The sequence below is a fragment of the Callithrix jacchus genome, chromosome 13, assembly GCF_049354715.1.
Source record: "Callithrix jacchus isolate 240 chromosome 13, calJac240_pri, whole genome shotgun sequence".
NCBI classification, from domain to species: Eukaryota; Metazoa; Chordata; class Mammalia; order Primates; family Cebidae; genus Callithrix; species Callithrix jacchus.
The window spans coordinates 63,303,759-63,361,594 of NC_133514.1; the positions used below are offsets into that span (position 1 = coordinate 63,303,759).

Here is a 57,836-nt window from a genome sequence, read left to right on the forward strand (position 1 = left end):
AAAGCATTTCCCAGAGGCAGGAACTGTACCACACACCGCTTTTCATAAAATGGTATGAAAAAGCGTGTGTGTGTGTGTGTGTGTGTGTGCGTGCGCGCGCGCACAAACTTTTTTTTTTTTGGCGGGGCAGGGTGTGGAGGAAGGGAGTGTCCATAGTTTTCACCATTTTCTCACAGGCATCCTATAGTCCTGAAAATTAAAGAATCCCTGCAACCCAGATGACGGAGCCCAGGTATTGCAGCCAAGACACTGAAACCTAACTAGCTGTGTGGACTTGGGTAAATCACTTATCTCTTTGAATTCCCATTTTTTTCACCGATAGAATTTAAATGGCATCTACCTTGCAGGGTTGGGGCATAAGAAGTAAGATAGGTGTGTTATTTCTTTATTTTGCTCTGTCGCCCTCTTGTTGCCCAGGCTGGAGTGTAGTGACTCCATCTCAGCTCACTGCAACCTCTGCCTCCCGGGTTCAAGCTATTCTCCTGCCTCAGCCTGCCAAGTCGCTGGGATTACAGGCGCGTGCCACCAAGCCTGGCTAATTTTTGTATTTTTAGTAGAGACAGGGTTTCATTATATTGGCCAGGCTGGTCTGGAACTCTTGACCTCAGGTGATCTGCCCGCCTCGACCTCCCAAAGTGCTGGGATTACAGGCATGAGCCACCGCGCCCGGTTGGGGTAAAGTACTTAAAGCACTCTGCATCAGTGTGGGTGTAATAAATGATGACCTGCCTCTTAATTTATCAGGTGGCAAACTGAGGCTGTGGGCACTGAAAGACACCTAGCATTTCCTAACGCACTGCTCTCCCGGGTGCGCCGGCGGCAACCTGCGGCCTCCGATCCTGAGCTGAGCCACTGGCGGGAATCTGCTGTTGGGCAAATGCACTTGCTCAGACTCGACTTCTCCCTCTAGGGCGCCGCTCCTGGGCAAGTTCCTTCCCGACCTCCGATCCGGGCCGAGCAGGGTCCCGCGGAGGCGCCGACGTGGCGCAAGGCCTCCTGCCGACCCAGGGTCCGCAGCTGCCCTTAGCGAACCCGCGTGGGGCAGTTCTGTCTGGTGCTGGGAGGGAAACGGCGAAAGGCTGGGCGCTCCCTCGGGAGGCCAGAGTGGGGCCTGGAGTTCCCGTGGGGCCTAGTTCACCGGTGTGGCTGCGCGGCCAATGAGCGCGCTCTGTGCCCGACGATGCTCCGCCTCGCGGCCCTCCGCCCTCTCGCGGCGGACACTGGATCCCGACGCGTCCTGACCGCACGGGTGGCGCGGCCTCGGGGCGCAAGGCCATGGTACGCGGCAGAATCTCCCGGCTCTCGGTCCGGGACGTGCGCTTCCCCACGTCGCTCGGGGGCCACGGCTCGGACGCCATGGTAAGCGCGGGCTGCGGCCCGAGTCCCTCCCGCTCCGCCAACTGCAGACCGGCGGGTCCCGGGAGCTTCCAGACTTTGGACCCATTGCTTCTGTAAAGTGGGAGGCGCGCCTGGGGGAGACACTCGCTTTTCATTTCTTGGAGCAATAGTCTAAGTATCCAGAAACTTTCCACTCTCCAGGGTTTTCTCTTTGCTAGTGCTTAGAATATCCTGGTTTTACGTTTACGACTCACATTTTGCTGGAAATGCAATAGCAGCAAAATGATTGTGTTGGGTTCCCTCCAGTGAAACCTTAGATCACAGCGCTCGCTGGCTTCTGTACCCTGAACGTGAGGTGGTTCACGGTGAAGGAGAATGGAAAGCCCGGGGCTGGGAGTTTTGAGTGGTGACCCTCTATGAAATGAAAGTGTCATGGTCGTGTTGAGAAATCAAGCGCGTGATAACTGGGTCACATGAGAGGGCGCTCTCATGAAATTACCAGCAAAGATGGTTAGAAAGGATTGATGCGAATGTCGGTTAGTCTTAAGAGATGTAATAAAGAAAGGGCAGGGACTTTGACTCCTACCTAAGTACCGAAGGTCTTTTTTGCTTACCGAGAATGTTAGAATGTGAGGCCTTCCCTCTTCTCCCCAGTCTAGAACGGTGTTTCCCAAATTCAGTGGCGGACGGAGTTCTGTGCAGGGTCTTCAGGGCGCCTGTTCCCCACTGGGTTCTCACTGCCCATCTTGGTCCACTGATGAGATTGGCCACGCTAGAAAAGCAGAATTGTATGGGTATGTAGAGAATGTGTGAAAATATGACGGGAAGTGAGGAATAGCAATATTAGGAAAATGGTTACCGATAGGGAGGAAAGGAAATGGGGTCACGGAGGGGACCAAGAGGTCTCTAATTCCTGCTGTAATGTTTTACTTACTAAATTGTGTGGATGGCAAGCTGGTGTTCATTACATTATCTGTACTCTTTTTATACCTGAAATGTTTTATAACAATAGACCTCTCGTTAAATAAAGCTATTATATGCAAAAGATTGACCTTTTTGAGATTAAGTTCATCCTACATTTTAAAACTTTAAAAAAAAATAAAGAACTTAAATTTTGCTCAGATCATTTATTTATTTTTTAAGGGACAGGGTTTCACCACGTTGGTCCGGTTGCTCTGGAACTCTTGACCTCAGGTGATCTGCCTGCCTCAGCCTCTGAAAGTGCTGGGATTACAGGCGTGAGCCACTGCGCCTGGCAAAACTTTTTATTTTATTTTATTTATTTATTTTGAGTCAGGTTGTCTTATCTGTCGCCCAGGCTGGAGTGCAGTAGTGCTATCACGGCTCACAGCAGCCTTGACCTCCCTGGCTCAAGGAGTCCTCCCACCTTAACCTCCCAAGTAGCTGGGACTACAGGTGTGTGCCATGACACCCAGCTACTTTTTGTATTTTTTGTAGAGAAAGAGTTTCAGCATATAGCCCAGGCTGTCATCCTCCTTTTAAAAATCTTCATGTGTCCTTCCTTATATGATGTGGTACATTACTTAAATACCCAGTAGGCAATCCTTTATGGAACTCAAAATAAATGTTTGAAATTTTACTGGCTTGTAGAATTGAAACACTCGGTCTCATGCAACTGCCTTTGCCTCTCTGAGGCTTTAGCAGCTGTGGGTAAGTCACACAATCTTTCTAAGCCTAGATTTTCTCATCTGTAAAATGGATATAATAATATTCACTTTAAACATGTAAATGACATACCTATAAAGAGCCTGGCTCATAGAAGGCCCTCAGTAAAGTTAGTTATAGGCCAGGCATGGGGAGCTCACACCTGTAATCCTAAGTGGAGGCAGGAGGATCACTTGAGCCCTGGAGTTCGAGGTTACAGTGAGCTATGATTGTGCCACTGCTCTCCAGCCTGGGTACTGGATGGCAGAGTGAGATCCTGTTTCCAAAGAAAAAAAAGGAGGGGTTGGCTGTAATTATTATTCACTATGAGGAAACTGAAGCAGGAGGAACCCCTAATCTAGACTTGACTTTGAACTTGAGAAGTAAAACAGCCTGGTTTGGCTGAATGTGGTAGTTCAAGCCTATAATCCCAGCACTTTGGAAGGCCAAGGCAGGTGGATTGCTTGAGCCCAGGAGTTCAGGACTAGCCTGAGCAACATAATGAGACCTTATCTCCACAAAAAAAAATACAAAAATTATCTGGGTATAGTTGCATGCACCTGTGGTCCCAGACACTCAGGAGGCTGAGGTGGGAGGATATCTTGGGCCTGGGAGGTCGAGGCTTCAGTGAGCTATGATTGTGGCACTGTACTCCAGCCTGGGCGACAGAGCAAGACCCTGTTTCAAAAGCAAGCCTGGTTTGCTGTAGAATAATTTGAGAAATGGAATTTGCCTCTGGTCCTGAGTGGTGTCTAACACAGGGTGAGGAGACATTATTTAACACCTGTATTGCAAATTCATAAATACTTAAGTGTTTGTCTTGGGGAGAAAGGGCGCATGTTGTGCACTGACTCTCAAGTGCCTTCTTACTAGGATGAGCTGCTTTGCAGTTCACCATGGGGATGGCTTCACGTGTTCTGGAGGCATGCTGGACCATCAGCACTTAGTAGTAAAGTGAGCCTCCCTGATCACAAGTAGGATATTTTCAAGAAAGAACAATGAAACTGTCCTCTAAATCTGCTAAAGATTCCTCCATTTTTTTTTTTTTTCATACAAGAATATCTCTTGTTGCTTAGGCTGGAGTGCAGTGGTGCGATCTCAGCTCACTGCAACCTCTGCCTCTTGGGTACAAATCTTGTCCCTCAGCCCCTGGAGTAGCTGTGATTACAGGTATACACCATCATGCTTGGCTAAATTTTGTATTTTTGGTAGAGATGGGATTTCACCATGTTGTCCAGGCTGTTCTCGAATTCCTAAACTCAGGTGCCTCAGCCTCCCAAAGTGCTGGATTACAGGCATAAACCACCACGCCAGGCTTACTTCCTCCTTAATCTGAAATCTACTTCTGTTCTTTTCTTCGCTGTGAGCTGCCCTTGTTATTTCTGTTTCTGCTGTGTTTTCCGCTGTCAGTCGCCTCCTCTTTGTGGGCTCTCTCCCTGCATGGCCTCCTGCCTTTCTGACCCCTCCTTCTTCCTCCACTGGCCCCTTCTTCCCTCTCTGTGGCTCAGGCCTCAGTGTCTTCCCCATCTCCCTACACACTCCCTCAAAGACCCTCTCAGGGTTCTGGGTTCCATGCAGCCCTTTATGCCAGAGTCTCCCAGATCTCATTTCTGGATCTGCCTCCTTAACTCATAGGTCTGGATACTTCCTGTTGGGTTTTTCACCTTCATGCTAAACATGGTTTGTCTAAATCAGAGGTCATCTTCCATACCCTGCTGCCCCTCCCTCCTGACCCATCTTGGCTCATGCTGCTGGTCACAGGGACTCAAAAGCTTCAAGTCACTTTTGGCTTATCTCATCCTGTTGACCCTCATCTGAGGCTTCAGTGAAAGGTTTCCTTTTCCCATTGCTTCCTCTTCTTGGAACCCAGAAACTGCCAATGGGTCTTTAATTCTTGGAGTCTCCTCCTTGGCCTCATCGCTCAACTCCTTCCAGTGGCTCGGCCAACCCAGGATGGGCACCAACCCTTGAATACACTCCAGTCTCTCCCTCTTCTGACCCCTTTACTTTCTGCATTGCTTCTGCTACCTCACCTTAGATATTCCTCCCTCCCAGACCCTTCACTCTCCTTCCCACTGCTGAGAAGCTCCCCTTCCTCGACTGGCCAGCTCAGATTCTGTTTTATCATAAAGACTTCTCCTGCTTCAAGAAGCACCTTCAGGCAGGGCACAGTGGCTCACGCCTGTAATCCCAGCACTTTGGGAGGCCAAGGTGGGCGGATATCCTGAGATTGGGAGTTTGAGATCAACCTGACCTACGTGGAGAAACCCCGTCTCTACTAAAAATACAAAATTAGCTGGATGTGGTGGTGGGTGCCTGTAATTCCAGCTACCCGGGAGGTTGAGGCAGGAGAATCGCTTGAAGCTGGGAGGCAGAGGTTTCGGTGAGCCGAGATCATGCCATTGCACTTCAGCCTAGGCAACAAGAGCAAAACTTCATCTCAAAAAAAAAAAAAAAAAAAAAAAAGCAGCACATTCAGCTGACAGTGTTCTTTCCATTGCTCATAGTTTGCATCTCTTCCAGGTCTTAGCATCTTCTCCCTTATATTATTAGAGTTTTTGTAACCATGTCTTTTATTTATTTATTTTAGAGATAGGGGTCTCGCTTGTTGCCAGGCTAGTCTCGAGCTCCTGGGCTCAAGCAATCCTCCTGTCTTGGCCTCCCAGAGCGTTGGGATTACAGGCATGAGCCACCATGCCCATCCTATAATCAGGTCTTCTCAAATGTAACCTTCTCAAAGCATTCCTATCTGTAACCCCCTAGGAAGCCACAGCAGCTCTGAGATGTAGTTGGTGCTCAGCAATGCATCACACTGATTTCCTGCCACTGGGCTGTGACATCAGACTCAGGGCTCCCATCCATCACTTACAGTTTCCTGAGCCACAACACCCCCAATACAGGGATTTAAAATCTGCCTTCATAATTTACTTGTGGCCAGGTGCAGTGGCTCATGCCTGTAATACCAGCACATTGGGAGGCTGAGGCAGGTGGATCACCTGAGGTCAGAAGTTCAAGACCAGCCTGGCCAACATAGCAAAACCCTGTCTCTACTAAAAATACAAAAAAAAAAAAAAAAAAAAAAAAATTAGCCAGGCATGGTGGCAGGTACCTGGAATCCCAGCTACTTGGAAGGCTGAGGCAGAAGAATCACTTGAATTCAGGAGGCGAAGGTTGCAGAGAGCTGAGATCATGCCACTGCACTCCAGCCTGGAGGACAGAGTGAGACTCAGTCTCATAATAATAATAAAACATAATTTTACTTGTGGTGTGACCTTCTGCAAATTACTAAACCTCTTTAAAACTTCTCTTTTCTAATAGGGATAAGAGCACCTAGTTTATAATACTGTTACAGGATTAAATTAACCATATAGAACTCTTAAAATAGTGTGTCTGGCACAATAAATATTACAGAATAATAACAACAGTAATAAATCATCTTAGCCTTACGCAAAATTCTTCAGCATTGCATCCCTCATTCTTTATGAAGGCATCCAGATCTTCTCCCTGGCTTTTTGGGGTCTCCATTGTCTGTCTCCACAGCACTGATTTGACGTCTTTGTTCACTTCCCAACCAGTGCCCTTCTAGGCCTTCTCTTTCTCTGTCCCACAAAACCCTCTGGGTTTCGTGTTGCTCTCTCTTGCCTGGATGTTTTGGTCTACCTCTTTGCCCCCTCAGAAATTTCTTCAAGTTCTACTTCCTCTTTGCTCTTCCTCCCTGCCTTGAACTTCTGTACTACTTATAACATACTTCAGCACGCAACCTTGTACTCTTGTATTAGTCCATTCTTGCATTGCTGTGAAGAAGTACCTGAAGCTGTGTAATTTATAAAGAAAAGATGTTTAATTGGCTCACAGTTTCACAGGGCTGTACAGGAAGCATGATGCTGACATCTGCTTAGCTTCTGGGAGCCTTCAGGAAGCTTACAATCATGGTGGGAGGCAAAGTGGTAGCAGGCACATCACATGGTGAAAGCAGAAGTCGGGGGAGGTGCCACACACTTTTAAACAACCAGAACTCACTATCACCAGGATAATACCAAGGAGATAGTGCTAAATGATTCATGAGAAATCCACCCTCATGATCCAGTCATCTCCCACCAAGCCCTACCTCTGACACTGGGGATTACATTTCAACATGAAATTTGTGCTGAGACACAGATCCAAACTCTGTCAACTCTAAGCTTGTTCTTCTCACTTTGTTCTGTGTTGGCTTTTTCTGCCTACTTATATGATAGATCTCTACAGATAGACTTGTTTTTTGGTTTTTAGTTTTTTTTGTTTTTTGTTTTCAGACGGAGTCTTGCTCTGTCACCTGGGCTAGAGTGCCGTGGTGTGATCTTGCCTCACTGCAACTGCCACGTCCCAAGTTCATGTGATTCTCTTGCCTCAGCCTCCTGAGTAGCTAGGATTACAGGCACCCACCACCACGCCCAGCTAATTTTTGTATTTTTAGTAGGGACGGGGTTTCGCCATGTTGGCCAGGCTGGTCTCAAACTCCTGACCTCAAGTGATGTGCCTGCCTACCTCAGCCTCCCAAAGTGCTGGGATTACAGGCATGAGCCACCGTGCCTAGACATATTTGTTTTTTTAAAACAAGTTATGCATGTCCTGTATCAATAAGTGGTGCTGAGTTTCATAACAGTTAATATATACTTGTCAATATGTACTTGCTATCAAAATACCATTTGACAGTAGAAAGTTAGAATGACATAGAACAAAACAAAAAATGAGTGAATTCATCTCGAAGCTTTACTTCTTCATTTTCCCCCTTGGTGTCTGAACTTGTGCCAGTGTATTTTCAGCCCTGCTATAAACTGCTATAAGTGAGATCAGCCCAATTTTATGCAAGAATTTTCTGAACCTTTGGCTTATTCAATTTGAAGCTGCTTATGAATGTAACTTTGTTCAGAGAGCTGACAGATAACTTCGAGTGAAAGCTCCTTGACTTAAAATTGAGCCCCTGCAAAGCGTGATGGCTCTGGCCTGTAATCCCAGCACTTTAAGAGGCCTAGGTGGGTGGATCACTAGAGCTCTGGAGTTTGAGACCAGCCTGGACAACATGGCAAAACTCCATCTCCATTTTTTGATTAAAAAATAAAAATAAATACGTAAAATTGAGCCCCACTTTTTGACCTAATTGAAAACGGGTGATAAAAAATGTATGTATTGCAGCCAGGTGTGGTGGCTCACACTTGTAATCCCAACACTTAGGAAGGCTGAAGCAGGCGGATCACAAGGTCAGAGTTCGAGACCAGCCTGCCCAGCATGGTGAAACCCCATCTCTACTAAAAATGTAAAAAGCAGCTGGCTGTGGTGACACGTGCCTGTAATCCCAACTACACCCGAGGCTGAGGCAGAAGAATCGCTTGAACCTGGGAGTTGGAGGTTGCAGTAAACCAAGATTGCACCACTGCACTCCTGCCTGGGTGACAGAGCAAAACTCCATCTCAAGAAAACAAAAAGTATAAATTGTGCTTGTTGAAACACTTTGGATCTTTCAGGAGGACATTCCTTTTCTCCATTCAGAGCCCTTTGTTTTCTGGGGGGGTATAGCAACAGTTCCTTCCTTCTGCATTGTCTGTCCTCATGTGATGTCATTCTCAATGGTTCTTTTCGGTTTCTCACACTGGCATTGTTTCTGTCGGGAACTTCTCTCCTGCAGCACACGGACCCTGACTACTCAGCTGCCTATGTCGTCATAGAAACTGATGCAGAAGATGGACTCAAGGGGTGTGGAATCACCTTCACTCTGGGAAAAGGCACTGAAGTTGGTGAGTTGAAGATTCTCTCAAGGTTCCAGAATGCTTAATTTTCAGATGAGATTCTAATTTAGATTCTTAGATTCATTAGAATCTTCATTGAGATTCAGTTATTGACCTTGTTTTTCTCTGTATTTACACTGCTCAAAGTGAGTAAAAACAGTGTTTCATGGTTTGTTATTTATTTCACTGGGAGAAATTTTAAAATGGCAGGATTTGACCTGTCTCCTTGCAATCATCTCTAGCCTGCTAGAAAATACTTGGTTTTTAGTCTGTTTCTCTGTGTCAAATGACAGCTACAAGGATGTTTTTTACCTGCCTTTCACACGGGGCCACTGTCCAGCTTTGGCAACCTGAAGTGGACAAGTAACCAAGGGCAATGAGAGGGAGCAGACATGAGTCCCATAGCAAGGCTTGTTGAGATGTGCACAGCAAGTCTATTCACTTTTCAAAATATGTATAGATATATCTATATCTATATCTATATCTATCTATATATATATATATAGTTTTTTTTTTCTTTTTCTGAGATGGAGTCTTGCTCTGTCACCCAAGCTGGAGTACAGTGACGTGATCTCAGCTCACTGCAACTTCTGCCTCCCGGGTTTGATTCTCCAGCCTCAGCCTCCCAAGTAGCTGGGATTACAGGCACACACCACCATGCCTGGCTAATTTTTGTATTTTTAGTAGAGATGGGGTTTCACCACGTTGACCAGGCTGATCTCAAACTCCTGACCTCAGGTGATCCACCTGCCTCAGCCTCCCAAAGTGCTGGGATTACAGGCATGAACCACAGTGCCTGGCCTTTTCAAAGTATTTCACACCAAATTGGTTTTAAGTTCACTATTTTCATGGTAGAAAAGGGCTTTGGCCCTGCCCAATTTCGAGGTCTCCTTTGGGGAGAACAAATTCTTAAGATTCATACTGAGCCATGTATATGTCATTCTTTTATTTTTATTTTTATTTTCTATTTTCTTAAACAGAAGACACAGAACATAACTTTTCTCAGAGCTGATGTGATCTCAGTGGTGATCTTGAGTCACCTCATTTTTTACAGAGAAGAAAACTGGGGCCCAGGCAGCTCCCCAGCAAGTCATGGCAGAACCGCCTGACTGCCCAAAGCACTTTCTCTACAGAACTTTAAAATGCAACTCTTTTTGAATACATAATACCTGCACATGGTACAGAATCAAGAAGCACAAAACAATGACCTCCACCAGATCAATTTCAATGGATTATTAGGGACCGAAGCCAAATTATGATAGATTGAAGAGTAAGGGTCTGGAAGGAGGAGAGAAAGAATTTCTCTAACTTTGGTGGTAATCTACCTCTCCCATGGATATTTGCACTATCAGTGCTCTCAGTAGTTGTAGGAAAAAAAATCTTGGCCCATTGAGAGATTTTAAATTGTTAAGCATGTAAAAGAAGTGTGTGAGTTTGTGAGTGTGTGTATGTGCGAATGGCAAGGGACTCTTCCTTGAACTTTCAGTGGACACTGCCCTTGTGGCTGCTGTTTCTGCTCTTCGCAGGGCTGGTGGCCAGTCATCCAGCAAGTCAGTCCTTCTGCAGACTTAGACGATGCTGCCATGCATTAGGCATGCTGCCAAGCACTGAAGTAATTTTTAAAAGAGATAGGTCAGGTGCAGTGGTGCACGCCTGTAATCCCAGCACTTTGGGAGGCTGAGGCGGGTAGATCGCTTGAGTCCAGGAGTTTGAGACCAGCCTGGTCAACGTGAATGAAACCCTGTCTCTACTAAAAATACAGATATCAACTGGGTGTGGTGATGTGTGCCTGTAATCCCAGCTACTCAGAAGGCTGAGGCATGAGAATTGCTTGAACCTTGGAGGTAGAGTTTGCAGTGAGCTGAGATCGCATGACTGCACTCCAGCCTGGGCAACAGAGTAAGACTCAATCTCAAAAAAAAAAAGATAACATAGAATCCTACATACAAGGAGCACACAAACTTATTGGGGAAGTAGACATAAAAGTAACGATCATACCACAGTCTGAGAATTACTATTTTTAAAAAGTACATGCAAGTTAGACAGAGAGAAGATATATTAGGTTGTTTTTTTTTTTTTTTTTTTTCCTTTTTGGAGACAAGAGTCTCATTCTGTTGCCCAGCCTGGAGTGCAGTGGTGCAATCTCGGCTCACTACAACCTCCACCTCCCGGCTTCAAGAGATTCTTGTGCCGCAGCCTCCGAAGTAGCTGGGATTACAGGCGTACACCACCATGCCCAGCTAATTTTTGTATTTTTAGTAGAGATGAGGTTTCACCATGTTTGTCGAGGCTGGTCTTCAACTCCTGACTTCAGATGATCTGCCAACCTTAGCCTTCCAAAGTGCTGGGATTACAGGTGCGAACCACCATGTCAACCCAGGCTGTTCTTGTGTTGCTATAAAGGAGTACCTGAGACTGGGTGATTTATAAAGAAAAAGAGATTTGATTGGCTCACAGTTCTGTAGGTTTTACAGAAAGCATGGTGCCAGCTACTTAGCTTCTAGGAAGGCTTCAGGACACTTACAATCGTGGTGGAAGGCAAAGGGGGAGCAGGCACATCCTAAGTTGAAGGCAGGAACAAGAGAAAGAGAGTGGGGAGGGGCTACACACTGAAGCCCCAGACCTCACAAGAACTCACTCACTGTCTCAAGGACAGTACCAATGGGATGGTGCTAAACCATTCATGAAAAATCCATCCCCATGGTCTAATCACGACCCCCAGGCCCCACCTCTAATATTGGGATTATATTTCAACATGAGATTTGGGCAGAACATCTAAACCATATCAGTAGGTAACTTCACTCTGTCCAAAAGGCTCAGGGAAGGTTTCAGAGCAGAAGTAATGCTTTGAGGTGAGTCTCAAAGAGCAAACAGGAATTTGCCAGGCAGAGAGAGGAGAGTCAGTGCCCCTTTTCCCCATTCAATAAACAATTTACTGTTAAAGTTTTCCCCAAAGTAGTAACCACTTACTAAGCTGGAGCTGTGAGCTGCATTTCTGCTTATTCTGCAACATTGATTATCCCTTGTTTGTAAGTTGAGTACTTTATGAAGCTGCTGTCTTTCTCCATACTGCAAACCCTATAGCACAGCCCCCAAAAGTTGCATAAAACTCAGCGAGCTTACAAGATGTTAGGCCATTGGACCCACTCTCTGTTAACAGCCAAGACTTTAAACTTTGCTGACTTGCCCAAGTCAGCACACGTGGAGGGGCCCTGAGCACCAAGACAGATAAGAAGCTCTTCTGGCTGGCACAGTGGCTCACCCTTGTAATCCCAGAACTTTGGGAGGCATAGGCAGGTGGATCACCTGAGGTCAGGAGTTCAAGACAAGCCTGGCCAACATGGTAAAGAAACCTCATCTCTACTAAAAATACAAAAATTAGCTGGAGATGGTGGTGGGTGCCTATGAGCCCAGCTACTCAGGAGGCTGAGGCAGGAGAACAGCTTGAACCCGGAAGGTGGAGGTTTCAGTGAGCCAAGATCACACCATTTGCACTCCAGCCTGGCGACAGAGTGAGACTCCATTTAAAAAAAAAAAAAAGAAGAAGAAGAAGAAGAACCTCTTCTAGGATGGGTGCTGAGCTCACCATAGGGCCTTCACTCACCCTCCCTGCCTCCATTCCTAGCTCCACACGGCTGACTTAGTTAATGTCTCAGGCAGGGATAAATCAATTTCCATCTCTCCCCTTTAAGTGATGGCTGTTCTGTGCTAAGGTTTCTGGCTTCCGCCTTTTTCAGACCACAACATGACAGAACCCGTTTTAACTTCAACCTTGCTACATATTTCCGGTGACTCACTGCAGTCTCACAAAATGTGGTACCCGGCTCTCATATTAGCTCATCCTGGTTCTTCTGCAGCCTTTATCAGCTTACTTACCTCATCATCTGTTTATGATTTTTTAAAAAATAGGGTTTTCTTTTATTACTGTGAAGAGAGTGCTTGTGTGTGAGAGAGATAGAGAAGGAGGGTTGTTTTTCAAATGTATAGAATATACCAATGTAGTATGTATAGGATACACCAATGTAGTTTTTGGTTTGGTATTTTTTTTAAAGTCATGTCTTTATTAAATTTGCTTAATTAATATTCACTTTTATCCTTCTTTCTTTATGTTTTTAAAATTTTTATTATTTATTAATTTATTTGAGACATGGTCTTGCTGTGTCGCCCAGACTGGAGTGCAGTGGTGCAGTCTTGGCTCACTGCAACCTCTGCCTCCAGGGTTCAAATGATTCTCCTGCCTCAGCTTCCCAAGTAGCTGAGGCTATAGGCATGTGCTACCATGCCTAGCTAATTTTTATATATTTAGTAGAGACATTCACTATATGTTGGCTAGGCTGGTCTCGAACCCCTAACCTCAGGTGATTCGCCCACCTTGGCCTCCCAAAGTGCTGGGATTACAGGCGTGAGCCACCACACCTGACCTAGGTTTTTTTTTTTCTTTAAATTTTTTTTTTTTTGAGATGGAGTTTTACTCTTGTTGCCCAGGCTGGAGTGCATGGCATGATCTCTGCAACCTCCACCTCACAGGTTCAACCAATTCTCCTGCCTCAGCCTCCCAAGTAGCTGGGACTACAGGTGCCTGCCACCATGCTGGGCCAATTTTTGTATTTTTTGTACAGATAGGGTTTTGTCATTTTTGCCCAGATGGGTCTTGAACTCCTGAGCTCAAGCAATCTGCCCACCTCGGCCTCCCAAAGTGATGGGATTACAGCAGGCATGAGCCATGACTATGCCTGTCCTTTTTTTTTTTTCTGAGACAGAATCTCACTCTGTCGCCCAGGCTAAAGTGCAGTGGTGCAATCTTGACTCACTGCGATCTCCGCCTCCTGGGTTCAAGTGATTCTCCTGCCTCGACCTCCCGAGTAGCTGGGATTACAGGCACATGCTATCACACCCAGCTAATTTTTGTATTTTTAGAGACGGGGTTTCATCATGTTGGCCAGGTTGGTCTCAAACTCCTGACCTCAGGTGATCTACCTGCCTCAGCCTCCCAAAGCGCTGGGATTACAGGCATGAGCCACCATGCCCGACCTTTTTGTTAATAACGTAATTTTTAGAGTAGTATCAGGTTCACAGCAAAACTGAATGGAAGTTTCAAAGATTTCCCACATACCCCTGTCCCCACACAGGCACAGCCTCCCTCATTATGAAAATTCCGCCCAGAGTGGCCCGTTTGTTTCAACCGATGAACCTACATTGCACATCATGATCGAAGTCTGTAGTTTACAATAGGAGCACTCGTTGTATATTCGGTGGGTTTGGACACATATAATAATATATACAATGTAGACTAAGTTTTTTTAAAATATAGAAAAATAAAAGGACGAACAAAGAAAGAATTTTTAAATAGACAAAATTTTAAAAACCCAGCTTTAAGAGTTTGTGACACCATTCCTACTCAGACACCCACAAGTCACCCACAGACTTTACTCACTGTCCTTCCAGTGCTAGAGGCTCCAGAGAATTGAAGTCCCTGGACAAATAGAGTCACGGAAGAGAACCCCATGGGTTTAGTCAGCAAGAAGCTGCCTTCAAGGGCCCTTTTTTTCTTTTCAACTGAATTTCCTGCCACAACCCAAATTTCTTTTTTTTCTTATTTTGAGATGGAGTTTTGCTCTTGTCACCCGGACTGAAGTATGATGGCGTGATCTTGGCTTGCTCACTGCAACCTCTGCCTCCCGGGTTCAAGTGATTCTCCTGCCTCAGCCTCCCAAGTAGCTGGGATTCCAGGCATGTGCCACCACGCCTGCAAATTTTTGTATTTTTAGTAGAGATGGGATTTCACCAGGTTGACAAGGCTGGTCTCGAACTCCTGACCTCAGGTGATCCACTCATCTCAGCCTTCCAAAGTACTGGGATTACAGGTGTGAGCCACCACACCTGGCCTCACAACCCAAATTTCTATTGAATGCAGCAAATTCTAGTCTCCTGTTGAGCAAGAAAAATCCACGCACTGTAGATGAATATATAAGTGATGCTTGTGCATCTCTGAGAGTCATAAAAATGAGATCATCCTTAGCTTTTGTTAATGCATTTGCTATTGTACCATGAACGAGAGGTGGGCTTCAGTCAGTGATTTATAGCAGCAATCAAATCCCTGAGACAGTGGTTTGGTGTCAATAGTAACATACCTCACTATGAGTCACTGACTTACTTCAGATTTTTTTAATTCAAGAGCATCAACCTTCTAGGGAATGAACATGTGAACTGGAATGATTGTGTACACCATTAACAAAAGCCCTAGAGAGCCTGGCATGGCTAGTTCAGCCCCAAATGCTACATCTGACCGCAAGTATGCAATCATCTGAGAGCCATTTCACCCTTAGTTAGTAACGTGCTAAAAAGCTTGGGGCACCACTTTCTTTCCTTTTTGAGATGGAGTTTTGCTCTTGTTGTCCAAGCTGGAGTGCAATGGCACAGTCTCGGCTCACTGGAACTTCCGCTTCCTGTTTTCAAGCAATTCTTCTTCCTCAGCCTCTCAAGTAGTTGGGATTACAGGCACACACCACCACGCTCAGCTAATTTTTTTATTTTTAGTAGAGATGGGGTTTTGTCATGTTGTCCAAGCTGGTCTCAAAGTCTTCACCTCAGGTGATTCACTCCCCTCGGCCTCCCAAAGTGCTGGGATTACAGGCATGAGCCACCGCACTTGGCCTGGGGCATCACTTTCAAAGCGTCCTTTTCAGGATCTTATTAACAGTAAAACTGTACCTCTATAACTGTCCTATTAAATGACTGAAAAATTTTGACTATTGAATCCATGGCAGCACCAAACAAGTTTATCAAAACGTTTGGGAATACATTCCTTTCTTTGAAGCTAAGTTGATGGCTTGATTCAATTATTGTGGCCATTTACACAACATAGGCTAAATGTTTCCTAGAACTGACAAAAGATCAAAAGGGTTACTTCACTTATTCATCATCTTAAATAACATAAGAAAGCCTTTTATTATTATTATTATCATTATTTGAGACAGGGTCCAGCTCTGTCACACAGGCTAGAATGCAGTGACACAATCTCAGCTCACTGCAACCTCTGCCTTGAGAGCTCAAATGATCCTCCCACCTCAGCCTCCCAAGTAGCTGGGACCACAGGCATGCACTACCACACCTGGCTAATTTTTGTATTTTTTGTAGAGATGGTGTCTTGCCATGCTGCCCAGGCTGATCTCGAACTCCTGAGCTCAAGTGATCCGCCCACCTCAGCCTCCCAAAGGGCTGCCACTACAGGAGTGAGTGCCAGGTCCAAGAAAGCCTTTTAAAGTAAAACACCATGGGACGTGTTGGCTTTTGCCTGTAATCCCAACACTTTGGGAGGCCGAGGTGAGAAGATTGCTTGAGCCCAGAGTTCCAGAACCTCCCCACCCCCTTCCCTGTGCAACATAGCAAAACCTTGTCACTACAAAAAAATTAAAAATTATGGCTGGGCATGGTGACTCATGCCTGTAATCCCAGCACTGTGGGAGGCTAAGGCAGGCGGATCACCTGAGTTCGAGACCAGCCTGGCCAACATGGTAAAATCCTGTCTCTACTAAAAATACAAAAATTAGCCAGGTGTGGTGGCAGGCACCTATAATCTCAGTTACTCTGGAGGCAGGACAACTGCTGGAACCCAGAAGGCAGAGGTTGCAGTGAGCCCAGATGGTGCCATTGCACGGCAGCCTGGTGACAGCTAGACTCTGCCTCAAAAAAAAATTTTTTTTTTAATAAGCTGGATGTGGTGTTGCTTGTAGGTCCTACCTACTCAGGAGGCTGAGACAAAAAGATTGCTTGAGGCTAGGCATTCAAGATTACAGTGAAGGACTGGGATCAGTGTCTCATGCCTATAATCCCAGCACTTTGGGTGGCTAAAGCAGGTGGCTCACTTGAGCTCAGGAGTTCGAGACCAGCCTGGGAAGCATGGGGAAACCCCATCTCTACCAAAACTACAAGAAATTAGCCAGGCATAGTGACTCGAACCTGTGGTCCCAGCTACTCGGGAGGCTGAGGTGAGAGGATCACTTGAGCCCAGGAGGTGAAGATTACAGTGAGCCAATATCACACCACTGCACTCCAGGCTAGGTGACAGAGTGAGACCCTGTCTCAAAAAAATTATAATCATAATTAAAGGCATCAAAAATAAATAATTGATGGTAATGTTGACCCAAACTGAAGTTAACCTTCAAATTACTTATAAAAAATGTAGTATATCATAAGAAAGTCAACAGTAAGAAGTTTAATGTTTGTAAAGACAGTGTTTTCATGTATTTTAACATTTTACATACAAATAGTATGCTAATTGCCAATTCATTTTATTTAATCTTTAATAGTTTAAGTTGTGAATTCAAGGCATTTTCTATACTTATCAATAATGAAAAGGCATTTCTCTTTTTAAAAATTCTATTAAGTCAGCCTTCTTATTCCTTAGGAACATGAACTAGCGTGGTTTACTTTTGAATCTGATTGTCCAAACACTTTACCAAGTGAATAGGAAAATAATTTGGGAACATTATTTAAACTTGTCAATGTATGATTTTGTTTTTCACTTGACAGCCAGTCACAATGTGCTCTCTACTCAGGAACTTTAGCTCAGTTTATGGATTAACAGCTGTTCTACTTATGTGATATTTCTTATGACAACCACAGAAAACGTGTGGGGCCAGGCACAGTTGCTCATGCCTGTAATCCCAGAACTTTGGGAGGCCAAGGTGAGTGGATCACTTGATCCCAAGAATTTGAGACCAGCCTGGGAAGCATGTCAAAACTGTCTTTACAAAAAATACCAAAATTAACCAGGTGTGGTGGCATGTGCCAATCCCAGGAAGCTGAGGTTGGGAGGATCACCTGAGCCTGGGACAAGGTTGCAGTGTGCTGTGTTGTGCCACTGCACTCCATCCAGCCTGGATGAGAGTGAGACCCTGTCAAAAAAGAAAGAAGAGAAAAGAAAAGAAGAGAAAGACACATATTCAATGCAATTTTAAAAAGAATATGCTTTTGAGACTGAGAGCGAGACCCTATCAAAAAGAAGAAAGAAAAGAAAAAGAAAAAGGAAAGGAAGGCACATATTTGATGCCATTTTAAAAAGAATATGCCTCTGAGACTAAGTCTCACCTTGTTGTCCAGGCTGGAGTGCAGTGGCACGATCTCAGCTCACTGCAACCTCCGCCTCCTGGGTTCAAGCGATTCAACTGCCTTAGCCTCCTGAGTAGCTGGGATTACAGGTGTACACCACTGTGCCCTGGTAATTTTTATATTTTCAGTAGAGACGAGGTTGGCCAAGCTGATCTGGAACTTCCGACCTCAGACGATTCACCTGCCTTGGCCTCCCAGAGTGCTGGGATTACAGGGGTCAGCCACCCTGCCTGGCCTAGATTTAATTTTTTCATAAAATGTTCATGTTTGTGATGTTTACATGCCTTAATTTCTTGACCTAATATAAAAGCATAAACAAGAGTTCAATCCTTTTTAAATAGTTGTCTGTGCTGTGAATGCCCTCGCACACCATGTGCTCAACAAGGACCTCAAGGACATTGTTGGTGACTTCAGAGGCTTCTATAGGCAGCTCGCGAGTGATGGGCAGCTCAGATGGGTAAGGGACCTATTTTGTAAAATGCTCATATAAGTAATATTACCAAGGTCTGAGATGTCCTTTGAGTATAACAAATATGAAAATAGAGATGGGTTGGTTTATTTATTTATTTGATATGGAGTCTTATCTATTGCCCAGGTCGGAGTGCAGTGGCACAATCTCGGCTCACTGCAACCTCTACCTCCTGGGTTCAAGTGATTCTCCTCCCAAGTAGCTGAGACTACAGGCGTGCACTACCACACCTGGCTAATTTTTGTAATTTTAGTAGAGATGGGGTTTTGCCATGTTGGCCAGGCTGGTCTCGAACTCCTAATCTCAAGCAATCCACCCCCATTGGCCTCCCAAAGTGCTGGGATTACAAGCATGAGCCACCATGCCCAGCCTAGAGATGGGTTTATAATTTTAAAGTAGAGCATTTTATTCAGCTAAATTTGGGCTTGAGTCATTTAGATTATCAGTATTTTGAGGTAAACAACTCATTTATGTAAGACTGATGATCTAAATGACTCAAGCCTGAATTTAGCTGAATAAAATGTTCTACTACGGAGATGAGGTGCTGAGAGTTGGGCCCTGAGAGCTCTCTCTTCTCTAAGGACCTCATCTCCTCCTCCCTGATTGGAAAGTGGTCTAGAGGATAAAGTACTGAATAAGCAATCTTTCTATGGAGAAATAACGTGAATAGTATTAGAGATATAAGAGAAGGTCATTAAAGAGAAAACAGTGAGAAGAGCAAAGTTAAAAAGATGGAAGACCAGCTGGGCGCGGTGGCTCACACCTGTAATCCTAGCACTTTGGGAGGCTGAGGCGGCTGGATCACCTCGAGAGCAGCCTAACTAACATGGAGAAACCCCATCTCTACTAAAGAGACAAAATTAGCTGGGCGTGGTGGTGCATGCCTGTAATCCCAGCTACTCGGAAGGCTGAGGCAGAAGAATTGCTTGAACCTGGGAGACAGAGGTTGTGGTGAGCCGAGATTGCGCCATTGTACCTGCGCAACAAGAGTGAAACTCTGTCTCAAATAAAAGAAAGGGAAGGCCGTCATACCTTTTATGTGCATAGTTTGGTATTTGAACCAATGAACTATAAATTCAAGGCTTGAAAGAGTGAGGCTCTGGAGAAAGGATTCCAACACAGTAAAATGAATTCAGTACCCTGACCTTTACCTTTGTCCCATGATACTGGGTTTTGTCTTTTCCCAACTTGGCTCAGTCTCCCCATCCATGCACAGAGAAGGGCACAAGAGAATGTACTTTCCATAGTGTCTAGGATTTCATCTTTTACTTTATACAGAGAATATTAAACTTACCTTGAAAGATGTCACCTTGAGGCCGGGCGCGGTGGCTCACGCCTGTAATCCCAGCACTTTGGGAGGCTGAGGCAGGCGGATCACTTGAGGTTGGGAGTTCGAGAGCAGCCTGACCAACATGGTGAAACCCTGTTGGTGAAACCCTGTTCTCTAAAAAAAAAAAAAAAGAAAGAAAGAGAGATGTCACCTTGAAGAAGTTCCCACTGGCTGACTTTCAGCATCAAAATAAACATAATAGCAATGGTTTATAACCCATTGAATAAAATCCATGAATCCATTCAGATAATGAACAATTGGCTGGGTGCAGTAGTTCATGCCTATAATCCCAGCACCTTGGGGCTGAAGCAGGAGGATCACATAAGGCCAGGAGTTCAAGACCAGCCTGGGCAGCATAGTGAGACCCCCATCTGTACTTTTCAAAAATGAAAATAATAAAATAAACTTTTAAAAGAGATAACAACAAGGTCAAGCCCACCATTACAGCTGATTAAATCTAATAAATATGAAAGGAATGATAACATCAAAAAATAACCATAACTGTCATAGCTACAATTAATTGAGGCAAGAGTCGTCAATAGATGCTCAAATTTTAGGACAATAATAACCTCCTTACTTGGAAAAGGAAATGGTAACTTCCCAGTGGAGAAACCAAATGGACACTAAGTTACCCAAGTGGTAAAAGTTAACAACCCTAATAATAAAACAAACACTTGTGTAGTGTTTGTGCCCAAAAATGTATAACCTGAATCTAATCATGAAGGAATGCCAAATTGAGGGATGCTGTGTAGATCAATTGGTCTATACTGTTTAAAATGCTGATAACATTTGCAAACGAAGAAGGAAAATTGCTCCGGGTGAGAAGAGACTACAGAGACATGACAACTAAATGCAGTATGTGATCCCAGGTGGGATATGGATTAGGCTAAAATAAAATACATTATTGGGAAAAAAATGGTGATATTTAATTATGGACTAGCCTTTAGATAAGACTATTCTGTCAATGTTGTATTCTCTAAGTGTGATCATTGTACTATGGTTATATTTTAGAAGTCCTTGTTTTCAAGAACTATATACTGATGTATTTAGGGTTAAAAGAGCTGTATGATATTTTATAGGCCAGGCACCGAGGCTCATGTCTGTAATCCCAGCACTTGCAGAAGCCGAGGCAGTGGATCACCTGAGGTCGTGAGTTCGAGACCAGCCTGACCAACATGGAGAAACCTTGTCTCTACTAAAAATACAGAATTAACTGGGCATGGTGGTGCATGCCTGTAATCCTAGCTACTTGGGAGGCTGATGCAGGAGAATCACTTGAACCCGGGAGGCAGAGGTTGCAGTGAGCCGAGATCACACCATTGCACTCCAGCCTGGGCAACAATATTTGCAACTTTATTCAAATGGTTCAGAAAAAAAGAAGTACATATATATGTGTGTGAGTGTCTGTGCATATATATATATACGTGTGTATGTGTAGAGAGAGGGAGAGAGAGAAGAGAGGAAAAGACAGGTGTTTTCCTACTATTCTTACAACTCTTCAGTAGGTTAGCAGCTGTTTTTTTTTAAAAAAAAAACCTTAACATTTAGGTGGGTTTCTATTGCTGCCTTTTAATTCTTGAAATGTGTCCCTGGATGGAAGACCTAAATATCTTTTTCTTTTGTTTTTTTGAGACACAGTCTCGCTCTGTTGCCCAGGCTGGAGTGCAGTGGTGCAATCTAGGCTCACTGCAACCTCTGCCTTCTGGGTTTGAGTGATCCTCTCACTTCAGCCTCCTGATTAGGGACTACAGGCATGTACCACCAAACCTGGCTGATTTTTCTGTTTTCAGTAGAGACAGGGTTTCACTATGTTGGCCAGGCTTGCCTCGGTCCCAGAGTCCTGGGATTACAGGCGTGAGCCATCACACCCAGACTTCTTTTTCATTTCTAAGAAGTGCTCTTGTGCTTTGCTTCCTAACCAGATTGGTCCAGAGAAGGGTGTGGTGCACCTGGCGACAGCAGCCATCCTAAATGCAGTGTGGGACTTGTGGGCCAAGCAGGAGGGAAAGGTAACTCCCCTCACAAACGCTTCAGAGGCTCCCGGGAACCTTAAGACGCTGAATTTCCCTAAGCACAGGGGAAAGACAGACACATTGCAGGCCCCCAGAAGGAAATACAGAGAATTGCTTGGGTGTTTTTTCTCCCCTGAGAGGTTCTGGCAGTAGGTAGGGAATGGCAGATGGGTGGGATGGTGGAAGGCACAGGCAGCAGTAGAGGGGGGTGAGGGGAACCTGATGGCTGAGAGCCAGTGTTTGCTGCCAGTGCATTTACTGTCAGGAAAAAAATGGGGGCATTTAACACATATGTCTTACAAATCCTTTCTTTTTTACTTCAAGCCTGTCTGGAAGTTACTCGTGGACATGGTAAGTAGAATCTTTAATGTTACAATTGTTTCCGAAAATGAAATGAATTTCATGGATGACTTGCCTTTTGATGATCAGTAAATATATTCAGGGCTGTCTGTTGATCACTATAGTGATGATAAAGCCAGTAAAATATGACATTTGTTTTCTGATATCTGACGTAACAGATGACTGTGCTCATGTAGGCAGGGTGGCACGAGGGGCAGCAGAAGGGGTCCTGCTTTCCTACCGTGTACCTGTAACATGCAGTCCCAGTTCTCTGAGCCTCCGTTGCCTGTGACAAGAGGATCATTCTAACTTCTCCAGGAACCTCACAGAATTAAAGATCAGTGAGAAAAGCACCTCATAAATTCTGAAAAGCAAGATGTTATAAGGTTATGATGATATCCTGGCTGGGTGTGGCAGCTCACGCCTGTAATTCCAGCCCTTTGGAAGGCTGGAGGATGGCTCGAGCCCAGGAATTTCAGGCTGCAGTGAGCTATAATGGCACCACTGCACTCAGGTGACAGAGCAGGACCGTTTCAAAAAAAGAAAAGATACTCTCCAGTCCCTTTGACACCAGGAATAAAATCAGGCCATTGCAGCCTCTGTTGTATAGTTCCAGCAGGGAAGGAGCTGAACACTGAATTCTAAAGATATGCACTTGGCTGTTTTCTTTCTCCCTGACATTTTCATAGCAGGGGTGAGCAACTGGGTGCTGAGGAGGAAAAAACTGGGCAAGTTAAAGGGGAATGAGCTTGAGACCCATGCAGAGCTGGCTGTGAGTCCGGGTTTCACTGCTCACTAGCTGCATGACCTTGAGCATGTGACTTCCGCACTCTTAGCTGCAGTGACACCTGGGTGGTGGTTAAAAACCTCTGGGTCCGCAAATGAAGCCCCTTGTTATTAGTTGGCAGCAAAATTAAGGAAAAACAAAGAACACCATGGCCTTGAAGAGTGTTGGGCAGGAGACTGCACCTCCTCTGGAGGAAAGCAAAGACAGGAGGCTGTCACATCATCTCTGACATGGAACATGGCCTCGGGGCCATCCACAGGGGAAGGACGCAGAACTCTTGAGCCCCTTCTGGACTCAGGGCCAGGGGTGGAAGAGGTAGCCACCAAAAGGGAGTGATTTGCAGGCCACCAGAAATGTGCCTGAGGTCCCACCTGTGGACTGTCCATTTTTGGATCCTGTTCCCTTTCAATGCCGGCACTCTTTTTTTTCCTTGTATTTTAATTTTCAGTGTCTACTGATCAGTGTTTTTTGAGATGGAGTTTTCTTCTTGTTGTCCAGGCAGGAGTACAGTGGTGCAATCTCAGCTCACTGCAACATCCTCCTCCTGGGTTCAAGTGATTCTCTTGCCTCAGCCTCCCAGGTAGCCGGGACAGTAAGCCCCTGCCACCATGCTCAGCTACTTTTTTGTATTGTTAGTAGAGATGAGGTTTCACCATGTTGGTCAGGCTGGCCTCTCTCAAACTCCTGACCTCAGATGATTCACCCACCTCGGCCTCCCTAAGTGCTGGGATGACAGGCACAAGTCACCCACCCGGCCCAGAACTCTTAAAAGAAGCAGAATCTCAGGGTTGAAAGAGCTTTTAGGATTTTTGACAGTTATGGTAGAGTATTATGGATCACTATAAGACCTTAGTGGGAATGGAGCTACTGGCTGTTTTCCAACTGACTGGTCCGTCAGGGTAGGGAGAGGCCTCAGCACCAGGCCCTGCCGAGATGTTGGTGGGTGGTCAGCAAGGTGGGCCACTCGCTCTGGTTCACTCACTCGGTTCCTGTCCGTGAAGCAAGCATCCCATTTGGCAGAAGAAACTCCTGAAGGTCATGCTGCTGGTGAGCAGTGGCCCATTGAAGGACAGCCCTCTTTCCTATGCAGTTCACTGCTCCAGGACTGTCCTCCGGCCTCGCAGCTCATCGTGGACAGCCCTGTGGTGTGGAGCTCATGTGCGCAGTGTTGCCAGGCGTTCGTCTCTTTGCTGAGCTCCTGCTGAGTGTTTGCCTGGGGCCAGGTCCTCCTTCCAGGAAGCCCTGTCAGCTGGAAAGAACAGGGTGGCGGAAGGTGGTGAGGGGTCAGAGCATGAGCATCTGAGGGCTTCGTCAGGGAACAGCGAGGAGCCTCTAAAGGACTCTACACTTAGGCAAGGCAGAGTCAAACAATTTAACAGAGCCCCAAAGGTCCCTGCCAGGAAAGAATGAGCCCCATGTATCACCATAAGCAACTTCTTAGACGCTTAACTCGTCCCTGTCATCCCAGCACTTTGGGAGGCCGAGGAGGGAGGATCACTTGAAGCCAGAAGCTCAAGATCAGCCTGGTTAACACAGTGAGACTCCATCTCTACAAAAATAAAAATAAATTAGCTGGGCATGGTGGCACACACCTGGAATCCCAGCTACTCAGGAGGCTGAGGCAGGAGGATCACATAAACCCAGGAGACTGAGGCTGCAATGAGCTATGATGGCACCACTCCACGCCAGCCTGGGCAACAGAGTGAGACCTTGTCTCTAAAAAAAGAATAATACATAATTTTTTAAAACGAAATATAACCCAACTTAGAATTGATTCAGGCCTCTTACCTTCCTGTCACATTGCCAGGATCCCAGGACGCTGGTGTCCTGCATAGATTTCAGGTACATCACCGATGTCCTGACTGAGGAGGATGCCCTAGGTGAGTTCAGAAGCTTTCTGGGATACACCGATGTGCACGCACAGGAGTGGGATGCTTTGTTGCCTAAAAGGGTGAGTGATGCTTTTTATTTCTTCCAGAAATACTGCAGAAAGGTCAAGTTGGTAAAAAAGAAAGAGGTGGGTTGTAAGAACATTTTCTTCATTGTTTTTGCTAACATTGCCCATTTTTTGAGTGCCCCTGTCCTTTGGGGGTACACACTGTCCTCCCAAATGCCCCATGCTGAGCAGCTAGGCCTTCAGATCAATGTTCAAGTCTGCATGGTGAAGCCTCCTGGGTATGACCTCTGAATGCAGGGTTTGCTTCAACCAGTGCTGAAAGGAAGTCTGGCTTAGGGAGGGTCCTTGGGGAGCAGGGCAGTCTGTGAGGGTATCCTGATCACCTGGGTTTGACATCCTAGTAATTTGTGGCTGGGTGTGTGTGAAAGGCAGGGTCAGGAGAACAGCAGGACTCTCCCTGGGAAACAGCTTAGCTACAGGCACTTCCAATTCCGAAAGGCCCTCGAAAGTGCAAAATGTTGATGCTGCTGTGTTTTCACAGAGGAGCAAATGCTGGCACAAGGCTACCCTGCTTATACAACGTCGTGCGCCTGGCTGGGGTACTCAGATGACACGTTGAAGCAGGTGGGTATTTTAACCTGACTTTGTAGATAGGCTGAATGGGAACAAACCAACCTGTTTTTTTGTCTATACTCACTCCACTCCTCTCAATATCTCACTTCTGACACCAGATGCATATGATTTTCTCTCTCATGCCAACCAGTTCTCCACTTCTCTGTGGACACCAGCTGGGTGTCCTGCTGTTTTACTCAATTCTGACACCACCTACCTGGAGCTAGCCACAGACCCCATGGGTTAAGTGCTAAGTCTTCCAGAACTGCCCCAGGGCAGATGCCAATTGCAAGTCCACATTGTCACCTGTGCTTCTGACTGGCTTTGTCTCTGTTGGGAGGTTCCCACAAACCCCCCTTTGAGTTCAATCATTTGGCGGATTGGCTCACAGAATTCAGGGAAACGCTATGTTTACTCATTTATTATAAAGGATACAACTTAAGAACAGACAAACTGAAGAGACGCATAGGGCAAAGTGTGAGGAGGGTACAGAGCTGCCGTGTCCTCTCCCGGTGAGCCGCGCTCCCAGCACCGCCACGTGTTCACCAACCTGGAAGCTCTCTGAACCTTGTTCTTTGGGGATTTTATGTAGGCTTCAGTGTTTAGGTATGATTAAGTATTGGCCATTGGCCATCAGTTCAACGTTCAGCCCTCTCCGCTCCCCAGAGATCTAGGAATAGGCTAAAGTTTCCAACCCCACAATCATCCCTCTCTCGTTTTTCTGTCCCCAGCCCCATCCTGAAGCTACATAGGGGACCTCAGCAGGGCTATCTCATTCACATACAGAAGACACTCCCATCACTCAGGAGATGCCAAGGGTTTTAGGGGCTGTGTGCTAGGAAACAGGGGAGCAGAAACAGGGACAGAGACCAAATATATATTCCTTCTTATATCACATGGGCTTTATATTCCAGCCTCTCTGGGAGAAATTTAATACTTTCTTGTTCACTTTTCTAAATCATTTGACTGGGTGTGGTGGCTCATGCCTTTAATCCCAGCACTTTGGGAGGCTGAGGCGAGTGGATCATCTGAGGTCAAAAGTTCAAAATCAGCCTGGCTAACATGGTGAAACCCTATCTCTACTAAAAGTACAAAACAAAAAAATTAACTGAGCATGGTTACGTGCACCTGCAGTCCTGCTACTCAGGAGGCTGAAGCAGGAGAATTGCTTGAACCCATTGCAATGGTGACAGAGTGACACTCCATTTAAAAAAAAAAATTTTTTTTTTGGATACAAGGTCTCATTCTGTTTGTTTGTTTGTTTGTTTTGTTTGTTTTATTTTGAGACGGAGTTTCGCTCTTGTTACCCAGGCTGGAGTGCAATGGCGTGATCTCGGCTCACCGAAACCTCTGCCTCCTGGGTTCAGGCAATTCTGCTTCAGCCTCCTGAGTAGCTGGGATTACAGGCATGTGCCACCATGCCCAGCTGATTTTTTTGTATTTTTAGTAGAGACGGGGTTTCGCCATGTTGACCAGGATGGTCTCGATCTCTTGACCTTGTGATCCACCCCCCTCGGCCTCCCAAAGTGCTGGGATTACAGGCGTGAGCCACTGCGCCCGGCCCCACAAGGTCTCATTCTGAAAGTACACGAGCAAATGCAAAGCCATTCACCTTGTGGACCCAGGGACTCTGTGACGTACGGAGTCACCTTGGGCCCTGGAAGGTGATAGTCTAGGGTGTTATTCCCAGGCAGCACAGCAGCAGACCCACTGTGAGATGGAGAAATAATGCGTTTCCTGGGGTGGTTTTGAGGATTCACATACATGCTATAAGTTGTGTCTTGCTCGAGGCACCATGTTGGCACACGGCATGCAGTCGGCACATGGTGGATTTATTACTGTTTCTCTTTACACTGTGCCCACTTTGAGAGAGGGAGGCTGGCTTCTGCATGTTACTCTTAAATCCACTCATTCTATGGATGCCACAGAATATCCTAGCTTCTTTTTTTTTTTTTTTTTTTTGAGACTGAGTTTCACTTGTTACCCAGGCTGGAGTGCAATGGCGCAATCTTGGCTCACCGCAACCTCCGCCTCCTGGATTCAAGCCATTCTCCTGCCTCAGCCTCCCAAGTAGCTGGGACTACAAGCGTGCACCACCATGATCAGCTAATTTTTGTATTTTTAGTAGAGATGGGGGTTTCACCATGTTGACCAGGATGGTCTCGATCTCTTGACCTCGTGATCCACCCGCCTCGGCCTCCCAAAGTGCTGGGATTATAGGCGTGAGCCACTGTACCCAGCCTATCTTAGCTTTAAAAAGAGAGATCAATGCTATATTCCCCTTCCAGGAAGGTTGTGACCATTGAAAAAAATGCTTCCCATAGAGATGAGGAAAGAAAGTCATCCTACAAGTAAAAAGTGATCTCTGTCAGCTAAGCTGTTTCTGCTGTTAATTTCAACCACACATAGGTGTTGCTCTGGTCTATGCTATGATCATAATGCTTGTGAAACGGATCAGCAATGACTGATGTCTGGTCAGACTGAGGGGCCCTCTCCAGTGTGTGACCCTGTGCTCCTTTCCCACAGCTCTGCACCCAGGCACTGAAGGATGGCTGGACACGGTGAGTGTTTGTGATGATGGACTGGACTTTCCCAGTTGGCGGCAGGAGGGACCCAGGCAGTGGAGAGGAGCCAAGGAGTAAAAGGCACCCACAGGCTCATAGGGATGTGTAAGAGAAGTTTCCCCTTAGGCCAGGCTCTTTCTCTAAAGGCAGGATGTGAGTCCTCATTCGAATTCTAGGACATCAGAGTTGAAAGAGGCCTGTGAGATTGTTGATTTCAGGCCCTAACCTAGAATAGAAATCCATTCTTTACCATCAGTAGCAGTGTTGATTCAGCTTTGCATGAACATCTCCAGAGGTAGTGAGCTTAACTTGGTGAAGCACTTTTCATTCTTTGAGGGCTTTAAGTATTAGGTGGGGTTTTTTTGTTTGTTTGTTTTGAGATGAATTTTTTTTTTAATTGCATTTTAGGTTTTGGGGTACATGTGCAGAACATGCAAGATAGTTGCATAGGTACACACATGGCAGTGTGCTTTGTTGCCTTTCTCCCCTTCACCCAGGAGGGATAGCGTGGGGAGAGATGAATTTCACTTTTGTCGCCCAGGCTGGAGTGCAATGGCACAATCTTACTGCAACCTCCACCTCTTGGGTTCAAGCCATTCTCCTGTCTCAGCCTCCTGAGTCGCTGGGATTACAGGCACCCTCCACCATGCTTGGCTAATTTTTGTATTTTTAGTAGAGACAAGGTTTTGTCATATTGATCAGGCTGGCCTCGAACTCCTAACCTCAGGTGATCCACCCACCTCAGCTTCCCAAAGTGCTAAGATTTCAGGTATGAGCCACTGCACCCAGCCAGGTGGGTCTTTAATGTCAGGAACCTGGCCGGGCATGGTGGCTCACACCTGTGATCCCAGCACTTTGGGAGGCCGAGGCTGGTGGATCACCTGAGGTCAGGAGTTCGAGACCAACTTGACATCAATATGGTGAAACCCCGTCTCTAAAAAAAAAAAATGTCAGGAACCCTTTGCTTCCATGTAACTTCCAGCCACAGGTCCCAGTTCCCACGAGCCAGGCTGTTCCTCTTCCACTTGAGTGACAGCCCTCCTCTCCCTCCAGGCCACCTCCTTTCCACACTGCTCATCTGCATTTCTCCCTTCTGACTCTCACATGTGCATGTAAAGACCTCTGCCCATCCTAAGACCTTCTCTGGATGAGCCTTGATGGTCGATGACCCCATGTCCTGACCCAGGGCAAGATGCAGAGGGACCATCATCTCTCTTGACCTGGTCTCCGTGAGTTCCTCAGTGCAGCTCACCATGGCACTTTTTGCCTGTAACATGTCACCAGGCTTCCTATCTGATCTGCAGCCACTCTGGTCTTTGAGCCTTCTGCTACTCAGTGTGTTCTGTGGAGCAGGAGCTCCAGCATCATCTGGGAGCTTGTCAGAAATGCAGCCTGGGCCTCTCCCCAGACCTGCTGCGTGGGAATCTACACTGAAACAGTGATTCCTATGCACGCTCAAGTTGGAGAGGCACTGGATTCTTGTTAGTGCCTCAGCTAAATAAAGGGTTGAGGAGTAAGAACTTGAAGGAGGCAGCATAAGGCCTTGGCATCTCATGGAACTGAAATCCCATTTTGCCTTTCCCCTCATCTCCTGCAAATACTCACTGTGTGATCAAGGGTAAATTGCTCAACCTCCCTGAAGTTCATTTTCTCCCTATCAGTACAAATAATATAAGCTTATGGTTCTCCTCAAAGTTGCCATATCTCAGAAGGACCGGCCCAGGGCAGGATTCAGAGCAGCCGCCGTAAGTGCTGGCTGCTTGCCCTCCCTCTACATACCCGGGGGAGACTGCAGCAATGTATCTGGTGACTCAGAGTAGGCTGTGAGGAGATTTAAAGGGCCTCTTCCCAGCACGGGAAGCCTGGCACCCAGAGCCTGTGGCCAGCCACCCTCTCTGGAGCATCACGGATCATGTAGTTGAAGCCCTCAGATAGTACAGAAGAGAACGGCAGGTGCCTGAGAGCATGCGGCACTATGCAAGCTGGAGCTCTTTGCAAAGCAGCAGGACTTCAGCAAGGCGGTGCACAAGGACAGGCTAGTGTTCAAGGGACTGGTGTCCCTGCAGTGGTGTCCCCTCCTCCACCTGCCAATGCCCACACTGAGGCCAGCAACACCTCTTCGGACAGCAGAGTCATAGAGTGTGGACGTAGAGGCCCATGTCTCAAGAGAATAGCTGGACATCCAAACAGATTAAGGAACTTGGTACAAGTGTCTGGATGCGGTGTAAAGGAGACCTCTACACGGAAGCTCCAGCCGCACTCTGCTGTTCCCCAGTTACGTGACCTTGTCACTTTCCCTCCCAGAACCTCAGGCCCCTGCACTGCAGGGGACAGACCATCCCTGTGGCCTTCCTCTCACTAAGTTAATTCAGGACAGAGCTCTCCTTTGTAAGCCAGACCCTTTCCATTCAGGCTTTCACAGGGTGTCTCACTCGGCACCCCTTGTCAGCCCCCCTCTCCTCTTCAACTCTTACTGTGGCTTTTTTGTTCTTAATTCCTTTTCATGGCACAGCAAAAACTCAGTTAATTGTTTTAAAGACCTGACTTCTCTGGTCTAGCTCCTTAACTCCAGGTAAGCAGATAATTGAAAGTCATTGCCCTGAAACTGAATGAAGAGATAAAGTTCACAGGTTTATTTCAAGTGACTTATCTGAAGATGGGGAAAGGGCAAGAAGTTACTAGAAAACATGGTCTGTCAATTACTGACAGAGACAGTTACTTCTGCAGAAAATCCAGGTGCCCTTGCCAAGTCCAGGTACAGGTCTAAACTAGCAAACCAAATGCATTTTCTAGGTTTAAAGTAAAGGTGGGTGCTGATCTCCAGGATGATGAGCGAAGATGCCAACTCATCCGAGATGTGATTGGACCGGAGAAGACTTTGGTAAATATCCTCTCACTCCACTGAGAAGCAGCAGCCTTTGTCCAGGGCTAAATACAACTTGTTTCAAGCACAGATTAAAGAATATCGGGAATTTAAAAACTTATTGTCAGAGGAAGTAGAGTTCTATAGTCTTGCAGTAGGTGAACTCAAAAAAAAAAAAAGCAAAGGGACTGATAGTTTTACATTTTTTAATTCTGCAGAACTAGTTAAGTAAGTCTGGGGTTAAGGATCTTTACTTGCTAACACAGCTGCACCTGAGCAAAGAGGTTTCCCATTGGTGCTCTGGTGTGTCAATCATTTAATCTCCCCTCCTAGCTCCTCAGGTAGGTGGGTGTCAGGGAGCCATTATTGAAGAAATGTTGTAACTTCAGCTGAGATAAATGTACAGATCAGTCATTTCTGATTGGTATTTTTATAAACCAGTTCTTATGTATAAAATATTTTCATGAAAGAAAGTCACAGTAAGATGTTTTTATGAGATTTTAGAGGCTTTTTGCATAAGTTAAATAGAAATTTTGAGTTCTTGACCCAGGATCACTATTTATACATGAATTAATGCTGTTTTTGTTTTATGAGATCATCCTTATCCAAATAACTTAAGATAAAAATTGATTCTGGGTTGGCCAGGCGCGGTGGCTCATGCCTGTAATCCTGGCACTTTGGGAGGCCAAGGTGAGTGGATTGCCTGAGCTCAGGAGTATAATGAGAGCAGCCTGGGCAACATGGCGAAACTCCATCTCTACCAAAAAATACAAAAAAAGAAAACAACTGATTCTGGACCGAACACAGTGGCTCCTGCCTATAATCCTAATGCTTTGGGAGGCTGAGGCAGGTGGATCACTTGAGGCCAGGAGTTTGAGACCAGCCTGGGGTACCTATCAAGACTCCATCTCTAAATGAAAGAAGGAAAAATATTTAACCAGGTATGGTGGTGCATGTCTGTAGTCCCACCTACTGTGGAAGATGAGGTGAGAAGATCACTGAGCCCAGGAGTTGGAGGCTGCAGTGAGCTACAGTAACACCACTGCACTCCCACATGGGCAGCAGAGTGAGACCTAGTCTCTCTTTTTTTTTTTTTTTGAGACAGAGTTTTCGCTTGTTACCCAGGCTGGAGTGCAATGGCGCAATCTCGGCTCACCGCAACCTCCGCCTCCTGGGTTCAGGCAATTCTCCTGCCTCAGCCTCCCAAGTAGCTGGGATTACAGGCACACGCCACCATGCCCAGCTAATTTTTTGGATTTTTAGTAGAGACGGGGTTTCACCATATTGACCAGGATGGTCTCGATCTGTTGACCTCGTGATCCACCCGCCTCGGCCTCCCAAAGTGCTGGGATTACAGGCTTGAGCCACCGCGCCCGGCCAAGACCTAGTCTCTTAAAAAATTTTTTTATTCTGAGCATACTGTCCTCTGGTTCTCATAGTGTCCTGAGAGGGAGCTCTTATTACTTAGCACATTCTATAGAGACATTTCTGTGTTCTACTCCAAGCATGGTAAGATCAGGGATGAGGGGCTGTCCCTTAAGCAGGGCACAGCCAGTACCTGGCTTCCAAGAAGGATAGTGGCACACAGAGAGCAAGGGCCTAGGAAGGAGAGGACTGGCCTTGAACTCACCATTGACTTCACTTACTGTTCTTAAGCAAGTTACTTAATTTCTCTGCATGACAGTTTTCTTATTTGTACAATGGGTTAATACGAACTGCCTCATGGGGTTATTTATTTATTTTTGAGATAGGGTCTCACTCAGTGACCCAGGTTAGAGTGCAGCAGCATGATCACAGCTCACTGCAGCCCTGACCTCCCCTGGCTCAGGGCATCCTCTCAACTCAGGCTCCTGAGTAGCTGGGACTACAGGTGAGAGCCACCACACCCAGCTACTTTTTGTATTTTTTGTAGAGACAGGGTTTCGCTATGTTGCCCAGGCTGGTCGTGAATTCCTGGGCTCAAGAAATCCACTGGATTCGGCCTCCCAAAGTTGAGAGTACAGGCATAAGCCACCATGCCTGGCTGGCTATTATAAATATTAAATGGAACAAAATCCAGAAAGTGCCTAGTGGAGTAGGTGCACCATTATGGAAGAGTTTATGCTATTTATTACTGTGCCAGACACATAGTGGGCAGTAGTCAATAAATGGCTATTGAACAAACTTATTGTTGATTGTGCATGATTCAGAATGTGACAAAATGGTTCCTACAAATACAACCAACACTGCAAGACACAGGTATTTGGGTGGCATCTAAATGGCAATTGGACCAGAGCCCAGGGCCAGTGGGCACTTCTCATGGCCCAGCCCAGGGCACTGCCAGACATCGCAGCGGCTCCTCAGACAATTCACAGCTCCTCCAAAAGACTGTATCTGGAGCCAGAGTCCCTGTCTCGGTGGCTGCTCTTTGGCTCTTTTTGTTAGGGCCGTGTGCTGGGCCTCAGCAGAGGTGTTAGGGGGTCTCACTCAGCTGCTGGTGGCACTGAGTAACAGCATTTCCTCCCTAGGAGCCACAGCCCTACAGCAAGGTTGGCTCAGGGCAGACCTCCCTGTGAAGAATCTCTCTCTGCAGATGATGGATGCCAACCAGCGCTGGGATGTGCCTGAGGCAGTGGAGTGGATGTCCAAGCTAGCCAAGTTCAAGCCATTGTGGATTGAGGAGCCAACCTCCCCTGATGACATTCTGGGGCATGCCACCATTTCCAAGGTAGGAAAATGGCGGCTGCTGCTGCTATGGCAATTTACTTTTTTTGTTTAGTTTTCCAGAGTGCTGGGAACAGATCCTGAAATTTCTTCACTTGCTCCCTCTTGCATTTCCTGATAAAGTAGCTGAAATAATTGTAATGTGTAACAAACACTGGAGTTACAGGCCTGATGTTCCCTTGTCTTCTTCAGCTTATACTTTGCCCTTATTTCTGTTTGTTTTAGATAAAGTAAGCTGCTGAAAGTTGAAGGGCTACCAGCAATTTGAAGGTTAATAGACATGGTTCCTATTCTTTGTAAATATAGAAATGTGATAGAAGTATGTGTGTGTGTGTGTGTGTGTGTGTGTGTGTGTGTGTGTGTGTGTGTGTGGTGGTGTTGTTGTTTTGTTTTGTTTTGTTGAGATAGAGTCTCACTCTATTGCCCAGGCTGGAGTGCAATGGTGCCATCTCAGCTCACTGCAACCTTTGCCTCCCAGGTTCAAGCAATTCTCGTGCCTCTGCCTCCCAAGCAGCTGGAAGTACAGGTGTGTGGCACCATGCCAGACTAATTGTATTTTCAGTAGAGACGGAGTTTGACCATGCTGGCCAGGCTGGTTTCAAACTTCTGACCTCAGATGATCTGCCTCCCTCAGCTTCCCAAAGTGCTGGGATTACAGGTTTGAGCCACCACACCCTGCCAGAAATGTGATAGATATTATAAGACTCTTCACCCAGAATGAAACAAAAAGTGAAGATTCCTTCAGATGACTCAAAAGGAAAGGTTTGCTTAGCTAATGTCTAGGTCAGAGGTCTCCCCAAGAGAAGGCAGCCTGTTTCCCAGAGCCCTCGTGATAAATTCACCCTAATTGGAGCCAGTCCTTCTCCCTTTCAGATTTAGAAAGAACTTGAAACATGGGAACATCTGAGTAACATTCTGTCACCCGGGCAGTCTTCCATTACTCAGGTTTGCAGCACCACTCTACACAGCCAGAGTGCCAGCCGGGTAATTTATGAAGAGAACTTTAACTTCTAGCAATCTCCATAAGGAGTTGTATTAAGCCAAAGGCTGCCAGATGAGTGAGGAATCAGGGCAGGGACTGGCTATGGGATTTGAATATGTGATGGTGTCAGACTGCAGTGGCCCAGTCCGTCCATCTCTGAGCTTGGATATACTGTCCCTCCCCACTGACCACAGGCCTAGCTAATATTTGCCTTTGATGCCTCTTTTGTGTTTTTTACTTTCTTTTCTTTCTTCTTTATCTTTCTCTCTTCCTTTCTTCCTTTCTTTTCTTTCTTTCTCTCTTCTTTCTCTCTCTCTCTCTTTCACTCTCTCTCTCTCTTTCTTTCTTTCTTTCTTGAGTCTTGCTCTGTCACCTAGGCTACAGTGCAGTGGCACAATCTCGACTTACTACAACCTCTGCCTCCCAGGTTTAAGCAATTTTCCTGCTTCAGCCTCCCAGATAGCTGGGACTACAGATATGTGCCACCACACCTGGCTAATTTTTTTTTTTTTGTATTTTTAGTAGAGATGGGAGTTTCACCACATTGGCCAGGCCAGTCTCGAACTGCAGACCTCAGATGATCCACCCACCTTGGCCTCCTAAAGTGCTGGGATTACAAGCATAAGCCACCATGTCCAGCCTTGTGTTTCCATCTGAGAATTTTTTTCTTCTACATGCTAACTGGTTTGGCATGGTCATGTGCCACATAACAATGTTTCAGTCATGGAAGACTGTGAATGATGGCGCAGCATAAATAATCCCATAAGGTTATAATGGAGCTGAAAAGCTCATTGCCTAGTGACATTGTAGAGATTGACTAGAGATATCCTAGTGCAATGCATTACCTTCCCTATGTTTAAGTATGTTTAGATACTGGCCATTGTGTTGCAGTTGCCTGCAGCATTCGGTACAGTGGCATGCTGTACAGTTTTGTAGCCTGGGAGCAATAGGCCATGACATATTGTCTAGGTATGGAGTAGTCACTACCATCTAGGGTCATGTAAATACACTCTGTGATGTTTACACAATGACGAAATCGCCTAAGGGCACATTTCTCAGAGGGTATTCTGGTCATTAAGTGACAAGACTGTATATTCACGTGGCTTATAGCCATGTCCTGCCTGCCTAGAAACATTTTCCCTGAGGTGACTTTGCACAGCTGCACACTCCCCATTCTGTGTTGATCTTATACCTTTAACTCTGATGGAGCAATCTTGGTTCCAGTTCTAGGAGGGACACCTTGATCATCCCATATAAACTCATGGGTCGCACTGGAGGTATGGAGTTGGGGGCTCAGGGACCAGTTCTCCGTTTCTCTCAGCAAATCAGCACATGATCTACATTATGTGGGATGCTCTGCCAAAGCCTGGGTTTCAGAAATACCCTCCTCTTTCACTTTGCAGCCTTGCCAGAGAGAAAAGCTGAGATACATGAAACAAAGACTGGAGGATACTGGGCCAGGGCACTGATTGCTGAGCACAGTAGAAGAGTTCACCGAGGAGAATGTTGGGTGTGGGCAATGAGGGGGATGGCCAGAACTGACTCCGTAAGGAAAGCTAAGTTGCAAGTGAGGGAAGGGTGAGCAGGAGCCACAGAGGAACCACAGCCTTCGTTATTTAAACAGAACCCAAACTTTCCAAGGAATCATTCCACAATAGGAATCTCAGGTGAGGAGCCACAGGGAAACAAAACTTTTCACCTTGGGTCCCACTTGTTTTTCTTCTTAGGGCTCTTGCAGGGTGGCTATGCCCTGCTGAATGCCAGCTGGCCTAGCACCAACCTGATCTCTGCCCACCTGAGCATCTCCTAGGAAGCTCCTCAGGGCTTTAACCCTTTGAGGTTTTGCTTAGATAGGGGAGGCCCCTTAGGAGTATCTGAGGGAGGAGCAGATGCAGAGCTTGCAGGTCCACACGGGGACAGTGGAGATGCCCAAGGGAACACAGGGCACACACCAGGGACCTGTTAGACAGGCTGGCACATGGGGCTGGATTATGGGGTCTATCCACTCAACGGATGCAGCCAGTCAGTGAGCTGCTACAGCTTCTCCAGTGAAAGGACGGCATGGTGACAGCTGGAGCACAGATGATGTGATTGGTGGCTACATGTAGAGTGCACTGAAACAGAGGGTGTGTGGGAGGTGAGGAACGGGCAGGGAGAAATCCAGGCAGGGATGGAAGTGAGGAGGCTTGTCCAGGCCTCTGGGAGAGATAAAGGGAGAGGGCAGCTCAAATAGAGCAGATTCAGGAAATATTAAAAATGAAGAAAAACATTTGACCCCGAGTCAGTGCCAGAAACATATATGCTTAAAATGCTAGAACGAGTAAGTCAAATGGCTTTTCCTCCTCCCCCTTCCTCCATTTCTCTCTTTCTCTTCTCTTTTGAGATAAAGAACCAAGAGTACTCAAATTAGAAATTTTAAGAAGCACTGGGTGTGGTGGCTCACTCCTGTAATCCCAGCACTTTGGGAGGCTGAGGTGGGCAGATCACCTAAGGTCAGGAGTTCAAGACCAGCCTGGCCAACATGGTGAAACCCCCTTCTCCAATAAATAAATAAATTTAAGAAGCATAAAATGTTAGCTTGAAAAGGTGCCTTACAGACCATCTGCTCAAACTAAGACCTTCTGCAGGTGAGGAGGCCAAGGCTTTCGGTGGCACAGGCGGGGCTTGCCCAAGGCCACACATCCTGTGAAAGGCAGGGCCAGCATTGGAATCAGGACACTTGACTTGTGAATGCAGGGATTCTTCTGCTGAGAAGCTGGCTTAGTGTAATGATTCAGATGCCACCCCTGGCTCTGGAATCAGTGGAGTTCCAGCCCAGGCTCTACCACTTTCTAGCTTTGTGATCCAGGAATAGTTCAAACCCAGCACACCTGTTTTCTTATTTTCTGTAAAATGGGGATAACGATGGCTCCTCTCCCACTGATTGAGACCAGGAATCTTTAAGTCAGTGTTTTGCACAGTACCTGACAGGTACTTAGAGCTCCAAAAGTGTTAGCTATTAGTGTGCTTGGTATGATCCTAAACAAAGGGAAGGGAAACCAGGGAGAAACCAAGGATGCCTGCAGAGAGGAGCTGTGGAGTCACAGTCCCAGTAGAGGATGGAGGGGAGCGCCCAGAGCTCAGGTGGCAGGTGAGTGAAGTAGTGTTCAGGGGCCAGGTGAGAGGACAGAGAGTAGCAGGGCTGTGTTCAGGTACAGAGTTCAGTACCTCACCAGGTGAGGAGTCTACCAGGTGAGTAAAGGGCTCAGCCTAACCTGCAGATTGAGGTCTAAGGCCACCCACTGAGCTGGAAGGAAAATGATTTTTTTTTTTTTTTTTTTTTTTTTTTTTTTCAGTTTTCTTCATGGCTTTTTCCTGCCTTAAGGAAAATTTTGGAATCAACAAAGACATAGGCCAAGCGCAGTGGCTGACACCTGTAATCCCAGCACTTTGGGAGGCTGAGGCGGGCTGATCATCTGAGGTCAGGAGATCAGCCTGGCCAAAATGGCAAAATCCTGACTTTATTAAAAATACAAAAATTAGCCAGGCGTGGTGGCGTGCACCTGTAATCCCAGCTACTCAGGAGGCTGAGGCAGAAGAATCGCTTCAACCTGGGAGGCAGGGTTTGTAGTGAGCTGAGATCATGCCACTGCATTGCAGCTGAGTGACAGAGCAAGACTTAGTCTCAAAAAAAAACAAAAAAATATGCTGGGCGCAGTGGCTCATGCCTGTAATCCCAGCACTTTGGGAGGCCGAGGTAGGTGGATCACGAGGTCAGGAGTTCAAGACCAGGCTGGCCAAGACAGTGAAACCCCATCTCTACTAAAAATAAAAATAATTAGCCAGGTGTGGTGATGGGCTCCTGTAATCCCAGCAACTCAAGAGGCTGAGGCAGAAAATTGCTTGAACCCAAGAGGCAGAGGTTGCAGTGAGCTGAGATCACCCCACTATACTCCAGCCTGGGCAACAGAGCGAGACTGTATCTCAAAAAAAAAATAATGTGTGTGTGTGTGTGTGTGTGTGTGTGTGTGTGTGTGTATGAGAGGGTTCTAGAAGGAGGTTTCTCAGGCACAAAGGGAATCAAGGGAGTGGTGACCTACAGGAAGGAGTGGGCCAAAGGTTGGACCCTGTGAGTCCACAATGAGCCGCTCCGAGTGACCTTGTCCCTATGCCACTGCACAGGCTGGAGAGGGAGGACACTGCAGGAGACCTGCAAAGCCCTGGCCAGGAACAGGGCTGGTGGCGGCAGGTCAGCAGTGCTCTCCTTCTCCTCTGCAGATACATGGAGCCCTTCTGCACGCATGTGTTCCCCTGGACATCCTTCTGCCAGTCTTGAATCTTCACATGGCTCAACAGCAGGGCCTTTTCCTCCTTCAGCTATAAATGTTTTTAAACATTAGGAGTTGCAGTTCAAAACAGGAAAATAACACCAGGCTGCCTTCTATTTCATAGGCACTGGTCCCATTAGGAATTGGTGTTGCCACAGGAGAACAGGTGAGTGATGTCCCTTTGGGGTCAGTACACACTGACCAGCAACTAGGGGACACAGTTGTGTGTTAGGCTCCATTACCTGCTGTACTTTGAGTTGGGATATTTTCATCATCTTAGAAATTGGGTCATTTTATCAGTCTGGAGTGAGATATAGAAAATGTTTGTGGCCATTTCTCCAATTCATATGACTAAGGTCAGGTATCTTTTTCAGTGTCTAATTGAAATTGACAAGGCAGCAATTTTAAGTTGCTATTGCAAGTGCAGAAAATGGTTTTAAGAAAGCCAGCTTTCAAATTGAATAAACATGACTGTGTTCACTTTTTGAGCTTATAAATGAAGCCCAAGTGTCTGCCAAAACCTGCGGCAGTCAGCCTATGAGGAGAGCAGCGTGAGGAGCAGATTCTCAGTTTTCCCAGCAAAAGGAGCAATACTGTTCTGCCATAGCACCGTGTTGTCGTCTGTGCCACCTACTCATCACTGTCACTGTATTTCATCCTGATGCTTCGGTTCATCTCCCACTTGTCACTCACTGTGACAGTCATTCCCTCATAAAGGGCGAGCCAGTGTGATTTTGACCTGACTCACACTGTTGCGTTAGCAGATTTGTAAAGTGAGCACAAGGTCCCTTCCCACACTATAAAAGCTTGCCTCATGCCCAGTGAGAACAAAGAAGAAATACAATTTGGGCTTCCTGAAGGCCACTGATGAATAATGACTGGCATAGAGTAGCTGCATTGCCAGGTTTAGAGATCCTGAAGGCCAAGGCTGACTCTTCTGTTGGTGTTTTCAATTATATTTCCAGTGCCACAATAGAGTGATATTTAAGCAACTCCTACAGGTGAAGGCCCTGCAATTCCTCCAGATTGACAGTTGCAGACTGGGCAGTATCAATGAGAACCTCTCAGTATTGCTGATGGCCAAAAAGTTTGAAAGTAAGGGCACTGCAGCAGCTGCAGACGAGACCTTCATTTCCCCACTAATCAGACACCTCCCTTGATGGCTTGGAATTCACATGCACAGGAGTCTGTAGTTTGCCATTTCAATTTTTTCCCTAACTTTCATATAGCCTTAATCCAGGAATTGATGATTTTCATCTTGGAATTTCATTCCTAAATATTAATGAATGATTTAATCACTTGTGAGCAATAAGAAAAACCAGAAAGTTCACTTTCGTCCCTTCCTCCCTCTGCCCTACTCTTGGCATTAAATAGAAACGATTTCCTTTTAGTTCCTGTTTGCCCCCATGCTGGTGGAGTTGGCCTCTGTGAACTGGTGCAGCACCTGATTATATTTGACTATGTATCAGTCTCGGCAAGCCTTAAAAACAGGTCAGTAATGTGGCGTTAATACTTTCTGCTTCAGTAGGGTTCCTCAATCCAGGCCAGAGCTTGTAAATTCTGCCTTCATGACCAAAATTACCAAGACCTTGTCCACGGGCCCGTCCTATAACTCTCAGGCAGAGTTGGTTTTGCTTCCACTTCTCCACACGGGAAGTAAAAGTACAGACCCACCAGTGAACAGTCATTTTGCCTGCTAGGATGGGGTCTGGTAGCTGACTCACTTTACTTTTTAAGTATGTTGAAGGTGAGGCTTGCAGTCACACTACTCCCTCAACCAAATCCTGTTTTCATCACGTGTGTTCTGTACTTCCGTCCAATCTCCTCTTCCCAACGCTGGAATCTTCCATGATCTGCACGCACATTTATTTCATCTTATTTTCAGAATGCCCAGGTGGCCTTTAAATTAGGACAATCTCCCCCAGTCATCTGCACAGATATGGCTTTGCTTTGCTTGTTATGCTTTTCTTATCTCCTGGAATTAAATGTCTCACAGAAAGATCACTGCAAGTATATAGCAAAGACACAAAAGCATGCATTGAGAAAGGAAAACACCTAATTTAGCACTGTGAGAGGTAAATGGGATCCTTAGGGGTACACAGGAGGCTTCAGTAATAATGGTAAGTTTCTCTCTTTAGGTGAGTAGACAGGTGCTGTCTTTTAATATAGCCGAACTATTTTATACTGTATTAGTCTATTCTTGCTCTGCAATAAATAAATACCTGAGACTGGGTAATTTATAAAGAAGAGGTAGGCTGGGTGTAATGGCTTATCCCTGTAATCCCAGCACTTTGGGAGGTCGAGGCAGGCAGATCATGAGGTCAGGAGATTGAGATTATCCTGGCTAACACGGTGAAACCCCCATCTCTACTAAAAATACAAAAATTGGCTGGTGGTGCGCGCCTGTAGTCCCAGCTACTGGAGAGGCTGAGGCCAGAGAATTGCTTGAACCCGGGAAGTAGAGGTTGCAGTTAGCCAAGATTGTGCCACTGCACTCCAGCCTGAGCGACAAGAGCAAAACTCCGTCTCAAAAAAAAAAAAAAAAAAAAAAAAAACACGTTTAATTGACTCACAGTTCTGCAGGCTGCACAGGAAGCACAGCAGCTTCTGCTCAGCTTCTGGAAACTTAAAATCATGGTGGAAGGTGAAGGGGAAACAAGCATTTCTCATGGCCGAGAGCAGGAGGAACAGAGTGGGGCGAGGAAGATGCTACACACTTTTAAACACCAGATCTTGTGATAACTCACTATCTTGAGAACAGCACCAGAGAAAGGGTGCTAAACCATTCATGAAGGACCACCTCCCATCATCCAGTCACCTCCCAGCAGGCCCTGCTGCCAACATTGGGGATGACAGTTCAACATAAGATTTGGGCAGGGACACAAATCCAAACCATATCAGCCTGCCTATCACAGCTGTTCAATAACAGGTGATGGAAGTCAGGCAGCAGTGTTCAGGCACTTGCCCCAAGCCTCAAAAATCCAAAGCGGCTGACACAGAAGCTGAACAGAGATTGATCTGATTCTAAATCCTCTGCTCTTCATGTAAATCATTTGTATACCTGAAAGGAACCTCATTTGGTGATTTCATTTTTTGAGTGGGGAGTATGGAATGTATTTTACCTGGGTTTGGTTCCTTAGACATCTGGGTTCTTGGACGGAGGTGTGTCCCACCTCCCTAAATTGTGGTCCCATGGGCCTGTCTGGATTGTTTTCCAGGTGCAAACTGCACTGAGAAAGCTTCACAGTGCTAATGCTTCCTAGATGCTCAAATGAGGCAATGTCAAAATGGCCTCCCAACCCTGCCTGCCAAAAAACCCCCAAACCCCTCGCAACTGCTGCAGCCATATGAAAAAATACAAATGCTTCTTGAAAAATAGATCACAGCATTTGGTGATTTTAATCTATTCATCTAACTTTTGACCAAAGGAACCCAAATAATTCCAGATATTTAGAGTCTGAATTTGTGCTTTTTAAAAAGCATCACAAAACCTCTCAAGTGACTTTGTGGCTCATTTCATCTAAGTCCCCACCCCACATTGCTGCATTTTAGATGAAAAGCATCTGAGACACAGAGATGTAAGGGCTTGCCTAGAAACTTGTGGTAACACAGCTAAGCCTTGGCCGACTGTCATTTCAATGGTACTTGTCCCTTCTACTTTAAGTTAGCACCATGTGGTCTGACTTCAGACATCATTGCCCCAATCTGATTCCCTCCTCCTAGGATGTGTGAGTATGTTGACCACCTGCATGAGCATTTCAAGTATCCTGTGGTGATCCAGCGGGCTTCCTACATGCCTCCCAAGGTGAGCTGTGGCCTGGGGAACTCTGCAGAGGAGATGCTGCCAGCCACTACCATGCCTGTCTCATGAACTAGACAATAGAGCACCAAACTTTGACTCCGGTTTATTTGCAATATCCAGAAACAAATCGTTCTTCAGTTTGTCAGTATCAAAATCCTCAGGCCTGAAGGCTAGGGCTTGGAGGTTAAATTGCCTCTGACAAGGCTTCTCTAACATTAGCCTTTCCTCACTAGTGGAGACCTTAACATGTGCACTCCTTGTGCAAAAAGACTGGCACCGTCTAGCAAGTTAGTGACCTAAAAGGTTTTGACTACAATCGTGTGGTTGGGGCCATTTATTCTGATCATGTTCAAGAGATCATGGCTCATTTTCACCAAGAGAGGTCAAGCTATTATCAGAGTTTGGTGAGTTTAGTTAACTAACCCTGGCAAGTAGCCAGTAAAATGTGTTCCTCTGCCCTATTTCCAACAATGTCAAAACTTAAAAATATTAATTCAGGGCTGGGTGTGGTGGCTCACACCTGTAATTCCAACACTTTGGGAGGCCAAGGCTGGTGGATCATTTGAGGTCAGGAGTTCAAACGAGCCTGGCCAACACAGTGAAACCCTATCTCTAATAAAAATACAAAAAATTAGCCAGGCATGGTGGTGGATGCCTGTGATCCCAGCTACACAGGGAGGCTGAGGCAGGAGAATCACTTGAATCTGGGAGGCAGAGGCTGCAGTAAGCCAAGATCGCACCACTGCACTGCAGCCTGGGGGACAGATGGAGTGACTACATCTAAAAAGAAAAAAATAAAAACAAAAAAAAACTAATCACCTCTGGCTTAAATGTAAAAGCATTTCTTGGAGCAGCAGAAATATATAAAATCTGTTTTTGTTCCAGGTGGTTGTTAACGTGACTTAATGTTTTTGTCTTTGATAGGATGCTGGCTACTCAACAGAAATGAAGGAGGAATCTGTAAAGAAACACCAGTATCCAGATGGTGAAGTTTGGAAGAAACTCCTTGCTGCTCAAGAAAATTAACTGTACAGCCCCAACACTTTTTCTTTCTGAAGTAAAAAGGCTTAAAATTTCTTGGATATAAGTTTTACAAAAACAGATTTTTTAAAAATCCAAGATCGCACCTACCAAGATGAACTTTTAGTTCAGCTAAAAGTCATACACCCTCAGGAATCAGCTCAGTAATTACTACTTGATTCATTTAACAAATCAATACACATTATCCTACTTAATCCTTGAATAAGTTTAGATTTAACTAACCCAAAGTCCAAGATGTTGCTAAAAAAATGTCTATCAAGGGCTGGCACCTAGACATTAAACTGTACTTTGAAAATAAGCAATGTGTTATATAACTTGTTGGAATAATTCCTGTTCTATTAACACTTGTCATAAATTAGCAGAATAAAAATAGTTGTGCAACACCAGAGGGTATCTGGTATGCAACAAAGGGAAAAAGATTTCACTGATTAGCCCCAAAGTGGTTTTGGATCTTTTTCTTGCTTGATCTAAACATATTATTAGAGTTCATACCATGCTGAAGCTAATTAGGGCAAAATGGTATTTCATAGACTATTTTAAAATAACCCTTTAAGGTTGTAAGTTTAAAAAAACAAACAACAAAAAACCTCTTTCCTAAATGGTTATTATAGTTTGAGGATAAGATGCAGTTAAAATGAGATGGCTCATGGAAAAACAGGGCAAAATATAGGCACTGTTTCTAAACTATATTCTTTTAAGTAGCACCCAAGCCAGAATACAGCAAATGTTTATTGAGGAGAATTCTGTTAAATCTATTTTAAGCAGGAACTGAGCAGATAAGTGGCAACACAGAATGAACAAAGTGTGGACAAATGCAGAATACTTCTTTATTATAGCAACTTATAAAACAATTATAACATTAAATGTACGATAACCAGTCTACATTATGATTGATGGTGTTACTCAGCACCCTTAGATTTGAGAGAAAAGCTTGTGAAATTCTCAAAATTCACCAACCTTCTTTATAAAGACATGGGATTGAAATGTACCTACATATTTTTTGCTAAAAGCATATACATTTCATTCTCCTCACTTTGTTCATAATCTCAGCATTTTCAGATACCCTCAGGGAGTTAACTCAAAGTTTTTTATTATGGAAAGAACTGGCACACTTACATTTGCCAGTGGCAACATCCTTAAACACTAATAACTAATAGGTCACAGACAGATTTTTGACCTAGTTCCTTTTTCTTTTAGAGCAAAAAGAACTTTTACCTTGGCATCCAGCCCAGCCCCTAAAGACTGATAATATCCTTCACGCTCCTTTGAAAGCATCCTAAACAGCCATTTCCATTTTAATAGTTGGATGCGGATTGTACCCTTCAACCTTAAAGTCTTCAGCTTTGAAGTCATCAATTTTCTCAACTTTTCGAAGAATCTTGAGCTTTGGAAAAGGTCTGGGTTCTCGCTGAAGCTAAAAACAAAGTAAGACCATTATTTTGCCACAACGGTACAACCTGCTGTAATTGCTCCTCACGTCCATGAAACAAGTACAGAGGATGTGATCAACAAAGTTTTATTTAACAGGAGTATGATGCTCTAGATACCTTGCTGTAGGTTATGTAACATGATTGGAGCATAACCCGCTGTTCTCTTGCACAGATCGAGAGTGACATTACAGTGTCAGGAGCCTGGTGCCTCATCAAGTGTAAGTTCTTATAATTACTCTTGGCAAATTTATTAAAGACAGGAACACAGTCAATCTGTAACTCATAGTAGCTCTAAGTTTGCTTGAATTCCACAATCCCTAACCCAACTGTCCCTGGCAGAAAGAAGGGAAGATGAATGCATGGACAGTGAACAGAAAGGGATGAAAGCCAGGATTCCTGGGATGAACAGACAGTGGCAATTAGGATGTGAAGACAGGTCACAACCTGCTACTATGTCTAAAAATGACTGGAGCAGAAAGCCAGAGAGAATAAGCCTGAAGTCGGCCTCCACTCAAGAGCAGCCAAGCTCCCTCAAAGCAGTGACTTTTTTTTTTTTTTGAGACATCTGTTGCCCAGGCTGGAGTGCAGTGGCACGATCTCTGCTCACCACAACCTCTGCCTCCCGGGTTCAAATAATTCTCTGCTTCAGCCTCCTGATTAGTTGGGATTAGTGGCTCACCACCATGTCCAGCTAATTTGTTGTATTTTTAGTAGAGATGGGGTTCCACCATCTTAGCTAGGCTGGTCTTGAACTCCTGACCTCATGATCCACCTGCCACAGCCTCCCAAAATGCTGGGATTACAGGCCTGAGACACCACACCCAGGAGTAACTTTTAAAATCTGGATCTAACCTGGAAGGTGCTAAAAGGTTTCTGGTTCTGAGTCTTTTTTTCCTTAGGGCTCATGAAGCAGATGAACTTATACTTTTATTCCCATTTCAAATCATTTGTTGGCTGCTATGACTTAGGGATTTGGACAGACTTTTCAAGTTCAGACCTAAATAGTACACTTAATGTAAAATTAATGAAAAACATTTGTGCTCAGGGCAGTGGCTCATGCCTGTAATCCCAGCACTTTGGGAGGCCAAGGAGAACAGATCACATGAAGTCCAGAGTTCAAGACCAGCCTGGCCAACATGGTAAAACCCTATCTCTACAAATAATACAAAAATTAGTTGGGCATGATGGCATGTGCCTGTAGTCCCAGCTACTTAGGAGACTGAGGCAGGAGAATCACTTAAACCCGGGAGGCAGAGTTTGCAGTGAGCCATGATTGAGCTACTGTACTCCAACCTGGCAGACAGAGCAAGGCTCTGTCTCAAAAAAAAAAAAAAAAAAGAAAAAAAGAAAAATATTTGCATTTCAATTCTCCTTCAGGTTAAAATATGAGTTAAAATGCCCCCTTCTGGATAATTTCCTGGCTTGAATGTGGCTCTTCCCTCTCTGGTATTGGTGCTTAGTACCTTACAGCACCTGGCATGTTAAGTGCCCATGGTTGCTGAGGCAGATGCCTGCCTTGTCCTACCCACCCACCCACCAACCCACCATTTCTCCCTAAACTGAAGCCCCACATTCAGAGCAGTCATCTTTATCTTGGACACAGTGTTGAGCAGACGCCTGTTCCATAATCAACCTTTTATTAAGATACCAGACCCAAAAGTATAACATCTAATTCTTACCTGAATTTTCAGTGGCTCGATGTGATTCAGGTAAATATGTGCATCTCCCAAAGTATGTACAAAGTCACCTGGCTATAAACCCCAGGGCAGAAAGCGGAACAGCATGTTAATTTCAATTCCTTTAAAACATCATTTAAAATCATTAGAGTATGCAGACACCTCAAGGCTTTTTTAAAAATAATTTAACCAGTGTAGCTTTTTAATTTTTTTGTGGCGAAAGGTCTTGTTATGATGCCCACTCTGGTCTTGAACTTCAGACCTCAAGCGCTTGCTCCTGCCTAAGTCCCCCAAAGTGCTGGGGTTAGAGGCATGAGCTACCATGCCCAACCTCAGCATAGCTTTTGAGAAAATTCACAGAAGCTGTACCACAAACAATCTCTACAGACCTGTTAGTATATATAGACCACAGGGCCAGAAAAGCTCCACAGGTTTCAAAGTAAACGCCAGTTCATGTCTTACTTATAGCAAATTTAAAAACTATTCAGAGACTAAACTCTCTGCTATTTGTTTTTTCATATTAAAAAACTGTAGAGCTCAGTGTGTTAGGCTAGCAACAATCACCTTTCCCAAGATAGCCCACCTTCAGGCCCGTGATGTGCGCGATCATGTATGTGAGCAGGGCGTAGCTGGCGATGTTGAAAGGCACACCTAGGCCCATGTCTCCCGATCTCTGGTACAGCTGGCAGGACAGCTCACCGTTCACCACATAGAACTGGCAGAGGGCATGGCATGGAGGCAGCGCCATCAGAGGAAGATCTGAGGAACCAGCACAGAGGAAGATAAGGAGGGGTGGTGGTTTGAAAGACCACAGCTAAAGGCAAAGTAAAACAGGAGAGAAACAGAAGCCAGCTCATACAATGGAGACCAGGAAAGCAAGCCACCAGGCTGCATGGATGTCCATAACCCACAGCCCCTGCAGCAACAGCATGGAGCTGAGAGACTGTCCATCGGCACGAGGTTTCTGCAGATGTACATTTACGGCTGAAGCAATGCTCTTCCATCAGAGCTGACAGGATCTGGGCTGCCTTCATGGCACTGAGTTACAAATGCAGCAGGAATAATTCCATGTGCCACAGGAAACTGGTGCTTCAGGTACAGCCTCCTGTATTAAAAGTCTATTACATGGCTGGGCGCAGGGGTTCATGCCTGTAATCCCAACAATTTGGGAGGCCAGGGTGGGAAAATCATTTGAGGCCAACTTGAGTTCAAAACCAGCCTGGCCAACATAGCAAAACTCTGTCTCTACTAAAATTACAAAAATTGGTGCACCTGTGGTTCTAGCTACTTGGGGCCTGAGACATGGGAATCACTTGAACCCGGGAGGCGGAGGTTGCCATGAGCCAGGATCACACCACCCAACTCCAGCCTGGGCAACAGAGTGAGACTGTCTCAAAGAAAAAACCAAAAACAAAAAAACACCTCTCCATTACAGATGCAAATATTCCACCTTAAGTACTTATGACATCCTGATGATAGAGGTTTTTTTGTTCGTTTTTGTTAATACTCAGGGTCTCACTCTGTTGCCCACACTGGAGTGCAGTGGCATGATCATGATTCACTATAGTCTCGAACTCCTGGGCTCAACTGATCCTTTCACCTTGGCCTCTGGAGTTGCTGGAATTACAGGTGTGAGCCACCACTCCTGGCTCTACACCCTGGGAGAGTTGAATTTTACAATAAAATTGTTTAAAATGTTAATAATAGTGAGGTGGCAGCGACCAAGAACTTCATCTGCTTCTATTTAAAATGTTAAGATCTTACATGTAGTTTCTAGGCAATTTAAAGCCCTTTTTGGAGTAAGAATGAGTATAAATACACAAATTAAGATCATCTGGGCCCAACCTCATGATCTGAAGGTGAAAGTGGAGCTAAATGAGACTTGCTCAAGGTCACACAATCAGCTATGTGGCTGGGGGAAGTTCCCAGGGTCCTGCCTCCCTACAGTGGCTCTGCACAAAACCACATCACTTCCCTCTAAAAGTATGGTTAGTATAAATGAAGACGATGGGGTTCTTTCAACCTCTTGGATTCCAAGCGCACATGATGATTCTTCTGTCATCAGGGTTGGTTTTGATGGTGTCAATCACTCTTTGCAGTTGGTCAACTCCTTGTCCTGAATAATCTATATAAGTGTCAAAAAGGACAGGTACACACATTAATCACAAAGGTCATGAGATGGCCTTAGAGGTCATCTCTTACAGCCTCTCACCCAGGGTCCCCCTTGACCTATGGCTACAAGATATCTAGTGCATTCTGAAGTTTGTAGATCTCAATAGGTTGAGTTCAAGGCCCTGTGTGGCTGCTGGCTCTGTACTCTGGAGCCCTAACAAAGTCTATTTCCTCTTCTACACAGTCCTTTAAATATTTGGTTGTCATGGAGTCACCTCCTCCTGTTCCCCTGAGCTAACCCTTTCCAGTCTCAACAATCTTAAATTCTTCTAGTGCTCCCACGAACTTAGGCTCTAAACCCATCAACCATTCTTGCCACAATTTCACTAGAAAAAATCTAGTTTATCCTTGCCTCACAGAAAGTATTATAATCTTATGTAGAATACAGCATTCTATATACTTTCCAACTAACAGAGAACCATGGATTCCTTTCTATCACCTCAGCAGCATGCTTCTGACACTTCCACCTAAAATTAGAGTTCAGCAGCTCAGCACACAACTGACTTGTAAACATCAGGAAACCTCTATAAAGATTATATCACCTTCTACTTTGCTCCCGTTTCTGGTCTCTGGATTTTAATCCCTTTCCTTCCTTCTGAGATGGAACTGGAAGCTGAGAAGTGATTTGTTTTTTTTTTTTTTTTGAGACGGAGTTTCGCTTGTTACCCAGGATGGAGTGCAATGGCGCGATCTCGGCTCACCACAACCTCGGCTCACCGCAACCTCCGCCTCCTGGGTTCAGGCAATTCTCCTGCCTCAGCCTCCTGAGTAGCTGAGATTACAGGCACGCGCTACCATGCCCAGCTAATTTTTTTGTATTTTTAGTAGAGATGGGGTTTCACCATGTTGACCAGGATGGTCTCGATCTCTTGACCTCGTGATCCACCCGCCTCGGCCTCCCAAAGTGCTGGGATTACAGGTGTGAGCCACTGCGCCTGGCCTGAGAAGTGATTTGTTAACTGAAGTGTAGAGCTTCATCATCTCCTCTGGTTAAGTTTCTACCTATTAGTGTCAGACTATATTCTGGTTCAGTAGTTCTCAAAATTTTGGGAGAAAGTACTTTGATGTTCCAAAAAAGGTAACATCAAAGATTTTTAAGATGAACTGTGGTGGTGTAGTTCTGTAACTTGATTATGGTGGTTCCATCCATCTACCTGCACTAAAATTGCAAATATACACACCCACAAGTGCATGTAAAACTAGCAAAATCTGACAGCTCTGAGGAATGCACCAGTGTCAATGTATGCAAGATGTTACCCAAGATATTATTACTGGGGTAAACTGGGTAGAGAGTCCAGGGAAACTTTCTGTGCATTAAAAAAAATAAAGTTCCTGTGAAATCTGTAAAACAAAATTAAAAACAAAAAGAGACAAACTTCGCTACTAAAATCCAACAGCTAAGCAGTCATACAACTGTAAACTAAGACCATAATTTTATTAGGCCTCTTAAGCGACAAGAAATAATTGAATACTAGGTAGGACTGAAAGCATCATTAAGCCAGGGGAGCAGCCTCACATCCTAGGAAGGACACCCTACACTGAGGTGCAGGCAACGACCTGCAGAACACTTACCTGTACAAACAACTTGACCCACACAGCATCTTTCTTCATTGTGATAAAGTATACGTAACATTAAACTTACCATTTTTATGTGTGCAATTCAGAGCCATTAAGTACATTCCCGACGTTGTGCAACCATCACCACTATCCATCTCCCAAACTTTCTCGTCATCCCTAACAAAAGCTCTGTGTCCATTAAACAAGAACTCCCCATCCCTCTCTTCTCCCCAGTCCCTGGCAACCACCATTCTACTTTCTGCCTTTAGGATCTTGCTTATTCTAGGTCCACACAGCATTTTTAAACTTCGTGACGTCTCATAAGATCTTTTAAATGTTACAAGGGCGCAGTGGCTCACTCTTGTAATCCTAGCACTTTGGGAGGCCAAGGCGGGTGGAGCATGATGTCAGGAGATCACGACCATCCTGGCCAACATGGTGAAACCCCCGTCTCAACTAAAATACAAAAAATTAGCTGGGCATGGTGGCACACGCTGGTAATCCTAGCTACTCGGGAGGCTGAGGAAGGGGAATCGCCTGAACCCATGAGGCAGAGATTGCAGTAAGCCAAGATCGCGCCACTGCACTCCAGCCTGGTGACAGAGCAAGACTATCTCAAAAAAGAAACCTCATGATTGCACATAAAATGTAGATTTTAGGTTTTTACTGAAGAATTCTGACACCACCAGGCCCAAATTCCTCAGGTGGCTGGGGATGAGATGTGACTGTCCCCTTAGATGAGACACACTCTCCAGGTTGTTGGTCTCTGCCCAGCTAGTAAATTGCACATCATACCCCACATCCAAGGTAGGCATTTGATTTTCCTAGGGACAGGTGGGATGGGATGGGCTCTGTGACATTCTGCAAGAGGTTGACATGAACAGTAACAGGAAAGTGAGTCCAGGAGTGAGATGTTGCATTCTTTGTCTACCTCTGCAGAGCTGGGAGCAGAGAGTGACCCTGGCACTGTGCTTCACAGCAGCACCACCTACAGCATGCTGTGGCTCAGCCTTGAAAAGGAGATTAAAGATACCACAAAGCAATGGGGGCATTTTGTCCCTTGTTCCACGGCTGAACTTCCCATTTCCCAATACAAACACCAACCATGCAGCTATCTGCCAATGACACAAGTATGGAAAGTACCAAGAACCCAGTAATTGCTAATCATCAAGAGTGTGAAATGGCCTTCATGAGGTTTAATTGTGGCTTAACCTGGCACCATCCCTCACAAGGTCAAAGCTATGTATCAGCTCCTGTGACACTGACTCATCACCTGGACCTTATCTAAAACCATAGAGCAAACACATGCTAGCAAGTGCACTCAGGAAATGTAAGGCATTGTTCTGTCTTCTCACCTGAATCCATATCTCTGTATTCTGCCCCAAAATGCCTCCACTGGAAGCCATAAACTGGGCCCAAATCCCCTTCTTCTCTGGCGGAAAATCCCAAGCTATCCAGAAAGTCTCGGGATCCATTGGCATCCCAGATTTTCACTCCCTTGGAAGACAGCTCTTTAGCATTTGTGGATCCCTGAAAGAGACAGGAGAGCAGAGCAGGCATCCGAATGAATTCTGAGCCATTTCAGTTGATCCCCCCGAGACACTCCCTACAAGATACCCTCCAGTCCTTACTCACTTGCTGGGAGGTGGGCACCTGACACCACTCACATGGAGCCCATCCTATCTTTAAGCAGGCTGGTCCCAGCCCAGATTTCTGAGGGCTTTAGGACAGTCTGATCCCTTCTTTGGAATAATCCTCTCAGATGTTTTCTTCCATTCCCCTCAACTAAGCTTTCTAGACTAAACACCTCCAAGTGCTTTAAGTATTCCACCGATCTGAGTTATATGTTTCTTAATCAAATATGTTATTTACATATGATCCCCCAAAATGAATTTAATGCCTACGTGCAATCTGTCCAGTGTATCTCCTACCCGGCATATAGGATATTCCTAATAATCAGACTAATCAGTATTTTAGTTTACTGGCAAATAAATGTCACATTGGACTAAATTTGGACCCTAATTTACTCACATGTGTGCCACTATAAAGCTGTGTTTCCCTCCAATCTGTACTTACACAAGCTGCTCTTTTTTATTTTTTGCCAAGTACAAAGCCTTATGTTTATTATACTCTTACATTTCATCCCATTAGATTTGGCCTATGACACCTTAACCTGTATCTTCGCCATGCTTCAAGGTCAAGGAAAGACTCCATCTGTCTCCAGTGCCTCTGGGTATGATGTGCCCTAACAAGCAAGGCTGATGCCATGTAGAGCTGGGCTCGATGCCTGGCCCTTCCACCTACCTTCTCCTCTTACCCCTGCCGATTCCCTCTCCCCGACCTCACTGTCCTCATTTATAAAATGAATACTATATTCACCATATTATTGCGAGGATTAGATGATGCAAGCAAAATGCTTGGCACTGAATAGATCCTAGCTACTGTGTAGCCCTACCACCCATCTGCCCACAGATCCCAGCAGCAGTGCAGGTGCATTGACTCCTGTATTTGATCAAGTTGCCAATGGAGCAACTCCGACTATCAGAGGTGAGTCTGACGTTCCTGGCAAGGACTTCTTAGAATTCTGAATTCAAGCATTAAGTTAAAAACAGGTGGACTGGGTGCGGTGGCTCACTCTGGTAATCTCAGCACTTTGGGAGGCCAAGGCGGGCAGATCACCTGAGGTCAGGAGTTTGAGACCAGCCTGGCCAACATGGAGAAACCCTGTCTCTACTAAAAATACAAAACAATTCGCTGGGCATTGTAGAGGTCACCTGTAATCCCAGCTACTCAGGAGGCTGAGGCAAGAGAATTGCTTAAACCCAGGAGTTGGAGGTTGCAATAAACCGAGATTACACCATTATATTCCAGCCTGGGTGACAGAGCAGGACTAATTCTCAAAAAAAAAAAAAAAAAAAAAAAAAAAAAAGAAAGAAAACAGGGGAATGCATTTCATTTCTGAGCATCTTGCTTCCTCCCTTTCTATTGTTGAGTCTGTTCTGATTTTATTTCCAACAGATTGTTTCTCAATCTTTTACATATTGCTTCAAAAGTCTCTCCTTTTCATCTATTCAGACCTGGCTCTAGCCAATTTAAGAATGCCATTGCTGGGCGTGGTGGTTCACACCTGTAATCCCAACCCTTTGGGAGGCTGAGGTGGGTGGATCACGAGGTCAGGAGTTCAAGACCAGCCTGGCCAAGATGGTGAAACACTGTCTCTACTAAAAATACAAAAATTAGCCGGGGGTGGTGGTGGGCGCCTGTAATTCCAGTTACTTAGGAGGCTGAGGCAGAGAATTGCTTGAACCCGGGAGGTGGAGGTTGCAGTGAGCCAAGATCATGCCACTGCACTCCAGCCTGGGTGACACAGTGAGACTCCGTCTCAAAAAAAAAGAATGTCATCTTTTGAGGTTTTTGATGTTTCAAATCCAAGGCTCACTGTTGGTTGAGATAGGCCAATACAGAACAAAATACCCCAAGAACACAGAGCTAAGGCAGACTGGGCTAGATCCAAATTTAAACCCTTTCTAAAATGGGATAAGAGGGCTTGCGTCCGGCTTGACCATATAAGCAAGCCACACCAAGTGCTCTATAGAAAGGATCCAGCCCAGACCTGAGCCCAGACTTGAGCCCACCCCTCAGTTACCTTCCAAGCACTGGTCAGAACATCACTGGTTCTAGACCACAACATGGAACAGAGAGGAGCTGGGCTGGACTGCTGCCTGTCTTCATGGCACTCTGGCCCCGACCACAGGTACCTACTCAGCCCTCTGGAAGGGGGTTCACCTTGTTACTCAAGAGACTCCCCTAGTTTACATGAACATGGGAACACACTGGTAATCTATACTTAGTAACCAATATATGTTGAGTCCTACTATGTGATCAGCTGTGTTCAAGGCCCTGGGGATACAATAGTGAACATGAGAAACAAATCTTCTGCCCTCACAAAGCTTATAGCACATTTCACTTATTTATTTACTGTTTTCTGTCCCCCTTCTAACAGGGGAGGGGAAAGGCTCACATACATCAGATGGTGACGTTCATCTATGCAGATAAACCAAGGAAGTTGGGGGAAAGTCAGTCTTAAACCAGGAGGTCTAGGAAGGCTTGCCCAAGTAGAGTCTCAAAGGAAGTAAAGGAGCAGCCAAGTGTGAGGGGAGAAGGTTCCAGGGATTAGGGATGTCCCGGTGTGCTCAAAAACTCACAAGGAGAACAGCAGGGCTAAGGCAGAGAGTGGCAGCTAAGGCCAGAGCCGAAAAAGGGACTCCATAAGGACCGTGGCTTTTACTGAGTGAAATGGAACCACTAAAGGATTGAGGGTGAAGAATGATATGCTTTGACCTTTTGTGTTTGTTTGTTTTTTTCTTTGAGATGGGTTCTCCCTCTGTTGCCCAGGCTGGAGTGCAGTGGCATAATCTCAGCTCACTGCAACCTCCACCTCCCAGGTTCAAGCAATTCTCATGCCTAAGCCTCCCAAGTAGCTGGGATTACAGGTATGCACCATCACACCTGGCTAATTTTTGTGTTATTAGTAGAGACAGGGGTTTCCCCATGTTGGCCAGGCTGGTCTCAAACTCGAGACCTCAGATGATCTGCCTTGGCCTCCCAAAGTGCTGGGATTACAGGAGCCACCATACCCCATCGCTTTGACTTTTGAAAGGATCGCACTGGCTGCTGTGCTGAGAACAGACTAATGACTTCTAATAGCAGCAACTCCTTTACCTTGATAAACCACAGCAACTCCTCCAAAACACCCTTCCAGAACACACGTTTGGTTGTCAGCAGAGGAAATTCATCTGAAAAACAATTTGCCATACAGTTTCAAGACAGGAAGACAGATCATGCCACCCAACGTTCCTCAGGAAAGAAAACTGCCCTGGGACGTGAAGTCCCAGAGCATCCTGAAAGCCTAGATTCCCGCAAAGTGGCCGCCATAGATCAGGGTGGAGCTCCCATGCTGCAAGTCACACCAGTGACCCAATTCAGACTAAGACAGCACTCCTCTACCCTGGTGACTACTGGACACAGGAATTCCACACAGTGAGATGGTGGGCAGGGCAGGAATCGCCATGTGGAAAAAGGGAAGAACTACCAGCCACTGTCCACTAGTGCTAATCCTGTGGCAACGGTGTGAAGAAAACACCCAGCATGTGTCCCAGAAACAAAAAGGGAGGCATCAGAAGTGTCCAGCCGCAGAGAAATAAAGTGTAAAAGCTTATCTTTAAATGCAGTACTCATTCATCCCACACTCTCTGAGGTATTCAGACAACAGGGAGAGATTTCGCAAGCACCTGCTTTTATCAGAATTGCATGCTGAGCATTATTTCCTCCATTTTTAAATATGCGGAAGCTATATGAGAAGTAATTTGCTCAATGTATAAGCAGCAAGGTGGGTTTAAAATGAGATCTAGGCCGGGCGCGGTGGCTCAAGCCTGTAATACCAGCACTTTGGGAGGCCGAGGCGGGTAGATCACCAGGTCAAGATATCGAGACCATCCTGGTCAACATGGTGAAACCCCGTCTCTACTAAAAATACAAAAAAATCAGCTGGGCATGGTGGCGAGTGCCTGTAATCCCAGCTACTCGGGAGGCTGAGGCAGGAGAATTGCCTGAACCCGGGAGGCGGAGGTTGCGGTGAGCCGAGATCGCGCCATTGCACTCCAGCCTGGGTAACAAGAGCGAAACTCCGTCTCAAAAAAAAAAAAAAATGAGGTCTATGGCTCATCAAAGGCCCTGGGCTTGGGGCTGCAGAAAAGTGGATCCCGCTGCTCAGACAAAACTCCCCAAGCTGTTCCAGGTGGATCAGCCACAGCAGCTGGTGTGTATTCCAGTCTTTAGACAGGTGTGGGCTGGAGGGCTTTTCCCCTAACTACAGTGAATCCGCCTCACCAAGAATGGGTTCCCCCACCCAAAACCACCTCCACCCCTGTGTCAAGGCTGCGCTCCATTTCTTCGAGAGGTCCAGGTCAGCCCCTGGCTTACACACCTTGGTGGAGTCCCCTCCCCCACGCAGCAGGCGCAGGATCCAGGATGACATAACACCCCACCGGCTGCCTAATGTCCTTTGCCCACCCCGCCCCGCCCCACTGTCCCCGGAAAGCCTGACGCTAACAACCCGAGAGGCATTTTTTCTCTGGGGTGATCCTATTTGAGAGGAAAAGAGGAAAGGGCAAATAAGAACTTATTTGACTCCCAAATTTCTCTTTTCAAGGTGTAAGAGGAAAGCTGGTTCGTGGGGACCGGATGGGAGGCCGCCAGGAAACCAAGTTCCCGCGCCAGCCTCAGTTCTCTCCTCTTCCCGCCGCCACTGCCCCGCCCACATCATTTTCGCTCCAGTTTTTGAAAACTCTGCAAAGCGGAATGGTCAACAGGGGAGTATAGAGGAGGGGCAAAAGCCAGGACTTCTAGAACAGCGCGCGGGCAAGCCCAGGCAGCTCTCCAGTGTGGGACAAACAGCTCTCCAGTGTGGGACAAACGCTGCCCGGTCATGCCTGCCTCAGGGGTCTCAGTCATCCCGGTGATGCCGGGGTGAGTGAGAGCCCAGGCCGCGGAGCCGCTGGGACCGGGCTCACCTCCCGGCGGTCGCTCCAGCGTGTGTGACCCAGCGCCAATCACGTCCCTAATGGGAGCCTTAGTTTCAGCGTCTGTAAAGCGGGGAGGACGATGCGTCCCCTCCTTCGCAAGACTGAAATTAGAAGTAAACCGGGTCCTCAGCGTTCGGCAGCTCCCGAGCGCTCTCCCCAGCCACGCCTCCCTCCTTGCCGCCTGTTACCTCTCAGGCTGTAGCGCGCCTGCATGCCAAACACCGACAGGGTCCCGGTGCCGGTGCGGTCATCCTTCCTGACGCCGCAGCGAAGGATGTGCTCGATCTGCCCCAGGTACTGCAGCTCCCCGTGAGGCGGCCGCGGCTGGGCGTCCAGCTCCTGGGCGGCGGGCTGCGAGGGCTGGCGTGGCAGCTCGGAGCCGGCGACGGGCATGGCGCTTCAGGCGGCAGGGCGGAGGCAAAAGTGGCGCGGCTAGCGGTGGGACGGGGCCAGGCGAGGTGGCGCAGTGGCAGAAGCCCTTCTGCGCGCTCTTTTCCCGCCGCCGTCCAGCGCTCCGCCTCTTCCGGCTCTGCGGGGGGTCTCTGCTGCCCTAGCTGTGGAGAGCATGCGTCGGGGAGAAAAGCCGGAGCCCCAGGTGTGGCACGGAACGGGGTCTAAGGCAACAGCTCAGAGTCTTCGGAAACCCGGGAGGCTGGATCCGGGTGCGGTGACCCGGAAGGACTGCTCCTGTTGGAAAACTTCGGCTCCTTCTCTAGGCTAGCAGCACAGCCCCCACGTTTACCTGAGGTCTTAGCAACAAAACTGCTACTTGAGATCTGTTTCCTACAACAAAGGGATTTGCATTTCCATTTCTTCTCACTGAAGGCCTGCAA

At 46.1% G+C, this 57,836-nt stretch overlaps 2 protein-coding genes across 9 annotated transcripts; one reads left to right on the plus strand and one right to left on the minus strand.

Annotated features, from left to right (window-relative positions):
- The first annotated feature begins 1,215 nt into the window (after window positions 1–1,215).
- On the plus strand, window positions 1,216–44,001 carry ENOSF1 (enolase superfamily member 1). Of its 8 annotated transcripts, XM_002757107.6 has the most exons (16): window positions 1,216–1,359; window positions 8,666–8,774; window positions 18,218–18,333; window positions 21,598–21,684; window positions 22,012–22,038; window positions 24,621–24,693; window positions 24,792–24,830; window positions 25,252–25,334; window positions 27,849–27,883; window positions 30,680–30,767; window positions 33,322–33,456; window positions 38,866–38,907; window positions 39,707–39,836; window positions 40,133–40,232; window positions 42,465–42,546; window positions 43,468–44,001. In XM_002757107.6, the coding sequence occupies exons 1-16, from the start codon at window positions 1,276–1,278 to the stop codon at window positions 43,567–43,569; spliced, it is 1,332 nt and encodes a 443-aa protein (XP_002757153.1). In that variant the 5' UTR covers window positions 1,216–1,275; the 3' UTR covers window positions 43,570–44,001. The 8 variants fall into 8 exon arrangements, 7 of the variants coding, with proteins under 7 accessions (XP_002757153.1, XP_008977825.1, XP_008977826.1 ...); XR_013525782.1 differs by lacking the exon at window positions 39,707–39,836; XM_008979577.5 differs by lacking the exon at window positions 42,465–42,546.
- Window positions 44,002–44,391: 390 nt separating this feature from the next.
- On the minus strand, window positions 44,392–57,534 carry TYMS (thymidylate synthetase). The gene is made up of 7 exons (XM_002757098.7): window positions 57,192–57,534; window positions 55,142–55,215; window positions 51,775–51,949; window positions 48,714–48,815; window positions 47,274–47,449; window positions 46,694–46,765; window positions 44,392–44,998 (listed from the first exon to the last, which is right to left on the minus strand). The coding sequence occupies exons 1-7, from the start codon at window positions 57,394–57,396 to the stop codon at window positions 44,861–44,863; spliced, it is 942 nt and encodes a 313-aa protein (XP_002757144.1). The 5' UTR covers window positions 57,397–57,534; the 3' UTR covers window positions 44,392–44,860.
- Between the last annotated feature and the right edge of the window lie 302 nt (window positions 57,535–57,836).

Excerpts from the sequence above, each read along its gene's own strand:
- ENOSF1 (XM_002757107.6), top strand. The coding sequence starts at position 1,276 with ATGGTACGCGGCAGAATCTCCCGGCTCTCGGTCCGGGACGTGCGCTTC. Across the intron at positions 8,775-18,217 it reads GGGAAAAGGCACTGAAGTTG|TTGTCTGTGCTGTGAATGCC; the intron begins GTGAGTTGAAGA and ends CTTTTTAAATAG. Across the intron at positions 18,334-21,597 it reads GTGATGGGCAGCTCAGATGG|ATTGGTCCAGAGAAGGGTGT; the intron begins GTAAGGGACCTA and ends CTTCCTAACCAG.
- TYMS (XM_002757098.7), bottom strand. The coding sequence starts at position 57,396 with ATGCCCGTCGCCGGCTCCGAGCTGCCACGCCAGCCCTCGCAGCCCGCC. Across the intron at positions 47,450-48,713 it reads GTGCGCTTGGAATCCAAGAG|ATCTTCCTCTGATGGCGCTG; the intron begins GTTGAAAGAACC and ends CTGGTTCCTCAG. Across the intron at positions 46,766-47,273 it reads CGCACATCACGGGCCTGAAG|CCAGGTGACTTTGTACATAC; the intron begins GTGGGCTATCTT and ends TGGGGTTTATAG.